Below are 72,089 nucleotides of genomic sequence, written 5' to 3' on the forward strand. Positions count from 1 at the left end.
CTAAGCATACAACTAGAAATGAGAGAACACCAACTTGCTCACTAGTCTACCCTAGCATTGGCTGTCTTTTGACAGTACAGCCAATCACAGGCTCTATGAGCATGGCCTCTCTCAAATACACATTCACAAACAGCAGGGAAGATTATCCTAGCTCAATCACACTTGACAGTGCACAAGGCTTCACTGAGCCTTGGCCTGAAAGTGATTAGCTCATGCTAACCATGTTTAAAACAATCACATTCAACATATGTAAAAATTCAAGCACAAGTAGCATCATTTGAGATAACAAAACACATAAGCAATATTCTACTGATAAGTATTGAAATTTGAAATTCAACAAAATTTTGTTCAATTCTCTACTGGCTAGTCCAGAGAGGTAAATAGTCTCCCTCTAATACTTCCCCCAACACCCATTTATACCCAATTACAAAAATCCCCAAAAATCAGGACTACATCAGTCCAATTAAGGTTTGGTGAAAATACAAAATAAATCAAATAAAATCCTACCTAACTATGATAACAACCCTAATTGGACTAACCCATGCTTCAATTAGACGTACAAGTTATTTCCCCAAAAAATTCCCAAATCAGAAAAATTAGGGTTCTTAAAATTTTTTTTACCTAATCACTGTTGACACTGATGGATGTCGACCCATGCCTCCAATCCTTCTCCTGATGCTTCTCTTTTTCTTCCCATGCCCTAATTGCTTTTCTAGCTCATCTATTCCATCAATTTCTCTTCTAGGGTTCCTGTGAGAGGAAAAGATCGAGGAATTGATGTTATAGAAAGCTAGAGGAGTAGGGGAATGATGGCTCGAATGGTGATGGTTGAATGATTTGGGGAGAGGATGGTGGAGTAATTTGGGGAGAAGATGGTGGTGATGGAGACGGACATGGTGGTGGTACGGGTTCTGAAGGAAGAAGAGATGGAGAAGAAAGAAGAAAGGTGCGTTTGGCTGGGTATAGGGTGTTCGATACTTGGGTGTTAGGTGGGCGTATCGAGTGTGATGATCTGCGACGCTGCGCCGTGGGATAGGGAGATGAAAGATCAATCGGACGGTGAGATGAAGTGAAGCTTGTAGCGACCGCTGGATTTTTTTATACAACGAAGTTAACGGCTCTAGATGGGGTTAGGTGTTGTAGTGTAAGGCGGAGATATCAGACGTTGATGAACAGCAAGGGAGCGACCGTTGGATTCAACAACCATCTAATCTGAAGGCTTGGAATTTCAGCGCTGTGGTGCTTGGCAGAGACTTCAGATTTTGATGCTCTATGAAGGAGCGACCATCGGATGCTTTTGGGAACTGATCTGACGGCTGAGAACGGAGGCGCTTTTGTGTGTAGAAAATGAGGTTGTGCGCACCATTCTTCGCGGCTTCCTTGCGTAATTTCTCCCGGCTTTTCACTACTTTTCTGCTCTTTTCGCTCCGCGACTCATCCGAACTTTATTTACTACCTAAAAATGCAAAATTAATTAATAAAAATATTTATTCTTGAAAACAATGAAAATACAGAATATGGGGTAAAATGTAGAATTAATGCATAAAAGATGAGTTAAATTGCCAACAAAAAGGGATAAATATATACATTATTTCGCACTCATCAGCTAGGCATATCTGCTATAAAGTCATCAATGTCACATGCCCTATCATCGGCTTTCCTCTGATGAACAAATGTCTGCAAATAGATATATTAATTTTCAAATACAAAATAACATCAAGAAAGCAGTTCATCATAAAAATGGGCTGCTGAGTAACAATATGGAATGATAGTTTTGTCAGACTAGTTCATATTGTTAATGAACTGACAGGTTTAAATCTTGTTAAATGAATCAACTATTTTCTTTAGATCACTATGTATCATCAATAGATAAAATGAAGAGTTGCCACTAAATTTTTGGAATGAAGGACTTACAATGCAGTAGGTGCCATCATCTCAAAGTGGATGTATTTTGGTGGACCTTGGTTGTCTTCAATATCCATTTTTGCTCTCTCCCTTTATGTTTTCATATTCCTCTTGTAGCAGTAGTAGAAAAGAATTAGGACATCAAGTTCTTTATTGAACATTAGATCATTAATGTGTTCTCCTTGGACACCAAGCTGAGCTTTGTTAGCTGCATCATCTACAAGCCAAGCTGTTTGACTGCATGAGGATAAACAAAAATTTATAATATCAATATATATAAAAAAAACTTCAATATAAATGAGTGGAAGTTCATTTCTGTTTTTTTTTTTTACCTTTGCATAGCATGTTTGTAGAAGGTACCCAACACTCTTTTTTGATCTCTGTTCAATTTGGAGAAGTATGGAGACTTTTTCAGGTCCCCAATATCTGGAACGATTGGCATGTATGCTCTCAGCTGCTTTACTTGCTCTCTCTTCTCTGCTGGAGAATTTTCTAGTTTATCCCTATTCTCTTCTTGCTTGCTGAAGGTTTTTGATCTGCTTTCTTGATTGCAGCAGGTACATTCTTTCTCTTCTTTTGCTCATCATTCTTCTCCTGGTCAGCAAGTTTAGGAGGAGTATTCGAAGCAACTTTCTTGTTTAATTTATTCTTCACCTCTGGTTTCTTCTGCTCAATTTTCTTATGCTCCTCATTTAGTTGTTCTTTCCTTTGCAGTTTCAATCTGAACTTCAGTTTCGATTCACTATACTCCGATCCGCTGATGTACTCTTTTCCAAGCATATTTGCTTCTTTTCTGCCCCTTATAGTCATCCTGTGTCTTTCAACAACTTGAACTAGGGTTGCTTTAGTGTTATCAGTGGAAGAAGAACCAAGGCCATGTTCATTCAAATCTGCAACTATCTGTGATATTGTCTCAATGTTGTTTGCTGGCTCAACAACTTCTTCAGTCTGTGTCATCCCAATCGAGTGAGTAGGAAGACTACAGTTGATATCGTCTAGTGTAGTTTTGATTATGGTGTCAGCTTCATCATCATTCAAGTCTTCATTCTTCTGATTCTTGTCATCAATAAGTTGCAGACTCACATGATCTTCGTTGACGAACATATCATCGTTGTTACTTGTTGTTAAAAATAATTCAAAAAGCATAAATCAAAAATAATTCAATAATGGTCTTGTGCATCAAAAGTCAGAGTTCACCTCTCAGAATGAACCCTAACATCTATATTGTATCCAGAGTTCATCAATGAGAATGAACTCCAACCTCTGGATTAAAAGTTAGAGTTCACCCCTCAGAATGAACTCCAACATCTATATTGTATCCAGAGTTTATCCATGAGAATGAACTCCAATTTCTATATTGTAGTCAGAGTTCATCCATGAGAGTGAACTCCAACTTCTATATTGTAGTCAGAGTTCATCCACGAGAATGAACTCCAACCTCTAAAGCATAAATTTTTTACAGAAGGGAGAAGAATAGTTGGAATATTTACCTAGGTTCAAACATTGATCCATATTTAAAGGAACTCCGGTGTTGTATATTGGAAATGAAGGTGGCTCTTCTTCAGTCATCTTATCAATGAGCTTTTCCTGAATATCACTTGTATCGACTTCAATAGAAGTATTTTCAACAGATAAGACGGGAAATATATGATCAGAACCAGATCCTCCAGCAGCTTCCATAGCAGCATCTGGTACTACTTGCATTCCTTCATCCATAACAGCATCTGGTACTGCTTGCATTCCTTCATCCATAACAACATCTTCATTCACATTCCCTCCACCAGCTTTCATGCCTTCATCCACTTGTTGATTCAGTGTATTGTTTGTTTCATCACTCAACAATGAACTCTTGTACTCATCAATGAAAATAGTACGCATGTATTCAGAAGTTTTTTCTACCATGAATTTCGCCACATCCCCACCTGTAGATGGAAATGCATCAACTTCAGCTTGCTTAGAATACAAGTGTACTACAAGGGATTCCATCTTCCTGTCGAAAAGTGTCTTTGAAGTTGTTGCTTCTGCAAGTGAGTGCTCAAGTTCTTGCTGCTTTAACAAAAGATTCCCCATCTTCTCTAAATGCTTTCTTGTCAAGTTTTTTTATCTCTCGAGTATGTTTAACTCTCAGGTTCTCTATCTCTTGAACATGTGTAGCTTTCAAACTTTCTATCTGACTGGACATAATATTGAATTCTTCCTCGAGCAACTCAGCTTTTGTCTTGGCTTTTTGCTGTTGTAGTAGCTTGTTCTCGGCATCAGTATATTCTTCCATGAATTTTGGTGATAGCTGCACAGACAAAAATTAAATTTTCAGATAATATCAACATTTTTTTAGATTTTCATTTATCACAACGAAACCCCAATTGAATCCTCATTCATAGTTTGAATTCATTAAAAGGAATGAACTACAACTTCAGAGGAATCGACATTAACAATCATAGTTCATTTTGTAGAATGAATTCCCAGTTTTATCTTAAAGCTATACATTTCATTACAGAATTGAATACAAATATAACAGTATCATCTTAATCTAGTTTTTTACCTCTCCAAAATTATCAACATTCATTTCTATGTGTTTGCCAGTGTTCTCAATGTTCCACCTTGCAAACCTTGGACAGTAGCCTACTCTATTCTGCACCTTCCACCTGGGTTCTATTTTCTTTGAATGCTCAGCAAACCAAGGTTGTAAAAAAGAAGAAATACACTAGTCAGTTATCGACAATTATCATGAAGAAATATACAAATGAACTGCCAAATAATTATGAACAAGTATCTAACAGTTTTTCATCTCACCAACAAGTAAAGGTAACATCCTTCAGAAGAACCTCTTCTCAAGCTTTCCATCAAATGCTTGTGTATGAGATGCGGCAAAGACACTCTACCTACTGTCTCTAAGCAAGCTAGGTACTTGGAGTGTATGGAACCTCCATCATCAGTAGTAACAAAAATGGTAGATAAGAGAAAAAGTTCAAACATGGTTACAAGATCTTCAATAGGTCCTTTATTCTTAATCAACTCAATGATTTTATCTTTCAATTATGTATTCTTTATATCATAAGGTTTCTTTTTTGGTGGAACAAATTTGTAGGTTGTATAGAACCTTCCATAAGTGTAGTCTATCAGGTTTCTTGAGTCCAAGAAAGATTCTTCTATTCCACCTCCAGGGATGCATGGTATTCCAAACATTAATGACAACTCTTCAGGTGAGGATCTTATCACATATGTTTCTTTCCCTACTTTGAAAACGAACGTATGATCATTTGTATCAGGAATGAACTGATGTATATTGTATAGAATTTGGACGGCATGTGTTGACTTATTCCATTCAGTAGCAACAATGGTCTCTTCCAAAAACACTTTGGCTACATTACCCAATGGACTCCTATACAAAACACTTCTTTGTTCTTAATTCAAATCCTCTAGTCCCTGTAGTGCTTTAATCTTATCAACAAGTGAAATTACTCCAGGAAAGCTACACTTTATCTTCTTTTCTACATTTTTTTAAAAGAAAAACAAAAAAAAAATTAATGATTACTTTCATAAATATTAGCTAATATAAAGAAGATAAAGTGTAGCTTGAAGGACCAATATTACAGTTCATTTCTACTGGGTGAACTCTAAAGAAGTTCAAATTTAATTCAGTTCATTCTATAATTTAATTCAGTAAAATGAGACTTTCAAAGAAGAACCAACACTCAGCAAAGAACTTTAGAATTTATATCTATAACTTTTCTAGACTTCATTCCAAAAATGAAGTCCATTCTGTAGTATGAACTGTAGAATCTTGTACTATAACTTTTCTAGACTTCATTCCAAAAATGAAGTCCATTCTGTAGTATGAACTGTAGAATCTAGATCTACAACTTTTCTAGACTTCATTCCAAAAATAAAGTCCACTCTGTAGTATGAACTGTAAAATCTTGATCTATAAATTTTCTAGACTTCATTCCAAAAATGAAGTCCATTCTGTAGTATGAACTATAGAATCTTGTACTATAATATTTATAGACTTCATTCCAAAAATGAAGTCCAGCAAAACATCAAAGAACTCGATCAAACATCAAATAGATCTACAACTTCATTCTAAAGGATGAACTCTGACAGCATACATGCGATTTAGAACTTCATTCAACAAAATGAACTCCGACAAGATATGCCCTACCTATAACTCAATATAACTGAAATCAACATGCAACATGATGAATATTCATGTGAAAAACCAACTTCAGGAGAACAATAAACATCAAAAATCAACTTCTAGTACTTCGATTTAGGGTTTTTTGTACCTTTCGTTGTTTTCTTTGATTTTGATTTCTTTGAAACCGGTTCTTCTTCAACTTGATTATCTTCTTCAAACACAACTAATTGGTTGTTTCTTTCTTCAACTTCTTCAACTTCATCGTTAGAAGATAATTCTACTACATTCCTCTTCGATCTCCTCATTTTAGGGTTCTGATTTCTCTAATTTTTCAAGGGTTTTCGATTTTGGGTTTTTGTTTTACTGATTTTGAAGACTGATTTGATTTCGATTGTGAAGAGAAGGGACGCAGACGAAGAGATGAAGACGAAGCAGTTCTTTTTTCTGTTCGTTTTCTCTGGTTTTTCAGAGAAGAGAAAAGATGAAGACGAAGCAGTTTTTCCTCTAAAAATGGAAAATGAAGAGACTGAAAAGAAAGAGAAAAAGATATACGCGTTTTTAGGAAGTTATTGTGTTTGAGGCGGTAAAAGTTAGAGGAGGGGTATTATTGTCTGTTTGGTATTTTTAAATAATTATGGACTAAATGGAAAAAGTGATTTCTGAAAGGACTAAACTGGTGTGGACCCGGACCTAAAAGGACTAAACAATATTTTTCCCAAAAAGGATTGGCTCGTCGAAATTTTGGACTAAACCATCTGAGTGGGAAGTTTTGGACTAACCAATCAGGCTTGCGGGGACAGGAATAGAGCTCCAAAGCCCACTAGCTCTGGAACTAAATGATTAATTGATTATTTCTACTTCTTCAAAGCAGCGCTGTTTCAAGGAAGAAGGCTCACCAATGAACTAGTATAACTCCATAAGGTCCATAACCCTGAGAGGCCGAGATGAATAAGCAGCATCTTTTTTTGTCAATTCTCCTTTCCAATTTTTTTATCAATACATGAGAAGTGATCCAAAAGATTAATGCTCCTATTAGATGAATGTTTTGAAGTGACAGAATTTTTGTCGTACAGAAGAATGATAAAACATCCCTACTCTGATTTCAATTTTTTGTTGAAAAACAACACTAATCATTACGTCTACTACCTATACATACTCTTATTTTCATTAAACGCTATTTCATTTCACGCCCCATAATCTCCATTGAGATACTTGTCTTCTGGGTAATATTCGGCGGTAACATCATTCCCTCCGAATTTCCTACCATGAAGAGCAGCCTTTGCCTTGGAAGAACCAGAAATATCTGCGTACTCCAAGAAAACCTGGACAAAAAGTGAACAAACATTTGAAAAGATGGCTGCAAAAATATACAGTCAAGTGAATTTACAAAATTGAATGGGCAACCAGGATAACTGTCATGTGTTTCGTAAAGTTTTGATTAGCGTATATAATATACTTAAATAAACCCAAAGCCGGTCTTACAGGAGGTACTTGATAAATTAACAAAGCAAAACTGTCGGACGCAGTAGAAAGAAATGTACCTTTCCGACTCCTGATGACCAATCTCCGTTTGCATTAGGGCGAGGAATTATGATACTCACCAAGGGCCCTGGATCAATCAAACTAGATAAGGGCAAAATTCAAGAAATCTAGATATTTAAGAAATCTTTCTTTAAAGGACCTGGTAGCTAAAAATGTCCGAGTCTTGTGCAGTTTCAGCTTCAAGTTTTCAGATTCGTGACATACAAGTGAAAATACAGTAAGCAATACAGAAAGTTTGAATACCGAATTTTGCGCCTTCTTCCCTCATATCCTCTACTATATCATTGTACTCTTCGTCATCTCTCAGCTCGTCAGCACTTACCACCTTTACAGTAGAGAACATATCTGGGGTCAGTATATCATTGTAATTTACCAACTCCACTGTCAAATATCACTGGCCAAATATCAAAACAAATTTTAAAGGGTACTGAACCCTGCATTTCTCCATCATCAAAAAGGAAAAGACACACTACATTACAAAATATACAGCATCAAAATTTGATAAATACATATCGATTTGCATAGTCAAAGGATAGAGAAACAAGATTAATACCTCGGTCAAACAGACTACTTTAGTTGGAGTTTCACCCATTCCGGCTGGCATTCCAATTCCAGGCAAATTACCGCCTGCCTGGAGAACCATTTTCTACAAGCCCATAACATATATATCTCTTTAGAGATCAGAAGAAGAAATATGAAACGATAACAACAACAAAACAAGGTAGTGAATGATGCTAAATGATATGACCAACAAGTTCATTTTTACCACACATCATAATCGACAATTTGCTGTCAGACAGATGACGTGTCTGGTGAACTCATTCTACAAGTGGTTGTGTTGAGAGAGTTACCTGAATGGCTATGTGTTGTTGTGCCTGTTGTAATATGTTTTCCTGGTCTTTCGCCTGCCCACTGTTATGAAAGCAAATAAACTTGTCTTAGAGGAATAGTGCTGCTCTAGGCTTACAGTTGACTTCTTGAGAGTTGAGACTCACTAAAACATTACAAATTGTGCCTTATATGTGTCCGTCCACGTTACAGGTGGTAAATCTTTTAGTTATTATTCATAAGATAATTCTCTCATGTTTATGTCAATTGAAATATAACCATCATATCTTTCATTGCTATATATAGTTTACTGTTTGTAGCCTTGGTTGTATGTAGATATGGTCATGGTAAGAGAAAGAGAAATTCGATCTTTTTCATTCTTTTATAATATCTTTATTTTGTATATTGTCCTCATAGACTTGCTGATAGTCATTAAACATATAACTCTACTCCTCTCTACATATAACTCTACTCCTCATTGTCTGTGTTACTGTTTCTACTGCATTACAGGATTCAATAGATATGGGGATTCAATAGATATGGTCGAATAAAAGTCAGAACTAAAAGCCGACTTCTGAACACAACATGTTCACAATGAGTTCATCGTCTCCCATCTTTTTCTTGCTCCTTAATAGTAAAAAAGATGCACTAACCTGGCAGTGGCGCGACGAACAGTTAGAGTCTTGTCCCCCATTTTCAGACCATTAAGTGCAGCACAAGCAACATCCGTGACAGCAGGATCCTGAGACGTCCAGGAAGAATTGCAAAACCATATATCATATGTAAGGCACTCCAACAGGAATTAAAAGATGGGGAAATTTTTTTTAAAAAAATGAATATTACAAAAATATGTTCAAATTTCAGAGAAACCAGATCATGGGTAGCTGCAAAAATTTGGATGCTGAAAGAAGTGCACACACCTGATAAACACAGAATCCGTAACCTTTTGAATTTCCTGTATCCCTATCCTTAACGAGGTCAAATCCACGCAAAGGTCTGCAATGATCAACAAGCATATAAACCAAGTTTTTATTACAATCAACATTTCAGGTCCGGTAGGGCATCAAGTGTCAAGTGAAAATCATTAAGTTTACCAAGCTAAACTAGACGAAGAAGCACAATCTGTATCCACAGCTATAGTAAAAATAATAACAATCACAAGTGAGTTACAGGAAATACCCAAAAGACTCGAGTAGTTCTCGTATCTGTGCATCTGTAAAATAGTATGGCAATCCACCAACAAATATGCGATCTGGTCCCTCTACTCCACCAGTTATACTGTATGCACATTTAAATCAGCTAAACTTAAAATCATACTACCACCATATCCTACAGAAGAACCACAGATTGTTCTTGACTATCTCCAACTGCGATTAGCCAATGGAATGACATGGAGTAACACCAATCTTACCCAGGTGTGAGACCAACAGCAGATAAGTTGAGATGTGGACTTGGCTGGCTAGGTCCAAGTGCTGCAGCCAGTGAAGGGTTGTAGTCTGTAGGCCTCCGAACCCTCACAGAGACTCCCTGTTAAGACATCATAAAAATGTCAGGCCTAACAAACAAACAGTAAGTACACAAAGTCATAATGATGACACAAAAGTAAAACTATAAAGCTGAAGTAAATGTGGTGTACGAGGAGAAGCTATATCGAAATTACTCTTCGTGGTCCTATAAATGCAGAAAGGAGTTGAAAAGTGGCACCTCAAACATAATCCCGTCCAATGCCATCGCATTACTTGCTTCTTCAACAGTTCTCATCTCCACAAAAGCGAACTTCTTTTCATGATTTATGTACACATTGACTACAGCATCACCTACAAGTACGGAATGCCATATAGTACACATCCAACTAAAATTAAAACCCCCTTCCAAATGAAAATCGTAATCTGTGTGGTGTGAGTGAAACTAGTGGAAGAAACCAACCTGGACCAGCAGAATTTCCTCCAATGGCAGACATCACGCCGCTGAAGAATGTGGCAATTGTCTGTTTGAACAAACACAAGAATAAAACCACTTAAATAAGCTCAGGTTAGAACGAGTTATCTATAACAGAAACATGGTTGTAAAAGAATTAGTAGGCAACCTGCTCATTAGCCAATGGTGGAAGGCCGCCAACATAAACTCGACGGGCATGCCTTGTTGCCTATCATGAAGAAAAAGAGGAGACGGTTCAGCATATTAAAAAGAAGAGATACAGCATACACATCAAACAAAAGCATACCTGCTGAGTCATGGCTTGCGCTGGCATCATTGGAAGAGCTCCAAACTTATGACATCGGAAAAGACCATATAAGTTGATCAGATAAGTGAGAAATTACATTGTAACACGCTGATAAACAACAATTACTTGAGCGCAATACCTGACTGGCCCCAAAAGAGAACATGTTCTGGAGCATTCCTGGCGTTGTTTGAGGAACACCTGGAACTTGTCCTGCATTTAGCAAGAATAAAAAAGATATATGTATGTCTATTTACACAGAGATAGAAGAAAAAAAAAAGCAACATGAAAATCAACTTAGTGTTACAATTACAAATTGAGCTAACACAACACCCTTGTTATGTCATTTGAGCTTTTGGGGTTATCAGCATGTTCAAACTTAAGCTTATACATTAAGCAGTTCAAAATATAGAAATAGAAAAAAGAAATCCATTATTGCAGGTGCTGGAGAAATATTCGTAAGTCTACCAAAATGGCACTTGGCTGCTGCTTGAAGCTGACAAGATCCAGCAATTGGTGCATTGGTCCCCCGTTGAACATAAATTCTACGATTTTGACGCCGAAGTATAGCAGTGGGACATGTGGCCAAACACTGCCTTCTTACCCAAATGATAAACACAAATCACAAACAAAGACCACACACAACAGCCAACAACACAACAATGATTCTCAGTTTCAGTATAAAGGCACTTTAAGTAATTATTGCACCATAAACAACAGAACAAAGTAAGAAAATATTTCACTGTAAGAAATTAGAAACTAAAAAGCCTGATGACAAAGAATGTACCACATGGAAGCAAATTGAAAAAGATTAATGTAAACAACAGTTTGTACACTAACCTGGAACTGTTCCACCAGATAACATGGCAGTACTTGGCGGTGCCATGTCAAAACCGCTTGCTCGTTTGCTACAGAGACACAATAATTGTAGCTAGTTAGTAACTCCAAAAAAAGTATTTCAACAAAATGTCACATTTCAGAAAGAGACACCATCATATTCTAGTTGGAAAAGCGAGAATATGTAATGTATGCTAGGTTCTTCACATGCACAATATGTGTCCACATTCTAAGTTGGGTTTGTAGAACAGCTTGAGACAGCGTCTGCATCTCACTTGCTGGTTGAAATGCCTTTTTTTGTCCGGGTCCCTTATGGTGTAAAAAAAGGTCAAATACAAATATTTGGTTCTGGGGTGATCGGTGTACAACAATACCTTTTTGAGCGAGAAGGAGAGCGTGATCTAGATCGATTCCTAGATCTATCCCGTGAACGAGAGCGTGATCTGTGCTTGTGTCTCCTGTCCTTATCTCGGTCATAATCACGGTGCCTGTATAAAAATAAAAGATGAACAAATCAAATCGAGAGACCTAAAAAAATGCGTCTACACTCTCCTTTATTATCATGATATACAAACAAAAACCCGAGAAAAAAATGTATAGAAGCACCGAAATATGTAAAAAAAACATGTCAATAAACGGATCAAGAGAATGAGTTCTCTGGTGATAACACTCTTACCTGTCGGAATCACGGGTTCGGTGACGGTCATAGTCATCAACTTTCTCCCTTCCTCTTTCTTCCCTCACGCCTCTATCCTTATAGTCCCTATGGCGTCGATCGCGATCCCTTTCCCTCTCTCGATCCCGTTCTTTAGTCCTCGGCCTTTCGTGATCCAAACCCCGAGAATTGTGCTGATACAATTTTACAAGATTCAGTTCCTTTGTGTAGATAAATTACAAAAGGAAGTTCAAACTCCGCAATGTGGCTCACCATGCACGTTCCCCTTAAAAATTATTAAACATGGCATCTCATAAATCAGGAAACCTTAAAAATTAAACATGGCATCTCGGAAATCAGGAAATAAACGATATGCATCCATAAGAACAAAGGTACCCGCAAACAATGATCTTGTTTATAGTTTCTAGAATTTGGCAAGCTGGGCTCTGATGCAAAGTCAGCTTATTGGAAGTACGACAAGGCAATTAAACATACTTAAGTTTCTTGACTAAGCCGAGAAAATAATATGATGGCCAAAATAGTTTCCCAACCATCACAAATGCAACATATAGGGAACATAAGAATGAGAAAACTTTTCTCTTTTTTTGGGTAACCATGAATGATAAAAGGTGAAACACACTTAATCACAAACCCCCGCCCACCATTAACCACTTATTTTTTTTGTTTTGATAAATCAGAAAATTTACAATGTAAAGTCTTTAAGCATAAATTAACCTTAACCCTATTTATGATTTCGCCATTTTATAGACATCGATTAAGAAAAGGAGGCGATAAAAATGCTTAGGTCTCAGAAGAACCAAAATTCAGGTACAAATCTCATAATTCAGAATTCGGAAACTGTTCCCCGTATCAGAAATCCAATCGACAAAGATACAAAAACTGGATATAATGTTTACCTTGGTGTGAGAGTCGCGATCTTCAAACGCATCATAAGGTGAAGATCCTCCATGGTTAGTTCCTTTACTCTCTTCATTGCCATCGAATCCACCATTGTAATCACTCATCTCACCTCAAATAGCTAAACCTTAATCTCCTACTGCGTTAGGTTAGAATGCTAGAACAACTCTGATTCTTTGGATTACTGGTACAGAAGTACCCAAGTGATATGCGTATCAGATACGGGATGTTTGGATGTCATATAATAAATACAGGACACAGCTGTGGGGTTACACATGCAGTTTATATTTGCCAAACAGATCATTACCTTGGGTGTTTGAACCTAAATCTGAATCTGGATAGGGTTTCCGCAAGGAAAATTTGTTGTTTGGTCCTAAGCCCATATATTTAGTTATAGTAGGGTCCAACCGGGTTTTAGACTTATCACTAGGTCCATAATATTTTGAAAAGAGCAAAATGACGAGCTTACCCTAGTAGTTACCACGTGTGAAGAATGCACCCACTATCTATTCCCGTACAAAACCGCTGAAACGGTCAGAAAAATCATTAATGTTTATAACGTTACACAGAGAAACTGAAATCTTAACAGAGAAAATTCAAAGAGAATCTCAATCATTTTGAGATATCCATATTCTAACATAACAGATCTCAAAGTTCATTCGCAATCATACGATTTCCCTTTGAAAACAACGTCTGATTCAGAGAAAAATCTAAAAACCTAATAATGGTTACAAGAAAAATCAAAAGAACAATCATAGAAGAAGAAATAATAAGAGATGATAGTACTGCTCTTAGGTCATCAGAAGAAGAATCAGGAATTTCAAGACGAAAATCAAAGAGGAAAAAGAGTAACAAGGTTGAAACACCGAAATCGAAGAAAAAAACTTCAAAAAGTTCATTGGACGATGAATATACAGATGTACTAAAAAGAAAACGAAAAAAACCGAGTAACAACGCACCAATTCAGAAAAAAGGTACTATTTCTAACACTTTCAGTATATTTTTTGTTTCGGGGACATAGATCCACCAGTACATATTAGAAGTACTGATTAAAAATTTATGAAAACCTATCAGAGTTTACATGCAACTTCTACTTTGTGTTTCTAGCACTTAGAATTGGCAGTACATAACTATAAAACTGTAGAATAAGAATCAAAAGTGATATGCAATGTGTTTCATTTTATTTCTGATACATAGAGCCAGCAGTACATATATCAAATACTGAGGTTTTTTCTTAATTAGGTTGTTTTTTGGCAGTACATAAGTCCAGTAGTGAATGGGTAACATTGTTTATGTGTCTATTTACCACTGTTTGTGTTTCTGGCACATAATTGGCAGTACATAACTAAAAAACTGAGACATTGTAGTGTTTATGTACTCTAAATTCATTTGTTTCTTTGTTTATGTGATAATGATCTTTGGATATGAAGTACATAAGGCCAATAGTGATTGATTGTGTTTCTGAGATGATGAATGTGTAGTCCATAAATGTTGTACTGAAATAAAACCAATTAAATTTTGCAGGTAAGGTTGCGCCAAAATCTGTTAGGAAGTTGTATAGGTCTGGTTTCACAGCATTACATAGCCTGGTTGCCAAAATGAAGGCGAGTAAATATACTTTGAGTGAAGCCACATTGGAAAATAGACCGAATCTTCTTATGGACAGATGTTTTTGATGTTCTGGCACACTAAGTACTCAGAAAGTCATTGGGAAAAGTTGGAAGGTGCAGTGAAAAGTACTTGAAGTGTTTACAAAAGGGGTCGAGTCAAGAATGAGCTCACATTTGAGTTTGTTAGAAGAGGTGAACACACATTATCACATCGACACCAGAAAAAAATGGGTGTAATGTTTGGAATGCCAAGAATGGCAGGAAGAAAACTGATGACACTTTTTGATGGTAGTGGTGGATGGAGCAGAAACCATTCTACATTAGACACTTTGGTGATAGCAACACGGTTACAGAGACCAATGCTACAAGATGCCATCTTGAAACTGCTCAAGCGTACTGGTATCAAGAATTGTAAATCTGAAGGTGGCGAAGACAGTGATGATGACAATGATGAACAAGTAACCGATAGTGAAGATGATGAAGATATGGAGTACAGGATACCAAGAGTAGAAACTGAACAAACAATTGAAGATATGGTTAAGCTATTATGCCTGTTTATGTGTATTACTTTGTTTTTTACAACAAAAGATGCTCATAAACTCAAAGAAAAGTACTTTGGTTTAGTTGATGATCTTGAGAAGTCAAAGAATGTATCTTGGCCTGACCTGATACATAGTTTCTTAGAGAAGAAAATCAATCAGAACTACAACACTCCCGAGGACATCACTGGTTGTGTCGTCTATTTGTTGGTATCGATCATCTAGTACAAGCTTTTTTTTTCCAAGTACATATTTACTCTACTGTCATTTAAGTTTCTGTATTTGATTCTATTGATGTTATTTTTGTCATAGTTGTTGTATGCGGAGCATACTCACTTGGTGAAACCAGTGACGTTACCAGATGATCGATACCTTCCAAGAGCGGCAAGGTGGAACATCAAAGAAATATCTGTTGAGTTTCTAAAGGATATGGAGGCTTCGCAATACACAGTAAGTCCCTAAGAAAAACAATACATATTACTAGGATAAGTTTTATTTCATTATGCTTCTTGTAGTTTTGGTTTAGGAAACAATGATGCACCAGTACATATCTAAAAAACTGATTAAAGTTGATGAATTTAAGTATAATTATTTGTGTTTTCATAAATAATTATACTTAAATGATTTGTTTTAGGTAGGACACTATCAGAAAAGCAGTTTTCTGATTGACCAAAATGATTGTGTGTGTGTCATATGCACTATTTATTTGAGTACATATATGTTATACTGATACAAAAACTGGTTATATGTGTGTGTTATATGTACTTTTCCAGTTCTCTAAAGAATTTAAGGATGAATATACTATGTATGAAAAAGAAATGTTGAATGAAATTGCTCAAAGGCTTCCAGTTGAAGAAGTGCCATTGACAGTAGATTGGCAAGAAAAATTCGAGGATTTGGAAGTAAAGAATGAAGATTTGAGGCTGACAATTGCAGAAAAATGGTGTGAGTTACAGAGCAGGAAAGACGGCCTCCCCATTGATGTGAGTATCCTAGAAGAGCTTTTGAATGATATATATCACAGAGCTTACCCACCTCCACAACCAAACTCGGGAGAAGAAGAATCTAGCAGTAGCTCTGAAGAAGGGCATGATGATTTGGATGACACCGTTCCATCAGCAACTACTCCCTTGGTAACAGAGGATGAACAGGAAATTCCAGATGATACCCAAGAAAAGTCGAATGAACAGGGAAATGCTACTCCAACAATGCCTGTTATGGGGGGCTCTGAAGAAAATCTCACACAGTTCGATATTGAAGTTTCACAGTTTAAAATTTGGGCTAGATCTGATTTGGAGCGAAAGGTGAAAGAGCTGCAAGAGGAAAAGAGCATGCCAGAACCATCACAGGTAAGTTATATTCTTTCTAGTATTAGTTTAGTTTGTAAAAAACTAAAACTTGTCAGTACATATCTACTATACTGAAAAAACATACAAGTACATATCTGCAATACTGATTAAAAACATATCACCTTATGTTGAATAACAGACTGAAAAGGCTGAACTCCAACAAACAGCAGCGACACAAGTTCTGGGTAATATTGAAGTGGAAATTGGTTCTCTTAGAGATAGACAGGTGAGCGAATTGAACGTTACACTAGTTACCAATTTTATACTTTGTCATCCTATAAAATAATACGGTTTGGCATTGCATTTATGTAGGGTGCATCGCTTGAAGAAATGTTGCCGAATATGCAGTTTATGCCTTTGGTTTGTGAGCTGCCGAGTCTCAAAGAACTGCATACCGTGCCGATGGAGAAACTGATTGACCTGGCCATCCATGGGAAGGGTATTTATACCGATGAGTACTCAAAATATCTACAAGCTGAAATTATGGGAGATCCTTATCCATCCTTAGGAATTCTTAGTCTGGAGTACCCGTCGACTGGTAGTTTACCAAGCTTGGAAAAAATGGAATCTTCTCAAATCTTCGACAAATTTTATGCTAAAGATCTGGATCCTCCATCACAAGTTTCAAGACCAACTTTTGACTTGGGTTTAGGACCAAGTGATCAAAATGGAGAAGAGGTGCAGCAGCCTGCAATTGATCTAGGTGCACCTGATCCACCTCAAATCCATCTTGCAGCTGCGCCTGCGCATAATGAAGCTCCAGCTGCTAGAGGAGCATCAGATCAAGCTCAAACGGATCCCTCGGATGAGCAAGCTCAAATCGATACTGCACCTACACTTAATGAAGCCTCTGCAATTGTTTTAGCTGCAGCTGAAAAAGCTCGTTTGAAAGCTGATCTTCAGCAACCTGAACAAGAAGTATGAACATGTTCTAAACCTAGTACATATATCCTTCTGATACATATAACCAGCAGTACGTATATCAATTTTTGGTCAAATAGTTCGTAGTCTGATTTGTTTCAAATGCAGGGAATAAGGAAACCTTGGGATCCCATTCCATTCAATGAAGTAGAAAGGAAGAAGAAAATGAAGAATGACAGAAAGCAACAGCCTACTAAAATTAGAGAGTCTTGTAAGTACCTAAATCTACTTCTGTTTAATGAATTTATGTTTTGTTTTTAATGATGCTTTTAGCATATGTACTAATGCTGCCGATTCTCAAACAGAAGTATCCAGTTTTAGATGCTGAAAAGGCAGAGGAAGCTCGACTGAAGAAGAATATGAGCGCCGAAAAAGCTAAAGCATATGCTGAGACTCTCCAACTTCTTTCTGAGCTACAGAAGGTAATTATAATTACCAAAAAAGTGAAAAGTAACAAATTTATCAATACTTAATGGACCACTTATGTTACATATGTTCAATAACATGGGAAAAACCAACAGTACATATGTTATGTACTCAGTGAAACTAAAAGTACATAACTTCTGTACTGAAAAGAATCCAAGAATACATATGTTCTATTCTGTTCATTTTTTTTTTGCTTTTTTAGTCTCTCATTTTTTTTTACGTTTATGGTATATTGAAGGATAACGAACCTGGAGTTAGTCAAACATCAGAGGAAGATGACGTAACACTTGCCAAGAGACTCGAAGATAGGCTGGCTACAAAGAGTAATGAAGTCAAACCAATAGCGAAGTCGACTACGTCAGTCATGGACAAGGAGAAGAAAAAGCCGACTATCTCAGCCAAGGAGAAGAAACTTACTCCAAAAATCACATACACCCCTCAGAAGCCAGTAACTCGGAGCCACCCGCAGAAAAGAGTTGATCCTGAGTTTGCTAGTGGCAAAGGACTGTCGGGACATAAAAGGCGAAAAACAAAGTCCAGAACTGAAAACCCAGTTGGAAAAGATTGCCCAACAGAAAGTTCAGAAAAAGGATAGCGAGAATGTGAGAAAGAGAAAAGCTAAAGGTGATCCAAATCTGCAAGAACTTACTAAAAAAGTGAAGAATGCACGCAAGTTGTTGAGCCTAAGGAAATCTCCGTTCTATAAGGATTTGAGTTCACAACAAAGAGCGCTTCTCTCTCCTTTTTTTGACAAAGCTACCTCAATGTGAGTCTCTCTTGGATAGTCCCTTTCATTTTAACAAAACTTTATGTACTTCGTTTAGAATCAAACTTATAATTGATTTGGATTATTTGAATTTGCAGCAACAGTGCTTGGAAAGCTCCTGCTGTGATTGGTCATCACATATTATCTGCAGAGACATTTGAAGATCTGCTACATAACAGGGCTTTAGAGGGAGATCTTATAAATTACTGGCAATACCAACTGAAAAAAGCATATCATAATGAGCAACCAGTGAATGGACAGAGAAAGTACATTCCAGTACTCCACATTGATCCAACAGTCTGGGTATGTTTTCCAATTTATCTTGATAAACAACATGCATCATGTCTTTGTAAAGGGCATAGCATATCTGCGAAACTAAAACGAAGCAATTTTTTTTGATGTTGTAACAAATATTATGCTTTCATATATGTGTTTTACACTATAATTTTCAGTACATATTTACTACACTGATAAATTTAATTCTTTTTCAGTTTTATTTAAGTGACCCAGTACATCAAGTAGCAGCAAATACTGCTGTATTCTTACCCATCAGGAATATGGAGGAAGGAACCAGGAAGATTATTATTCCAATGTCACACCAAAACGTGCATTCGACGCGTCTTGTGTATGAATGCGAGAAAGGCGAATTCTTCCACTACAACACTTGGGAAGTTGTATCCAAAAATGAGTGTCTCGATAATGCTAATCTTATGGCAGAATACTGCTTGTTAGCAATTAATGAACGCTTGTCGATCCTGAGCCTTCCACTTGTAAGCAGAGTAAAGATGATTAGTTACCCAACACCTCAACAGGGAGACTATCCATATTGTGCAATATATATCATGCACATCATGAAGAAAGTTGCAAAGGAGGAAGTAATTGATGGAGTGCGAATGAGCTTGGGAGACCCAGAAGAACTAAAAGACAAAATACATAAGAAGAGGATCTCTTTAGCATGCAAAATACTCTCAGCAACATCTCCTCCTGAGGAGAGCTGGAATATTCATGCTCCAAAAGGTTTTTAAGACAGTGCTTATATGAATTAGGAATGCATAGTAGAAGTTATCATAGAGAACATATTCAGAGTTTGCTAGTTTGTTTTAGACAATATCAAAGTTTAATAATTATTCTTATTTATTTTGATAACAATTGTTCTCGAAACTATGGTGTTTGTGTTTAATCTATGTACAGTTGTTTGGCTTTATAAAAATGTAGACATGTTGGATGGTAAAAGTCCATAGTATGAAGTGTTTTGGTGTGTATTATGTAACATAGACCAGCTATTAGAGTCAATTGAATAATATGACTCTCTAAATTTGTTAATCATGATGGGAGAGAACATGAATCTCAAAGCTGGTCTCTTTGTTTGGTGTATCTTAATTGAACAGAAAGTACATAATAGTTGTGCTCAGAAAGTCTTGAACAAACTTGGAAATCAACCTGAAAAACCAATAATATTGAAAGTGGATAATGCAGTAAAAAGTACCATTAAAAGAGTCTTAAATGAGCACAAAGTACCTTGTCCCAGAAAGATATCAAACAGTACATAATTTTAGCACTCTAAAAAAAGCGAACGAAAGTGTTTAAAATGATGCGCAAAACAGAATCTGCATTGTGACCAATAGAACTAATAAGGGAGAACTGAAAATCTAAAACTCATGGTTATGAAGGAATGACAGTGCACGTTGCCTTGTTGTGGTGAGTTTTCTTCTTACAGTTGGAACAACGGACGGACTTCCTAGCTTTCTCCCATGCATTCTTGATACGATTTCCCTTTGGCCTACGTGGTGGAACTCGTGGATGGGGTGGAAAAATATTATCCTCTGGCAGATACTGCTCTGGCCTGTTGTAGTTGGGGATTGGTCTGATAGCAATTTAATACAGCTACTGAAAATTTGTAACTTTGAAGTAGTCTTCGATATAATCTACGTATCGATCACCCTTGGCAGATATAGATGATGTAGAATGAGAGCATGGAAAACCATAAACACACCATCTTTGGCAGGTGCAAGTCTTGTTCAGCATATCAACAGTGTGAGACCTGCAGATGCGTAAAAAGCTTTTCAGCTCAAATAACTTAAAAGCAGTACATATATGCAGCACTGCAAACAAATACAAAAAAAAAACAAAACATATGATTCACTCCTACATGTATGCTATAGTACAGTAAAAGTTGTTTTATGGGATAAAGCTAACCTAGGCGAATGAATCTCATACTCATACGCAGATGACTGAGTAACATTCCAAACTCGACCAATTTGAATATGTTCTTTAAGTAACGCCTCGTAGGTAGGAGTGAGCTTCTCTGGGTACATCAAAAGACTCATTTCGCGACGTTCATTCATCAACTCCATAACGCGTAACCTATGAATGGAACAAAAAGAACACCTGTAATAAATTTTGAACAAAAAAAAATGAACCAAAAACAAAGAAAACACCAACAAAAAAAACACACACACAAACCTGATCATGTCAACGAGGGCGCAGGCAGGCAACCTCTTGTCTTTCCGAATCCAATTATTGAAGGACTCAGCAACGCTTGATGTAGTCTGACCAAATCTACATCCAGTGAAGAACGCGCTGGACCAATGTTCCCTAAGCATATTGCGGCAATACTCAGCAACCCCAGGCCTTCCCATTAACTCCATTTCCATTAGTGCTTATTCATATCTTGCTGGTGTGAGAGCATAAGTTGCTTTTTTGAAACAAGCCATAACTTCTTTGTACTTCTCGTCCGATTTCCTGATTGGTAAGTTTCCTTGCAAGTGGTAGTAACAATATCCATGATGGGAAGTAGGAAAGTGTTTAGGAATAGCCCTCAACAATCCTTCATGACGATCATACATAAAGGTGATAGGACGGTCATCAACAATGTTGCTAAGATTGCATATAAACCAATCCCAATTGTCAACATCCTCTCCTGGGACCAATGCAAAGGCTAGCGGATAAAAACATGCAAAAAACAAACAGTACATATATTATATACTGTCACTAAATATGTTGCTATATTCATACACGTAACATATATTATGTACTGGAAAATAGACTAAGAATTTCCAGTACATAATAGACATATTGTACTCAAAAAAAGGTCTTATGCTTACATATATGAATTAGTGTGTGTTAGACACAATCACTTTTCAGTACATAAATGGTATACTCAAAAAGTTCCAACGATTAAAAGCAGTGAATAACTTGTAAACAATAACAATTAAAACGTAACAAAGAGACTTGCCTTGATTCCCATTCAGACAAGTAGCAGCCATAAGGGTACCTCTAAATCTCCCAGTCAGAAAAGTTGCATCAACAAAAATCATTGGTCGACAAAGTCTATAACCTTCAATACAAGCGCCTACTGCGATGAATAACCTTTCAAATGTCTGAGTTGCATCGTTAAACTGAAAATCCGCATAAGAGCCAGGATTTGTTTCTTTCAATGAATTCACCCACCAAAGCAGATCAGAGTAAGACTTTACATCATTCCCAAAAATTTCATGGTGTGACCGTTCCAAACCATGATATGCATGGTGATATTTGATATTAACACCAGCACCAACTTTTATATAATCTTCAATTTCGCGAGGCTTGATAAGTGGGTTGTGCATCACACGATCATGAATAAGGTTGTGTACCATCTTCTTCGATACTTTAGGACTTCTCAACTTCACACCATCTCCACAAGTGTGCCTCCCAACATACTTTTTTATCCTAAAAACATCGCAAGTAGAATCAATAGCAACTGCATGGATCATCCAAGTGCATGGGACTTTACTGCATTTCATTGTGAACCTTTCACGATCATTCTTCACCTTTGTTACGCGATACCCAGTCGTCAAACAATACTTTTGACAGGCCAACCGAACAGCATCAACACCACCACGAAAAATCTTATTAGGATCATCAAAAACATTCTCCCACCCATCGGACAGAATAGGTTTAACAATTTCTTTTCCATCAGTTTCATAACTATCTCTATCTGCCCTAATCAGTTCTGAATTGTTGTCGACGTCGCTGAATGTAGAGGAACTACATCCACCAGCAGAAAGAAAATCCACATGCAGCTCAAAGAACGCCGATTTCTTTGAAAAATGCAAGGCAGCGAGACCATGAAGTTGAAAGTCAGCAATCACAGGCACTTTGACACCATTCTCAACATAAGTGATGATAATCTCAGAAGGGTTCAAGGTTCTCCAGTTTTCACAAATAAGAAATTTCAGGTCATCAATACTAGACTTAAAAGTAACCAGGTGAGCAAAATGATGATGCTTATAGTAAATGTATGCATAGCAGTAGGTATTTGGATTGGAACACTCTGCATCAGACATGTTTTGAACCTGCAAATGTGACAAAGATGTAACAGTATTAAAATACAGTATTTCACATACGTACTGATGGGTCAAACTAAAAAAAGTGAGAGATCTATGCAAGAAACAGAATCTAAGAGCAGAAACAATGAGTATGTCATATATGTACTGCTGGATAATACGATCTGAAAGTGAGAACAAAACTGATTTTGAAAAAAGAAAAGAAAGATAATCAAATCGAAAGCTAAAATAAGCTAAAAACTTAACAATCTAACCAAATAACTGAATAAATACGAACAAGATTCATAAAAAACAAACAGAACACAACCAATCTCCATGATCCAAAATTCAAATCTTAAACATGATTCAAAAACTGTAGCAGAAACAATGAGTATGTCATATATGTACTGCTGGATAATACGATCTGAAAGTGAAAACAAACCTGATTTTGAAAAGAAAACAGAAAGATAATCAAATCGAAAGCTAAAATAAGCTAAAAACTTAACAATCTAACCAAATAACTGAATAAATACGAACAAGATTAATAAAAAAACAAACAGAACACAACCAATCTCCATGATCCAAAATTCAAATCTTAAACATGATTCAAAAACTGTAGCAGAAACAATGAGTATGTCATATATGTACTGCTGGATGATACGATCTAAAAGTGAGAACAAAACTGATTTTGAAAAGTAAACAGAAAGATAATCAAATCGAAAGCTAAAATAAGCTAAAAACTTAACAATCTAACCAAATAACTGAATAAATACGAACAAGATTCATAAAAAACAAACAGAACACAACCAATCTCCATGATCCAAAATTCAAATCTTAAACATGATTCAAAAACTGTAGCAGAAACAATGAGTATGTCATATATGTACTGCTGGATAATACGATCTGAAAGTGAAAACAAACCTGATTTTGAAAAGAAAACAGAAAGTTAATCAAATCGAAAGCTAAAATAAGCTAAAAACTTAACAATCTAACCAAATAACTTAATAAATACGAACAAGATTCATAAAAAAACAAAACAGAACACAACCAATCTCCATGAAACTGTAGCAGAAAGAAGAAAATAGAAAAGATTAAGCAACATACCTGTTAAAATCACTAAAGAAATCTTCAAAAACCCTAATCCAAAAGCGAGAAGAAGAAATAGAGCAGAAACCGGATATGAATTCGCTGTTGTTTTTTTAGAAACTTTGAAATAGGCTGCTTAAATATATGTAGGATTGGAAGGGTAGTTTAGGTATTTGAAAATTTCACATGATTTGTCCCGCACGTGTACAGGACCTGGGATTAAAAAATTGGGTCCATTTTTATGTTTTCTTTTTATTATGGACCACTAGTTACTGGGCTTTAGTGGGTGGATCTGCCACTAACTAGTATCACTATAATAGTACCTATTGGTAATTCCTAGTAAGAAAAGACTCGGAAAAAACTAAGAGAAGCATAAATACCAAAAATTAGTGGTAGGAAAAATTAGAGGGGGTGTTACCGGATGAATTACTGGTAGTGTGAATAAACATGATGATCTTATTGGCTGAAATATACTCATGTGGGGCCAGAAGCTCTCAGGAGAGAGCTTTGTTCAGCTTTTAACCACACGAGAGGAAAATTACCTGAAATAATAATATTAATGTGCTCTCTTTTATCTCTCCTCTCATCTTCTTTTCCAACAAGAACAATACCTTTAGCAACTCTTTCTTTGTTCGGGTTAAGTCCGTTTTGGGCTAGATCTGAGCAGGATTCTTCGTTTCTTCTTGCTTTCTGGGTTAGTTAGTAAGTTTAATTTATTTATTGTCATGCTTTTTAGTTATCTACTCCAATATGGTGTTTTTATCTCTTTTCTGAAGGTTTATATACTCTTTAATGGCGGTTCCTGGTTATTAGTTTGGGTTTAAAGATCAATAAGGATGTTCTCCAACGACGAAACCTTTATCTTTGTTGTCTCCGGCGACGAAATCTTCATCATTAATTTATCCGGCGACGGAACTACGGTGGTAATTTTTTGATGACGGGATCTTCATCCCTAGTTACAAGAGATTTGAGCAAATCACTTCTATTTTGGGAGCACATCTTTCTGTAGAAGAATATCAAACAAAATTGTTGGAATTTAATTCCAAAAAGAACCATTTTTCCTCCAATTTAATCGGATCTTATTCATACTTGTATTTGTCTTACTCCGGTAATCCTTCTCTTTCTCTTGTCAGATTTCTCGGTATTGTACTCTTGTGGTATGATCTTGTTTCTTTGTATTCTCTTATTTTCGATCTTAAACTCATTGTAACCTCGAATTACCATTAATGAAAAGGTTCCTTGTTTAGAAAAAAATAATAATAATAATAATAATAAAAAAAATCTGGGGAGAAATTTTAAATATCTTCGTAGCAATTTTAATGCAGGGTAAAGGTCTGGAGTATAACCACAACTAAGCCTTTGATTCTAAACATGTTATTAATATTAAACTAGAGGAAAAGATAATAATCCCCTAAATACAAACTACCAACGCTATGTATGTTTATACAACAGACTCATTAGAGCAACAAGCACACACACATGCGGGATGTGAACACGATAACAAAAACTATTAAGGACACACGGATATAGGTTAAGGGCTAATCTCAGGATATGAGTTATTTATAAATTGTGTCCAAAACATTAGTTATTTATAGGCTGATACTAAACATATTATTAACATTGAAGTAGATGTAATCCCCTAAATACAAAATATTGACGTTGTGTCTATTTATAGAACATACTCAATAGAACGACAAGCACACACAAGTGCAGGATGTATGAACACATTAACAAAAACTAACAAATAATAATTGATGACACACAAATATAGGTTGAGGGTTAATCTCAGGATATGAGTTATTTATCACAAGATTTCTAACACAGTAAATATGCACCTGTAAACTCTTCATTCTACTATTCATCACAAGATTATAGGCCAAATGGAGAGAACTAATGTTGCCACAACTGAGTTGAGGAGGAGAGGGTAAAAAGTAGAACAAATCTTTGAGCGGTCATAAAATCCAAATCATTTCCACTACATTAGTAGCTAGAGCCATATATACAGATTCGGTAGAAGACCTAAAAATTATAGGTTGTTTTCTAAATGACCAAGAAATAGGGTTACATCGAAAATAAATGCAGAACCCACTAGTAGATTTGCTATCACTAACATTACCAGCTCAATCAGCATCTGAAAAAACATACAAGACTATAGTACCCTTAGTAAAACACAAGCCATGATTGATTATACCCTTGAGATATCTGAAAGTCATTTTGGATATCAAGAAATAAAGGATTCTGAGGTTTAACCATGTAGTTAACATACCCGAATTATTGCAAAAGAAATGTCTGACTAGTCTAAGTGAGATAGTGAAAAGCCTCCACCATGAGTTATATATTCAGTTGAATTGTCAAGAAGGACACATTTAGATGTAAGATGAGAATCAGCTGCAAATGGAGAAGTACAAGGTGTTAGAACATAACTCGACCGAACTCGTAAGTTTTGTTATCTCAAGCTTGTTATGTCAACGTTAGATGTACAAAACCATATTTTGATTTCTAGTCTACTAAAGTCAAGTCTCGGACTAGGATTGTAGAACGGTAGTGGAGTATCAGATATTACTGAATAACCCTCGAAGATCAAAGATGAAAAACAAACGAAAACATTTGGAGAACTTCATAAACAAGGAGGTATGTGAAGACTGACCTATCCTATTTACTCATGGAATCTCCCATTCTATCTTATGAGACTATGTTGTATGATTTTAGTAGACTTAATATTACAAAGAATAAATTTCGAGTTTCGAGCTTGTCTTGGTTAAACTCTCGAAATATGATTCGAGCAATGGATGTTTTTAGATCCTTAGCAATCTTAGTTAAAACAATTTATTGTTCACAATCTATTTTTTTTTCAAGTTGATCATTTGGAAATTGCCAAAGCAAGCAGTGCATATTGTCTATGGCTATTGGGAATGTTTCAAATTTAAAGATGAGAGATTTTCATAACTGCTTGGAGAAAGGTATTCTTACCCGGTTTGCATACCTAGTCGATCTGAATTTCGCGAACTGTATAGGTTTTCAAACACGGTTTGCGTACTCTTTACATATGAGTTCGGAAATGGGGGTGGGGAGGTTTACAAACCTGGTTTGTATCCCCCTACGACCTGACTTAGTGAATTGGCAGAGGTTTGCAAACCCTTTGAGGCTGACTTCGCGAACTTCCAAGAGGTTTTCAAACCCAATGTGCATACCTACCTTGCTACAACTCTCATAAACACTTCTAAGATAACTTTATTTAAAAAATTACCTTGAGATTGTGGATTATTATTTGAGTCCTTAGTGTTATGGAACACCATTATTGCTTATAAGTTCACAGTCTTACTTAGCCACTACGGATTATCATTGTGCGTTGTTCTATAACTCTTAACCATAGTGTATATTCTTCTGTATAATCTCAAGGCGGAATTTTTATATGCTTACATTCCTAACTAGTAATTTCATTTAACAGAGAAAGTGTTTTCTTGAATCTCAAGCAACATTTGCTTAAATTCAAATCTATTTGTAGCCTTGAAAATCCATAAATAAAGAAACTCTTGCAATAGGATTTCTGAATCCCTCACACTCTTGTGTCTGAGTTGTATAGCTAGATTCGTCCTTTATAACCTAGGTTTTTTTTATGAAACTGTTCTAGGTTATGGTTTTGAAGACTTCGCTTAGGGATTCGTGAAGCCCGGTCATACTATCTTTTACCTAATAGTTCTTGAATCCGGATATTTTTCTACTGGTAATTGAAGTTCACGAACTTTAGATCGGGAACAAGATAAATGGAAATCGCAAAGTTCTTTTAGTCTCAGACTTTGTGATTTCTCAAGATAGATAGTTAAACTCTTCTTTGATTTGTTTGGATTGTTCTTGAGAGGTGATTAGTGATCTAGGCTTCTCTTTGATAAGAATGTAAGTGTTTTGGATCTGTCAGGTTTGCTAGATTTATCCACTACAAACAAATTTCCAAATTTTTTGATTGCATATCTAAAATAAAATACGCTTGTATGTTAGAGGCAGATGGGTATCAAAAGTATTCACCGAGGTTGAAGCAACTCTTAGGATGTAAAGGACGTCAGCTAAGGGAATCAAGCGCATAAAATCTTGTGAGGTACAAAATACATAAGAAGCACGACTATAGCTGAATTGCTTGGAGGGTTAATTCAGTCTCACCTACATTCTAGTCTGAAATCTGATAGTAGGCTCGTCTTTGTAGCGATTTAATACAATGTGATGTTCAAAGCTGGACGAGGTCCCGATATTTTACTGCATGTGCATTTTTCCTTGTTAACAAAGTTTCTGGTGTCTTGTGTTTTTTTCTTTGCAGCATTATGTTGATAACTCTTATAATATGAATATCGCAAGTACTACATAATCAACCTAGATAGTTTAAGTCCTTATTGATTGACATCAAACCAAGACTTGTTCTTGTAGAATTCATATCTTGAAAGACAAGTTTCGTACTTATTAGAATTCAGATCTTATACAATTATGATACAGACTATATTGATTTTGAATATTGATCTTTCAGATCATCCAAGAACTCTTCTACACAATCAAGTATACAAACCTGAAAAAGCGGGGGTACAACAACCTCACCCAATATTTCGATTAGCAATTTGTATGGACAAACTCCAATATACTTTCAAGAGAATCAACTAGACTCAATCTTAATAAAGTATATCAAAGAGTTAATAATATCTCTCTTTCTCGATTCAATTCTTACTCAAGCAAATAGTAATCTACGAGTCTAATTGAATACAAGAGAAATCACTTGAACGGTACCAAATACCAATGTTCAAGTATCAATCAATTTCAATCAACAACCAAAGGTCGGATTTCCAATTGATTGATTCTAACGCACAACCTGTGATATTTCGATTATATAAAAAAATATAATACAGAATAGAAATAACACAGACACCACAATTTTGTTAACGAGGAAACCGCAAATGCAGAAAAATCCCGGGACCTAGTCCAGATTGAACACACACTGTATTAAGCCGCTACAGACACTAGCCTACTACAAACTAACTTCGGTCTGGATTATAGTTGAACCCCAATCAATCTCACACTGATCCAAGGTACAGTTACGCTCCTTACGTCTCTGATCCCAACAGGATACTACACACTTGATTCCCTTAGCTGATCTCACCCATAACTAAGAGTTGTTACGACCCAAAGTCGAAGACTTTAATAAACAAATATGTATCACACAGAAAAGTCTACAGGAATAGATAAATCTGTCTCCCACAAAAATACATACAAGTTTTGTTCCGTCTTTTGATAAATCAAGGTGACCAGGAACCAATTGATAACCCGGACTTATATTCCCGAAGAACAACCTAGTATTATCAATCACCTCACAATAATCTTAATCGACGCGGTGAAAGAAGATATTGTGGAATCACAAACGATGAGACTAAGATGTTTGTGACTACTTTTATATCTTGCCTATCGGACATATTAATCTCAATCCAATGGTTACGATTGTACTCAGCACGATTGAATCAACAAGATCAGATCACACAACTACGAGAAAGTAGTATCGGTGTGGATTCACAATCCCAATGAAGTCTTTAAGTCGTTAACCTGGTTTTTAAGAAGAAACCTAAGGTTAAAGGAGAATCGACTCTAGCTAATACAACTAGTATCACACAGGAGGTGTGGGGATTAGGTTTCCTAGTTGCTAGAGTTCTCCCTTATATAGTCTTTCAAATCAGGGTTCGCAACCAATGTTAGCTTGGTAACAAAGCATTCAATATTCACCATTAGATGAAAACCTGATTAGATTCAAGCTAATATCTTTCAACCGTTGGATCGAAAACTTAGCTTGTTACACACAAATGAAATGCACGATTTTAGGTTTGTGTAACCGTACCCAAACATGTACATTTGTTGGTTCAACAATAGTTAACCAAATGGTTAGCCATATGAGCACTTTCATATCAACCATTTTCTTCTTCACCATAACTAGTTCAAATGACTCAAATGAACTAGTTAGAAAGTTGTTCAATTGTATAAATCTTATGTAAGTACACAAGACACAATCGAAGTAAAAACGATTTGATTCACTCGAATTCATTCATGAACTTTATAGCCACGGTTTGCATTTTTCATTCCTTAGTTTTTATAAATGTAAGTTCACAAAAAAATCGTCTTTAGATATAACCAACTTAAGTTCGAAGACTTAGTTCGCGGACTTAAGTTCCCGGAAGGAGTTCTCAAACTCCATCGGAATTTCTCGGGAAGAGAACTTCCGCCAGTTCGCGGACCGGGTTCGCGGACTGAGTTCGCCGACTTAGCTCACAACACTTATTCCGGTTTTCCTGATCGAAAAAGTACACTTACTTTGGTTCAAGGAAAAAGGACATATACATATATGTGTTGCCACACAATGCTTATATCCAACAATGGTTATATAATCTAAACTCTCATTTCAATCACTGAAACATTCTTAGGGGTCGTTATTATATAGTTGTTATTCACAAATTATTTTTCGTCAAAGCAATTTTCAAAGTGGTTGAAACATAACATGACTTTCGTCACTAGGTAAAGATGAACTTGGCCAAAGCAAAAGCTTACCAACACATATTTCGAGAAATAGATAGGCGAGATAAACTCGGCTCGAAATAACAAATGTGTATAATCAAAGTCTATATAGCAAAACGACTTTTGTCTCAAAAAAGGAGATAGAGTGGATAGACTTTTGAGTGATAGATAAGTTCAAGTCTCCACATACCTTTTAGTCGATGAAGTTCCACCAGTTCCTTGAGTAGTTCTTCGTCTTGTATGATGATTTCCATGGAGTTCTTGAGCTCAACTACGCTTTCTATCCTAGTCCGAGACTTAACTATAGTAGACTAGAAATCAAGAATTATAGTTTTAATCACTAACATTGACAAACATGCTTGAGATAGCAACGCATGCGAGTTCGACCGAGCAATGCTCTAACAAAATCTTTGATCTATACATATTTGTTGTGGAATAGAAAGATAAAAACTCTATATAAATCTGATTCAAGGGACTTTACGTTGATTTACTTGTGATTGTATTATATTTAGTCCATACAGGTTGTTGAACGAAAAAGTTGGTGGTGTACTTGGTATTCTCCCCATTTCACAAAACTTTGCACCAGCCGTATTAGTATTTTTTAAGAAGACCAATAATATAATTTGTTTGAAAAAAATATATAATAATACAATTTAATTTCATGATGAAGAAAGTAATGCAATTGACCTATATCTGTAACAAGAAAGTGATTACCCAATTCTTGAATGAAATGATCCATGCAGTGAGAATGATGTCATCCACATAGACAAGCATGACCGTGATTCTGGTACCAACTTTCTGAACAAAGAGTGAAGTCTCTGCCAAAGAAGTAACAAAACCTAGAGATAAAATCACATCAGCAAGTTTAGAATACCAGGCTCTAGGAGCCTGTTTCAAACCAATTGCCTTCTTAAGCTTGCAAACTTAAGTTAGATTGTCAGGGTCTACAAAACCTGGTGGCTGAGACATATAAACCTCCTCATTCATATCTCCATGTAAGAAAGCATTTTCTATGTCAAGTTGAGTAAGTTTACAATCAAAATTGACAACAAAAGATAAGATCAATCTGATAGTAGTTGGCTTGGCGACTGGCTAAAAGTTTTTGCATAATCAATGACAAATTTCTGGTGAAATCCTTTAGTAACTAGGCTGGATTTTTACTTGTCAAGAGAGCCATATGCATTGTACTTGATCCTGAAAACCCATTTACAACTTACGATATTGTGGGTAGGATCGGGAGGAACACACTCCCAAGTACCAGCATAAGCTAAAGCAGTATACTCATTCACTAAAGCAGTTCTCCACTATGTAATTTTGAGCGATTGAGAAACACAAGTAGGTACAAGTTGATATATGTCACAAAGTAAAACTAAAGGTAGCTTGTGTAAGGAGGTGAACAAGGGTTTACTTTTAAAGATGTCATTCTTTCCCCTTGTAACCATAGTAGGAGCATTCTGAGTGATAAAAGAAGTAGAAATAGAGGACAGAGTAAGTAGATCTAATGATTGAAATTCACTTGGAAATGGGAGGTGAGATGGAGCTGTACAGATGGAGGTAGAAAAATCCAAATGAAAACTATCACTAGAAGAAGAATCAACTAAGGAAGAAAAATTAATATCTAGAAAAACTCAATGGAGTTCAATTAATATCTAGAAAAATTAATGTTAGCAATGGAAGCTTTGTAATATTTGATGAGTCCATGAAGAAAAATTAATATCTAGAAAAACTCAAATAAAAGAAAGAAAATAAATGAAATAACGTGAAAAGAAAATTGAAATTAGATGTAAAATTGATGAAGATTGAAAAACATTCCAAAGAAAAAAGTAAAATTAGGTCATCAGAAACAAAAAGAAAATAATATCTGAAAGATTGCAAAGATAATACGCGACAACAATCACTTAGAATAAAGCAAATGAAGAAGAAACAAAATGAAAAAACCTGGAAGACCAATGGCAGGAGAACTATACCAGTCGATGCTACAATAGTGACATTAAAATAAAAGAAAAGATGATAATCCACTTTAATACAGAAGATAGACGCTATGTTTATTTATACAATAGACTTAATAGAACAATAACCACACACACGTGCATAATACATGAACAGAATACAAAAACTATCAGATAACTAAAGATACGCAAATATAGCTAGGTTGAGGGATATCCCCAGGACATGAGTTATCTATAAACTCCGTGTCACTACATGCTGGGGGTCTGTAATTTTTACAGAACTGTACATAACTCTTGTTGAATGCTCGTGCACTAATCACAATTCATTTCTGTTATTTGATTTATTATCAGTTTAAAATTTAAACTTGTAAATATACTAAAACAACAATGCTTGTCCAATATTATTTCCAGTAATGGTGATATACTTACTTCGGTATTTGCGAACCTGATCATCGCGATAAAATGATTGTTTTTCCAGTCGTGTACAACTACAAAGACGATAATGAGACTCCTAGTCAGGTAAATGATGGTCAAAATATTGCTACTGTTCAGAGAATGCAATAATTGTGCAGAACAAGTGAAAACATAAAGCTCATGTCATATTTTCAATTGACAAGTGAAAAAGCGGGGATCTAACAACCACACCCAATATTTCTCTTAGCAATCTGTATGAACTAACTCTAATATACTTTTAAGAGAATCAACTAGACAGTCAGACTCAATCTTAAGAAAAGTATATCAAAGAGTTATATCTCAATTTCTCAATTCAATCCGTAATCAAACAAATAGGAATTTGCGAGCCTGATTGAATATAAGAAATAACTTGGATGGTATCAAAAACCAATATACAAGTGTCAATAAATTTATATCAACAACCAAAAGTTGGATTATCTAATTGATTGAACTTACGCACAACCTGTGATATTTCAATTATATAAACAAATATAATGCGGAAAAGAAATAACACGGACATCAGAAGTTTTGTTAACGAGGAAACCGCAAATGAAGAAAAACCCGGCCCGGGACCTAGTCCAGATTTGAACACCACACTGTATTAATCCGCTACAGACACTAGCCTACTACCAAGCTAACTTCGGACTGGAATGTAGTTGAGCCTTAACCAATCTCACACTGATCAAGGTACAGTTGCGTTCCTTACGCCTCTTGAACTATGCCGGATTTTGCGCACTTGATTCCCTTTGCTGATCTCACCCACAACTAAGAGTTGCTACGACCCAAAGTCAAAGACTTGATAAACAAATCTGTATCATACAGAAAAGTCTATTGAATAGATAAATATGTCTCCCACAGATATACCTATGAGTTTGTTCCGTCTTTTGATAAATTAAGGTGAACAGGAACCAATTGATAATCCACTAGTGGAAATCAGCAGTTTCACGACCGACAAAGAAAGTCATTTAACTCGTATCTCTGACTTGCTTTGTTTGTCGAAAAAAGGGTCGTTGTTTGAGCGTCTTTTTCAACATTGACGTGTCTCTGGGGTCGTTGAAATCTTATATCAACGACCGATTTTAGCGGTCAAAATTTTATGACTGTCTTCAATCAGTATAAATCTTGATATAAAAAAATAGATTCAGATTGGCTGTCTGGCCTGACTGAATCTGACTAAATCTGAAATGAAACTCAAATGAGAATCAAATCAAACTCAAATTACAATTCAAATGAGAATCAAATCAAACTTGTTCAATTTAACATTCATTGATTCATTGGGTTCAAATTACACAAAAATCATTATAATCTTTGGAGTTCTGACCAATGTAAATCTTACAAGAAAGGTAACTAAGTTCTAGAATTTGGTTACAAAACGATGAACTAGTAAACTATTGATTAAACAACAAAATGATAAAGTCTGATGATGATTTAGAACTTATCCCATACTTCATAATGGTGTACCTGCACAGTAAAAATAAGTTCGGCTATCAGCTGATTACTGTGGGGAGGTCACAATACTCAAGAAAATGCTTATAAAAACAATAACCATGTCATGCACATTACCAAAGCTTGAAATGGATATTTGGAAAACTTTATCACTGAGGGAAACCGGAAAAAAAACAGAGATTTAGGCAACTTTATCATTCATCAACTGATAATATGAAACATCAATGAATCATATTTATAGGAATAGATAGAGAGACATACTTGTGAAGTAATCATATTTATAGGAATAGATAGAAAGACATACTTGTGAAGTAATCTTCATGTGCGGCCTTCTTGTAAAGCAGGACACCAGTAACTTCAAAAAAAAATAAACAAATCAATAAATCATATTCCAGTATACAAACAAACGTCAAAACATAGATTACTCACCAGCAGTTAAGATGAAAGGCTGCACTAACATAAGAAATAAACCTGGATCGAGTAATTCTTACCAAAAGTGACAGGGAAAGAAATAGATGAAGCACCAATAATTCTATGAGAAATATACTATAACTATCGGCAGTGAAGCTCCATAGCCTTGCTGCGTCTTCTTCTAAATCTAGGATTGGAGGCTGTCCCACCTACTCTCCACATTATTCCAAATCCTGATACAATTCATAATTAATACACCTTTATTTCTAACAATCTTGAACATGAGACGACAGTAATCTATAAAAGGTTGGTATCCTAATCAATATGATGCCAATCTCTTTATCTGCCTTTGTCCAACATCGACACAACGGCACAAAGAAAGTATATGAAACGTAACTAGTTCATTAATTCACGACCTTGACATATCTCGAGCACAAGATACAGAATGGAGGATAAAAGGTGCAAAGTAGTGAAGATTGGTAACTAATCATATCAAAAATTCCTCGTAGATTAGTTAAGCATATATTGTTAGCATGTTGGGTTTCATCATCACAATAAATACGACAGACGAACAAATTAATATATGAGAGAATGCAAAACAAACATGTGCCGACCTGATGCAATAACACAATAAACATTATAAGATTCATCAGCAATGTCACCCAAGCTTCCTTAAAACAGAACATGTGAGAAAGAACTGGTGAGGTTTTCAGTATTCCCATCTCTGAGGTCTCAACACCGAGGATTGGGTTCATATTAGCAGGACAATTCTTCATTACCGAGTCTTAAATGAACTCTACATTATCTCATTGCTACACTTCTAACATGCTCTTGCTCTGAGAACAGTTACAATGTAGTGGACCAAAGTACAAACGGAGAATCCAAAGAGCAATAAAAGATGATTATTGAAAACAATGAAGGAAAATTATCTCACTTAGATGATTTTGAGTTTTGACAACCATATGCAAAGGCATTTAGAAAGGGAAGATATCTAATAACATGAGTTGATGCTTCAAAGGCTTTTTTTTAAAGATGGAATGCAGAATGGTAGCATCTAATTGTGTCCTTTTCAAAACTAGAACAACACTCCTATATTTATCCAGATGGCATGCCTAATAAACAAGTGAGATTAGCTCATCGCATCTATAAACTATTACAGGTGACTTAATATCAAAATAGTATCAATCTTAAAAGGGATCAGCAATGAAAGGTGCCACCCAACCTTATAATTTTGTTCACGAACTGAATAAGACGGTAATTAGGGACCATAGTATACAATTATCTACTCACCAGTCGAGGGGGTTCAGAGTAGTCTATCTCCAACAAATTGATACCGATACCACCCTGTTCCATACCATGTACCATATATGAGGCACTGTGAGGAAGAATAACAAAAATGGAAAAAGAAAAAAGAGATACATTTTGTTCATGAACTGAATTAGATGGTAATTAGGGAACAAAACACAATTATTACTCACCAGCCCCGCCACCAAACACTTTAGTACTCGTAATATTCTGTGGAAGGATTCACAACCTTCATTCGTGCATTGGCATAAGCACAAAAGCTAAATTACTGAGCGTTGTAACCCTGCTTCTGCCACTTCATATCTTTCTTCTTTTCAGTAAATCTCCTTTTCTGAACAGGTGTAATCCCAGCCCTGCATCCAGCAAGCATCACAAAGAATAATTGAAAAATTAGTCTTATAAAGTTCAAATGCATTGGAGGATATCACTTTGAAGTAGATTTGCTGAACCATTTTAAACATGTTGCAGAAGTCGATTCCATTAATCTTGCCCAATTCATCTGTTTCTGTATAAACCCCATCACCAGGCAACAATCTGTATCCAAAGTAGAAACGAGACCTCAACTGCGCTAATTACAACAGAAAAGATGCCACCCTGTTCCAGAACATGTACTATATATGAGGCACTGTGAGGAAGAATAACAAAAATAGAAGGAAAAAAAAAGATACATTTGGTGAACATCTAGTGGCAAAAAGACAAACATCTGGAAAACATCACTGCATAACATTATCAGGAGATAAATTTACCTTCAGAGCACAGGGCACTAAAGATACAGTATCCTATAGTTTTTTGTAAATTACCAACATCAGGAAGGGCACAAAAGGACCTTCAACTTTTACCGGGTTCAACAGAGTAGTCTTCATCGGAAGCCTACAAGTTACAAGTGATAACTGCTAGTGAAATGTTTTTTCTGCCTAGATTTCTCCAATAGAAAACAAAAGTAGTACAACGTTTACCTCGATATTTTCTTCATACTTTCCACCTATCTTAACCTTTTTCTGAAAAGAACAAGCAAGGAGAAGCCCAATAATTAGTTGTGGGAATATTGTGAACTAACGAAGTTGAATAAATGCTAAGGTTCATAAGTGAATATTTCGAACTAACGAAATTGAACATGAATTGGATTATTTTAGTTGAATGAGGTATTTCAAGTTAAAGTGAGTTACAGAATGGCAGGAGAATTTGAATTGCAACAAATAAACAAAAGTCATCAGTTTTAACCTTTGTATTATACTTCTGCAGTTGCATAATGTCTTTGTAGGTCAAACAATCATCAAAAAGGTACTTAGAGGTTTTATACTTTGTTTTCTCCCGGTTAATAAGGCAAATCCAGGCTCTCTTATTGGTTTTCCCCTCTGCGCACTGATTAAATGAAACAACACAATCAGTTTACATCCAAAGAAAGATATAAGCAATTACATCAATCAAGAATCAAATGAGTCTACCATCTACACTTGTTATAGACTTTAATGCAATCCGTATGTCCAGCAGCCTTAAGCTGTAACCAACAATGAAAATAAAACAATTAACCAATCAATATTAACACAATGCTGAACATTTAAGGGAAACTCCACACTTCCAAAAACAGCTAACAAAAAACGAAATCTCATTTTCAGATCATCTTTTTATCATCATCATCCTAAGGTGTACTTGTTGCCAGTTAGAAACAAACCAATATATACCTCAGTAATCAAAGCAACAAATCCATAATTACTTAACCTATCTGCAAGATTCATCATTTACATCAAAGTTGGTGTTATTATTAAGATACCACCACCACCTTTTGGTAGCAGCAATACCAACACATGCACCTCCAACACTACCGCTAACAGCACCATCAGCATCACGAACACCACTTACACACTTCGCCACCAATATTAAATCCATCAGCAATTATTCAATCCCTGAAAATAGCATATAACCCGTTAAAATTCAACCTAGAAGATATAAACAAACTGGAAATATCAATAAAAATAATGGAATCAAAATTTGAACTCAATACATCAATGATACCCATTTCAGAGAACATTTGAATATCAAGATCAACTTCCCTCAACCTAGAAGATATAAACAGCACCAGCTTCACCTTGAATAAGCATATTCTTAACTTCACCAAGGTGTAATCCAGTTGGTAAGAGTCTCAGGCTCATCAAAGTCGCACATAATTTCATCTACTTTTCCATCCTTAAGATGCAATCAAAAATCAACACTAAACCAATTAAAAAATGCTAAACGAAAAAGAAAAAACAATTCATCTCTTCTTGAAGTCCTGAGATATATTTCAAATAATTTAACATGAATCAGCGTCACATCATAATGACACAATATACAATAGCACAATCAAGATGTTTTTAAGCTTGTCTTTACGACAACATCAACACATACAACACCATAAATTTTCAATAATTCCATGCAAGAGACTAATATACTTAACGAACAAATGAAATTATAACCAAGAAAGCATTTCAACTTTAACTAAAGAATGCCAATCAGAAATGCTACCTGCTATGTAATTTCTTTGTGTAAAGGGAGCCCCACACCTCAAGTTCTTTGCATAATTTCACTTAACTCATCCAGTTTATCATCTTGTTGCCTACAGAAGTCAGTTACCAAGATAAACATTTGGTGAGAATCAAATTTGCACCTTATATTTGTAGGACCAACTGTTTTTTCAACTGACTTTTTATCAAATTAACATATAGTCATGATGAAACAAAAAATTGGATTGGTTGTACCCTTTTTGTACGAGATGGAGAAAGACCTTCACAGCTACCCTGAAATCAAAAAGTCTCAAAATTAAAAACAGGTAAACAACCAGTTGAACCAAAAAATGATGGAAGGAAACTGGATCGAGTAAAAGAGAATTACCCTTTTTGTTGTAGAGACGAAGAAATACTATAACAGTGAACCCTGTAATCAAAAAGCCCTAAAATCAAAAAACCCTAAACATGCAGTGCTGAAAAGAAAAATCAAGAAGAAATTGGGTGAAAGAATTTTACCTCTCTGCTGCATAAAAGGAGAAAAACCTCAACAACAAACCCTGAAATCAAAATCCCTAAAATCAATCAAAAAAAAAAAAAGAAACCCTAACAAATCAAAATCCCTACAAACACAAATTACAGAAACCCTAACAAATTAAAACCCCCAAATCAAAACCCTAATTTTATTTCATATCTGAACATAGGTTGTATAAAAATAAACCCTCTCAACAAAATAGAAGGAGATCGGTTAGGAATAACCTTAACCGCAAAGATGAAAAGAAGAAAATGGTTCAAGAAGAATGGATTTCTTCCTCTTTGCTCAAGTCTGTGGTTACAGATTTCGAATAGGGTTTATTGGAGAACTTGGTGATTTTGTGGAGAGACGAAAACGATGGAGAAAGGGGTTGGGATTAAGAGCAATGGTTCAAGTGATTTCTTCTGTTTTTTTTGTTTTTTTTAGTTTTCGAGTTTCAATTTTGGGGTGCGGTGGAGAGAAGAAGATTGAGAAGATAAGGCGCGGGAAGAGAAATAGTGAGGACGAGGAGTTAGGTTAGATCGATGATAAGGATAGGGAGACACCTCACAGAAAGTGGGTCCCACTGAAAAATTAAGCTCATCAGTCGTAGCATCGGTTGAGAATTAGGAATAAAATAATAAATATTATACAACCCGTTATAGATGTTTTATCTAGAGAAATTTGTTGATTAGTCCAGAAATCCGCGACCCGTTTAATCTATGGTCCATTCATAAAAAACATTTAATCGGTGGTCCAAAAATATTTTAGTCTTGTAAAAAGACCGGCCATAAAAAAACCTTTTTTTGTACGTGCAGATATTGGAGAAATAATTTTTCTCTTTCTTTCTTCCATTAAAACGAATTCAAAAGAATTTCTCTTTCCAGGAAACCTCTCATTTTCTTCTACCTTCTTCTTCTCCGTAATCAATCTTCAACAAAATTGAAGAAAATAAACGAGAAAAACCCTAGATTCGGTGAAACCATTACAAAAATCAATTGAAACCATCACAAAATCAACTGAAAAACCAGATCTAACCAAAAAAATTGTGAAAAGAAGAAGAAAAATATGTTGATACTCAATCAACAACAAAGAAGAAGAAGAAGAAGAAATCTGTTGGTATTCAACCAACAACAACGAAGAGAAAAGAGGTATTGCTTCTAATACAATGAAATACAAATCCAATATATGTAATGTTTTTACTTCTATTTTTTTAATTTCTTATACCAATTTCTTTATATGATCCTAAAGTAGATATCAGTATGTACTGCTAAAAACGTTGATATGTACTGCTTAATCCTTCTACTGCATTTTGTTGTGATATGTATTGTATGTATGTTATGTATGATTCTACAGTACATATCAATATGTACTGCTAAATACCCTAGTTTAGATTTGATATGTACTGTTGAAAGAAATTTGTTTTCCAGTTAGTACATGTCAACATGTACTGATGGATAAATATGATAAATACATGTTATTTTTATGTTATATATCAATATGCACTGGGTAAACCCCTTTTATTGGTATGTACTAGCTAAACCCCTAGTACATATTGACATGTACAAATGGAAATTTATGTTTTCTGATGTATAAATACGAACAATACATATTGACAGCATCTTCATTATGTACATAACATAGTGCATGATGTTCAGATAAAATATGGAGATAATGTAGTGCAAGATATTTCATTATAGCCAAATCAGTCTGTGGGTATCAAAACACTGTCTCATTTCCTATCAATATGTACTATGGAAAACCCTTACATGCCAATATGTACTGTAAAAAACCAATTTCACTTTTATGCTTGAATAAGAATCAGTACATATTGACATGTGCAAATGAAAAATTGTGTTTTCTGATGTTTGAATACCAACATTACATATTGGCAATATCTTCATTATGTAGATAACGTAGTGCACGATGTTCAAGTGAAAGATGGAGATAATATAGTACATGATGTTCCATTATAACCGAATCATCCGGTGGGTATCAAAACACTGTCTCATTTCCTATCAATATGTAATATGGAAAACCTAGTACATGCCAATATGTACTGTAAAAACCAATTGAGTATAAAACCCATATTTATGTTTGAATATGACAAACTGAGTTTAAAGTTTGAGTATAAAATCTGTATGAATCACAAATTGAGTTTAAAGTCAAGCCAACAAGGGATGAAGTCTGGTAACAGTAACTTGCTTGTAGGTTTGAGAAACTACAGTTCTCCTTATTCATTTAATATAATATTTACAAACTTTTTTCTTAGGTATAATGTTGCGGCATTTCTCCATAGGCTTTTTGATACATAGCTCACTTATTATTTTTCTGATATACATTTTTGTTCTTTTGAAGTGCAAGATGGGCTCTATCTCTCCAACATTTTCGGTCCTTGCTATTTCATGAAGTTCGAGTGCGGTTCGCAGGATCACTCCAGATGAGTATGAGTTGCTTAATGTAAGGAAGCATGTAAGGCATAGCTCTATCCTTTATTTAGCAGCAGAATGTGGTGCATTACTTCTTGGAGACTTGGTACTCTGTTTTCTGGAAAAGCAAGTCCAAGTTTTTTACTTAGATGCCCATGTACTTAATGCACAAAGATGGAGACACGATGTTCGTGGATGTTGTTGTAGATTTCTTGTGCATTATGATCATGACCAGTTTGTAATGGTTTATGATCAATATTCTTCTCAACGAAAAATGTCGACTTATGTACTGATTGTTTACCTAGTAGACATAGATATGTATTGTAGACATAGATATGTACCGGAGCATTTTGTTTTGCTGGAAAAAGTTGCAAGTAATACAATTGGTATAAAACCTTAAATATAGGCATTACATATTTGCATGTGCTATAAAACCTTGCAGAACTTAAACTCATAGCTTATTTTAGTACAAAAGGGTATGCAGAAAATAATTATTGTGCTTCGGTTCTTCTTATAGTACTGCTACATACTAATTGTATGAACTTAATATAAAAATACTCTACTGGTGGTACATATCTTCATGTAGTATAAAATCTGGCTAATAACATAACTTAGCCAATTTTAGTATTGATATGTGTCGGGTGGTGACCCAATACATATCAACATGTACTGGGTATAGACACTTCAAATCGATGAGATAATCCTCCGCATCTTTCTCATCCTTGATGCCTGCAAGAAACCGGGATAAGGAGTCCTTTTCCCGTATAATCATACATTACATATTGATATGTACTGAGTGAAACCCTAGTACATGTCGATATGTACCGAGTATATAAGACTCTTCAAGTTGATTTCTCCAGTCTCTTTCTCTCATCCTTGATGCCTGCAAGTCCTCTAACCTCAATGACTTTTCTGCTGCATTGTCATTGGCCATAGCTGCAGCTATTATTTCTTATTTGAATTTGAGCTTTTTCTCAGACCCCGTACTTTAAAACCTGGTATACATAAGAAAATTTTGTAAGAAACATATATAACTTAGCGAAATTTAGTACATATTGAGCAAGAATCGAGTACAGATCGATATGTACTAAGCGAAAACGCAGTACATATCAATATGTACCGAGTAAAAACAAAGTACATATGTATATATACTGAGTATCATACTCTTCAGTTTTATGAGTATCATACTCACAAAATTTAGTATCATACTCACAAAATTTAGTATGATACTCAGTATATGACATAACAAAGTACATATGTATATATAATGAGTATCATACTCTTCAGTTTAAATGCGCGCATTTGTCAGTCTTAGAGAAACTTTTGAATCTTTTAGAGGGAGAGGGTACTACCTTGGGCCTTGGCTTCCATTCCTGATTTTCCTTTCTCTTCTACATCTGTATTATCCCATAGATGATCTTCATGCCTACCAGTCTATATATGTTCAATATAAGTTTCAAAATCAACAGAAGTTTCAAAATCAAAATAGAAAATCGGAACCCGATAAATTTATGCGGAGATCAAACACAGTGCGTATGCACATGTAGTGAAGATAACAAGTACTGAAAACCTAGTATATACTGATACGTACTATGTGAATACCTAGTACATATTGATATGTACTGTGTGAAAACCTAGTAGATGTCATAGTACCAATACAAATGTACTGCAAAAAAACTAGAATTGAAAATTTACAAACCCCAATACATATGTGTTCCAAACAAGAATTGTTATTAGAATGCTTCAGGAGATGTTTCTATCACATGCCCACTATGCCGGCAGCAAAACAAGAAAAACTATTTATTCTCATTTTTATTAAAAATTATATAATGTTCATCAATTGTCCCACAACACGATACATCATTCTTCACCTTAAAATGGTGGTAAAGGTATTTCTGCTCTTATAAACACATACTATAAGGGTTTATCCAATACATATTTATAAGTATTGCATCAATATGTACTTAATTAAAACCTAGTACATACTAGTAAAAACCTAGTACTTATCAGAAATACTAGTAGTACATATTGATATGTAATAGTGAAAATCTAGTACATATTCATATGTAAGGAGTGAAAACCTAGTACAGACATATACGGTTGGAAACTTAGAAGATATCACACATTTGATAAGAAGAAACCCAATTACTACTAATATCCATTATACATTTGATTTTTCGCAGTACATATCAATATAAAGTAATTGGGCCAAAGAAATCTTAATCAAACACAAAACCTGCTTGCTGACACAGTGAAACTAAAGAATGGGAATCAGACCTGATATGGTTGGAGTTAAGATCCCATCTCTAATAACATGATACAAAAGGAGACGTGCCCAAGTCTCCGTAGACCACTCCAAGACTCTGAAATGCTAGTTTCAATACCACTAGTAATGAAAATTTTCTGCACAAACATAAAAATAACAACACATCAACACTCAATCCAAGTACCGAACTCCCAATTCTCAATCTACAACTAGTCTGCATCTTAATCTATTGATCAAAATACAAGGACACTGTAATACCAACTCCGGATCAATCAAAATTTGGTTTAGTTAGACAAGTAACTGGATTTAAAGTGTCCATAAATGATCAATTAGAAATATACAGAGGTTAATAAAGAACAACAATAAGAAAATAAGGGGATGGGTGGGGGTACAAATGAGATCTTTCTTTCTGTACATGTTCTTTAGATTTCCAGTTTCTTCTTTCATTCGGGTTACCCTAAAACATTAAATCCTAATATTATCTATCTACTAATTTATCTAAAGTCTAAAACCTATCCTAATTATTATTGTACAAGATATGCATGAAAAACACCGACAAATCAAAAGCTACCCCAACTCAGTACACAAAGAAGAATCAAAATTAAAACTAGTGAACCCTAAAACTCCACTGAAAAATATCAATTCATAAAGCAAACACCAAAAATATCAAAATTTTCATAAAGTTAGATATATTCAAATTTCAAAATAAAAACCTAAAAATGAAATTATATAATCAATCTTATAAGCAAGTATTATATCCTCACCAACATATTTACATTCATCTCCGATTATGAATTTCGTTTGTTAACTAAGAATGAAACTAAAAAATATTAATAAATTAATTAAACCAAAAATAGATAAAATTAATTAAAAAAAAATTGAAATTCAAACTAACCGAAAGAGAAAGTACAGTAACCATCAATTTAATCGGCTGAATCATATTGTTTGAATAGACAAGCTTCGTCTTCCAACATTAAACATCGAAATCCAAATAAATAGGAAGAATAAAAAATTTAGAAAAGCCCAAAAATGATGCATCTATATCTTTTTTCTTGTTTTTTTTTTACTGATTCATTGTCGAATCTTCTTTATCTTCACTATCACTTGCTTCTTCTCTTCTTTCCTCCATCACAAAGATTCACTCGAGAGAAAAAAATAAAAATCTCCGCCAAAACTTAGATCTAGAAGTAGAAACTGGAAAAATGGAATTTTGGGTGTTTTGGGAATTCTGAAAATACACCTTCGATGATCTGCACGTGCTCTGGACTTGGGAATAAATTTTCTGGTCCAAAAACATGTTTTTGGACCAGCGAATAATTTTTCTCTGGAGCTGGACTACACAGTAACCGGTTCTCCTAATATTGGATTAACTAGTAATTCCTACTTTTATCTATTCTCCGTGTTTTTTCTTATATCCCATACGGTCTTGACCGGTCAAAGGTCAATTGACCGTGTATTAGGGTCGTGGTTGTGGGTGGAAAAAACCCCATTTTCCACTAGTGATCCAAACTTATATTCCCGAAGAACAGCCTAGTATTATCAACCACCTCACAATAATCTTAATCGATTAACGAAACAAGATATTGTGGAATCACAAACGATGAGACGAAGATGTTTGTGACTACTTTTCAATCTTGCCTACCGGAGAATAAATCTCGAGCAAATCTTAAAGAAGATAGTACTCAACACGATATAAAATAACAAGATCAGAACACACAACTACAGAAAAATAGTTGGGTTTGTCTTCACAATCCCAATGAAGTCTTCAAGTCGTTAACCTATAGGATTTCGTGAAAAACCTAAGGTTAGAGGGGAATCGACTATGGTCGCAACTAGTATCACACACGAGGTGTGGGGATTAGGTTTCCCAGTTGCTAAAGTTCTCCTTTATATAGTCTCAAAACCAGGGTTTGCAATCAATGCTACCTTGGTAACAAAGTATTTAATATTCACTGTTAGATGAAAACCTGATTAGATTCAAGCTAATATCTTTCAACCGTTAGATTGAATTTAGCTTGTTACACAAATGAAATGTACCATCATTTAGATAAAGGTAATTGTACCTAAACATGTACACTTAGTTGGTTCAACAATAGTTAACCAATGGTTATCCATGTGAGCACTTTCATATCAACGTTATTCATCTTTATCATAACTAGTTCAAATGACTCAAAAGAAACTAGTTAGAGAGCTGTTCAATTGTTTATATTCTCATAGAAGTATACAAGATACAATTGAAGAAAAATCGATTTTGATTCACTCGAATCATTTCATGAACATTATAGCCACGGTTTGCAAAAGATTGCGTTCCTTATTATATAAGTGTATCAGTTCATGAACAAACCGATTTTAGAACATAACCTACTTAAGTATGCAAACGGGTACGCATACCTAAGTAGCCGGACTGAGTTTGGTTAAGTCAATACGCATACGTGTACGCATACTATTTCACTCTCCAAACTCCAACAGAAATTCACGGACTTGAACTTCCTCCAGTACGCGTACGGGTACGCGTACTTAGTTCCCGGACTTCCAACAACCAACTAGTACGCATACGGGTACGCATGTGGCATACCATGGTTCCCGGTTTTGGACATTACACAAATGTGAATACACACTATGTTTATATCCAATCATGGTTACATGTTATAAACCCTCATTTCAATCATTGAAACATTCTTGGAAGACGACAATAGCTGTCTCACACAAACTATTAGCTTCAAAGCAATTTTCAAGTGATCGAATGATCAATATGGAACATTTCGAGTCTACATCAAATGATTGTCTCACACGAATCATGCAAGATGTTACAAGGCGATTTTCACATGATCATCTTTTGACTTTCTTCAAGGATAAAAGATGAACTTGGTTAAAGCGAAAGCTTACCAACTTATATTTCGATAAATAGATAAGCGAGATAAACTCGGCTCGAAATACCAAATGTGTATAATTGAGTTTATATAGCAATACGACTTTTTGTCTCAAATAGGAGATAGAGTAGATAGACTTTTGAGTGATAGATGAGTTCAAGTCTCCACATACCTTTTGGTGATGAAGTTCCACAAGTTCCCTTGAGTAGTTCTTCGTCTTCAGTCGATGAACGCCTGTGAAGTCTAAAGCTCAACTACACTTCCTATACTAATACGAGACTTAGCTATAAGTAGACTAGAAATCAAGACTTATAGTTTTGGCAACTAAACTTGACAAACAATCTTGAGATAGCAACGCTTGCGAGTTCGGCCGAGAAGTGCTCTAACAGACAAGTACCGTGAAGATACAACCCAAAAAATGATACAGTTTATTTGTAAGCGGATTGATTTTTAAGGTTCTGTTACTGGGCATTGAAACTATGGAGAAAGCCATCTTCTTCGACTACAAGGAAAAAGAGTAAAAGCAATCAACCCCTTTCCAAGATTTCTAATTTCTCAGGATGATTGTATAGAGTTGATAAAGAATCGTGAACCTTGGGAAGAAGCTGGAGATTTGATCCAAACACCTGAGAGCGACTTTGATTACTTTAGTTGGTTCCAAAAGATTTGCAAGCCAAATATTGCTATGTAAGCACAAAATTCGGGTAATATGGATTTCTAGCATATGTAAGATGACGCCTAGTGATCTCCCTTCCCTACCTCCACTATCGACGGGCGAAACATATATGTACCCTAGTAGTCAAATGGGTTTGTTGTAACTTATGCCTCAACTATCCTAGGATGTCAAGATTTTATATTCTTCGGGAGATATTATTACTATTTAAATTAGTTACGAAGGTCTGCATCAGACTCATCCATATTACAGGGTGATGGCTACAAGGGAACAATATCAGAATGAATTGCATTATATAAGGCATTTTTACGATGGATTTCAGAGATTTCACTTGGAGCAGATGCATATCCATAGGGAAAGCATGTTGTTTGAAATGCCCCCAATAAGTTCAAATTAGGATGGCACGAATTTAAGTCTTGGTGGCATAGGTCCACATCGTGCTGATATAGGAGTAAGTTATGATGGCATGGGTTCAAACCCCGGTGATAGCACTCAAAGAAATCGTGGAAGTTGTCATTCTACTTGAAATTTGGTGGAAGACACTCAGATAGCACCAGGTGATGGAAGAGGCGTTGACATGATGGATATCCATTCTCCTGGCAGTTTCTTGCAAATGCCCTCAAGGTCAGGTACACACTCCTGGTGGTGGCTTGAACATTGATGTATTTAGGCAATCTACTCTTTATACCCCAACTGCATCAGCTTTTCAGCCATTTCAACTAAATACTCAGCCAACTCAACCAACTATTGTACCATTTCAAGGTTTTGGAGTTGATTTTGATGCTACTCAAACACCATCTCACAATCAAACCAGTGAGTATTCTGCTATGTTGGATCCAGCAAACCTAAAAGCGCTAATCTTTGGAGGTCAGGAAAATCAGTAGTGTGATCGATGTAATTCCTTTTAGATCATTTAATGTAATTGCACTTATTTTGATTAATGAGTATCTACTTTTAGAATTAATATGCAAACACAAACTGGTTTTTATGTTTCATTAAATTTCACATTGAAAAGGGATTGTATTTTTACAACACCATAAGGATGCGAAAACGACTGAAAAAACAAAAAGGTTTTCCGTGCACTTTTTGGCATTCCCCAAGTGATCTATTTAGCACATTGTGATTCGCTTCACCATTCATTCTTTCATGATGTAATCATATGGTTAAAGCTACTATATTTGCATCACATCTTTGTTAATCATAAAAAACGACCTGATAGCTCATGTTCATCATGATTTCTAGGATTCGTTGTTTCTTCTGCAAATTCACAATTTCTAGGATTCGTTGTTTTTCTGTAAATTCATGAAGTATGGTTTCCCAAAAGGCGCGTTATGGTCGTACACTACTCATATTATCTTGTCTAAAATAAACATAATTTATATAAATGCATTCATCTCTGGCTACGGTAAATTTTGCACCCCGAATTGGTGTCATCAGCCAGATTAAGAAGCCATATTAACAGATGTGAGTAAAAATTGAGAAGAATAGAAAGTATGTGAGTTCAAATAAAAATGAAAATGAAATTGGGTATTTATAATCTAGGTGATGGAAGTATGTCCGTTGGATGAAATACACTGAGGTAGTCTACACCGGAAAGCCGAATCTAGGACGCTACCTATTAAGACTTGACTATTCGGTGTAGTTTATGCCGAACGGTCGAGATTTTATCGCTATATAAAACTACATTTTTCCTGACTAAGTAGCATATTTACCACTTAACCAGTCCAGTTTGCTACTTTACTATGCCCATAATGGATGCAAAAATGGCAAACTAGGCAATTTGCCAGACCCACATGAATCGGCCTAACCCTTGTCATTGTCGGAGCACATTAACAATAAATTGTTTTTTGGGGACCATGGTTTTTTCTTGTGGGGACCATTTTGGTAAGACATTCAGAAGTAAGACGAAGCCACCCCTTTTCCAAATATTTATACTAGTACCTCAATTACCCTTTATATTATTTTAATTATTTTTTTTATATTTTTTATATATTTTTCAATTTTTTTCTTAGTTTTTAATTTTTTTACCTTTCCCGTTATTTTAATTTGATTATTTATTTAATTTTTTTTTTACTTTTTTAAACCATTTAAAAAAAAATTGTTTGTATTTTTTCTAAATTTTTATATTTTTTTTGCTTTAATTAGGTTTGATATAGGAAAAATTCAAAATAAAATTAAAAATGAATAACAAAAATAAAAATATTTAAAAGAAAGTAAAAATTTGTTTAATTAAAGGGTAACTTAGTCATCATGAAACTTTGGGACACCCCTTAAAATTATAGGGAGGATGGCCTAATCAAATCATGGTCCTCCAAAAAAAAACCATGGTTCCTGAAAAATGGTTCTTAACAACAGCCAGAAAAACCTTGAGGTTCAAATGATTCATCAAATCACATCGGAAGTCCAAATAATTCATTTGACTGGATTCTTTTTCTTTTTACATAGCCGATTTTTTCTCATGATTTTTGGAATATGTCGACCATCCTACCTTGCAAATGAGTTAATTAACCACTTACCAACAGTTCTTGTGGGAGAATGTGTATTTTTTTTTTTTATGCAAAGAAACTTCTTCATTAAAACTTAAAACTTACATAGAACCTTATTATAGTCCATTCATCCCTTATAATTTTTATGTATTTATCTGGGATGTTACACCAAAATTCAAAAGAGAACATATCAGTTCTTGCATCATTAGCTATAACATGAGCATTATTTACAGTTCTTTTAACATATCTTACATCATAACAGTTCATAGTAGAAACTAAATGCCTTATTTCCTGTACAATTCCTTGATTCAACTAGTGAACAAAGGAGTTGGCATTTTTAAGAGAGTTAACTACATTTTGACAATCCATTTCCAAAATAACCTTATCAGGTTTCCTTTCTTTGGCCCACGATATAGCTTCTTTCAAGGCCAAACATTCAACTCTTTCTGGATCTATCCCTCCATAGAAATACTTCCCCGAAAAAGAATAAGAAGATGCATCAATATTTATTTTAAAATAATTGTTTTCTGGAAAAAGCCAAACATTCTGCTGCTTGAAATCTGTGACAACATTGTGAGAGTTAATAGCAGAAGAGCAGTCAGAGATCATGTAATGAATACTAGCAATTGTCTGTGACTTATTAATAGTTTTGTTTTGAAAGATTTTCACGCAACCATTTTTCCAAATCTGCCAAGCTGTACACATTAACGTAAGAATCCAATACGATCTCTGTCAGAATCAGTATGTTGCGAATAATCAAACCAGCTAGTAATCCATGTTATCATATTAAAATATTTATGTTGAATGCTTGATGTTAGAGCATTGCTCGGTCGAACTCGCATGCGTTGCTATCTCAAGCATGTTTGTCAATGTTAGTGATCAAAACTATAAGTCTTGATTTCTAGTCTACTATAGCTAAGGTCTCGGAGTAGGATAGAAAGTGTAGTTGAGCTCAAGAAATCCATTGCAATCATCATACAAGACGAAGGACTACTCAAGGAACCGGTGGATCTTCATCGACTAAAAGGTATGTGGAGACTTGAACTTATCTATCACTCAAAAGTCTATTTATCTCCTATCTCGAGACAAAAGTCGTTTTGCTATATAGACTTAGATTATACACATTTGCTATTTCGAGCCGAGTTTATCTCGTCTATCTATTTCTCGAAATATGTGTTGGAAAGCTTTCGCTTTAGCAAAGTTCATCTTTACCTAGTGACGAAAGTCACGACAAGTTTCAATCACTTTGAAAATTTCTTACTTTTACGAAAAATAGTATGTGAATAGCAACTATAGAATATCAACGTCCTCTAAGAATGTTTTAATGATTGAAATGGGAGTTTAGATTATATAACCATTGGAGGATATAAGCATTGTTGTGGAAACACATATATGTATAAGTCCTTATTCCTTGAACCGAAGTTTACGAACTTTGTTGATCAAGAGAACCGGAATGGTGGCGTGAGCCAAGTCCGCGAACTCAGTCCGCGAACTGGCGGAAGTTCTCGTCCCGAGAAATTCTGCTGGAGTTTGTGAACTCCGTCCGGGAACTTAAGTATGCGAACTTGAGTAGGTTATATCTAAAAACGATGTTTGTGAACGTATTCTTATATAAACTAAGGAATGCAAATTACAAACCGTGGCTATATAGTTCATAAACCGATTCGAGTGAATCAAATCGTTTTTGCTTCAATTGTGTCTTGTGTAGTTACATAAGATTTCCTTGCAATTGAACAACTCTCTAACTAGTTCATTTGAGTCACTTGAACTAGTTATAGTGAAGAAGAATATGGTTGATATGAAAGTGATCATATGGATAACCATTTGGTTGACTATTGTTGATTCAACAAATGTACAAGTTTGGGTACGGTCACACAAGCCTATAAACGTGCATTTCATTTGTGTGTAACAAGCTATTCTTCGATCTGACGGTTGAAAGATATTATATTGAATCTAATCAGGTTTTCATCTAACGGTGAATATTGAATGATTTGTTACCAAGCTAACATTGATTGCAAACCCTGATTTGAAAGACTATATAAGGGAGAACCCTAGCAACTGGGAAATCTAATCCCCACACCTTCTGTGTGATACTAGTTGTGCTAAGCTAGAGTCGATTCTCCTGTAACCTTTGGTTTCTTCTTCTAAAACAGGTTAACGACTTAAAGACTTCATTGGGATTGTGAAGCCAGACCGATACTACTTTCTTGTAGTTGTGTGATCTGATCTTGTTGTTTCTATCGTACGAGTACAATTGTAATAATTGGCTTGAGATTGATATCTCCGATAGGCAAGATATAAAAGAAATCACAAACACTTCGTCTCATCGTTTGTGATTTCGCAATATATTTTTTCGCTGCGTCGATTAAGATTATTGTGAGGTGATTGATAATACTAGGTTGTTCTTCAGGAATATAAGTCTGGTTTATCAATTGGTTCATGTTCACCTTGATTTATCAAAAGACGGAACAAAACTCGTAGGTATATTCGTGGGAGACATATTTATCTATTATCGTAGACTTTTTCTGTGTGATACAGATCTTTTTATTAAAGTCTTCGACTTTGGGTCGTAACAACTCTTAGTTGTGGGTGAGATCAGCTAAGGGAATCAAGTACGTAGCATCCTGTTGGGATCAGAGACGTAGGAGCATAATTGTACCTTGGATCAGTGTGAGATTGATTGGGGTTCAACTACAATCCATACCGAAGTTAATTTGGAGTAGGCTAGTGTCTGTGGCGGCTTAATACAGTGTGTGTTCAATCTGGACTAGGTCCCGGGGGTTTTCTGCATTTGCAGTTTCCTCGTTAACAAAATTCTGGTGTCTGTAATTTTTTTTTACGCATTATACTTTGTTATATAATTGAAATATCACAGGTTGTGCGTTGTTCAATCAATTAGAATATCCGACCTTTTGGTTGTTGATTTTAATTGATTGACACTTGGATATTGGTCTTTGGTACCGTCCAAGTTATCTCTCTAGGATTTGATAAAGACTCGCAGATTTTTATTTGCTTGAGTATATATCAAATCGAGAGATTGAGATATAAACTATTTGATATACTTTTTATCTAGATTGAATCTGACTGTCTAGTTGATTCTCTATAAAGTATATTGGAGTTTGTCCATACCGATTGCTAAGTGAAATATTGGGTGTGGTTGTTGTACCCCCACCTTTTCACTTGACACATTAACATTCATAGCAAGCCATACTGATCGAGCATGATCACAGTCTATAAGATGTTGCAAAGACTCCTCCATAGTTAGACAGTGTGGACAATTAATTTCTATTCCTGCTTTATAATGGGTACTATGCCTTTAAGACATTTCCAGATGCAAAGTTTAACTTTATGTGGGGCGATTTCCAAAGATGCTTCCATATAATGGGAGGGATTTGCTGATTATGGTAACCTATGTTCTGAGAAGTAGAAGTGAGTGCCTTGTATGTTGATTCAACAATAAATTCTACGGTTCTACTTGGCTCCCAAACTAATTTGTCTTTACCATGCTGAACCAAATACATATTAAGAATCATTTCAGTTATATGGTCAAGAAAGACTGCTTTGATTAAAGTTTCATTCCATCTTCTAGGGTTGTGAAGCATCAGATCTGATACATAGACTATTATAATTGGATGCCTAAGAGAGTCTTTTGGATATGGTGGAGTGTCTAGACCTCTGACCCATTTATCCAAAATTGCTAATAGGGGGGACTGATTTTGCTTGGGGGTGTACCAAATGCTAATAAGACAAAATATAATTTGCCTTGGAGTTGGTACACCCCCAAGAAAATTGGTACCCCATTAGCAGCCTTGCATTTATCATACCAGACTAAGATTTTAGTACCACACCTAATATCCTTATTTCTAGGCACTGTTCTAGCCCTTTTCAAACTCATGATGAATTTTTGTTTGCTTCCTACAAATGAATAAACTCAGAATTAGGTGAGTATTTAGCTTTCATACTCTGAATGTGTATTGTGGTTAACCAGCTACTATGTTGCCCATATCCGACTCCAAATATTTTATTTTTTGAGTAGTTATTTCCTTTTACCGATGGTACTGTGCTCCATAGGTTACTCACATCGTCTTTGTCAGCAGCAAAAACCGAAACAAGCACAATTGCAAGAGTACGAAACGGTATCAACAAAGTAGTACAAAAGACAAGCCGAATTGAGATCGGGGACAATTCTTTGGTTAGGGATTTGAGTGTATGCATTTAGGCTGGTACAATTGTACAAGCAGGCTTGTCAAATCAGTTTGGCATTTTCAAAGAATCCCAAACATGAGTATGGCTCACCAAAATAAGTACTGTATGACAACTTTACATGAGTGGGATACTGCGATTAAAGACATAAAATACATCGTACATAACCTTTCCACTTATACATTATTTTTGAATCGTCTCAATCACTCTCGGTTATACGAGTATACGGCTTGTCTTTAGTTTCATGGCTATATGTAACCTTCGTCTTTGTCTGTCTATACGGCTCATAATGTTGGAGCTCGTGTTAGCTAGGCCGCGGGTTAATGGAATAAGGTGTTACGTGTTGGAGATTTCGTTTGAACTTGGAAGTTGTAATAATATTAGGAATTAGCAAGTCAATTCTTGTAACTATTAACATGTGTTGCGTGATACACAGGGTCGTAGTGGTAGAGAACCTTATTGATCACACAACAGAACTAAGAACAAGAGAGTACTAGATAGGTGTGTGTACATATTTCACCATCAAACACGTGTATGTAGGAAGACACGTGGAGAGCATGCGAACCAAGCCATCAAAACATGATGACACACGCCCACAGCCAAGAAGCCCATCCCGTGGACGTCGGATCTTTGCTCGAACAAATCCAAGGGAAGAAGATAAGAGATGTATCAAAAACACGATGTACTGCGGAGCACCAAATAACTCCCGAAGAGTTACTTTATCTCATCCCCAAAAGAAGCCAAGATCAACGGTGAAGAAAAGGTCGACTGACATGGACGTGACAGGGGCAGAAGGCACTTGTCTGACACGAGCAGGCGCCTCAACCACCCGCATTAAACACTCTGAGCAGTGTACGTGTCGATCAGCCCGTGGAACGAACGAGGATGACTCTGCGTGATCAAGCAATGAACGAAGACCTCCGCGTGAGGGACACAAAGCACAAGAAGATAAGGTTCCAACGGCCCTCAGAAATGGGTCCCACACTCTAGCCCTATAAATACCCCCTCTCCACCAAGAGTAAAGGGATCGGGAAAAACGAGGAAGAGAAGGAGAGAGAGAAGGATTGTGAGTGTAAGTTTGTCCTTTACAATACACAGATCTATGAAAACTCCAAAGTCACTCGACTATCTCTGTAATCACCAAGTACATAGTGAAACAACCCCGTGGATGTAGGCCTTAGTGCTGAACCACGTAAATCCCAGTCTTATTTACATTCCAACACTTTATATTCGCCGAATGTTCCATGAGTTTTACTTTTATACTTCGTTTTCTTTATCTTCCCCTGCGTAAACGCCTCTCGCGATATTATTAGATGAGGCTATGATAAACCCGAAGGTTTTGAGCCAAGGAATCAATGCAATCATATCATCAGTGCGAGTATGTACCTAGAGTTAGACCTGTCAATTTCTAACCCGGCCCGCGGGTTGGACCTAGCTTGGCTTGTTTTAACCCAGCTCGGCTTGGCTTGTTGTCTAAACAAGCCGGGTTAGGGTTGTCATATCTAGCCCTAGTAAAAACAAGCAGGGCTAGGATCAACCTGCGGGTTACCCGCCAACCCGTCAATTTCATGTGAGTTACTAATTTAGGAATTTTAAGTTACTAATTTAAGAATATTAGAGTTTTGTGCTAGAAATCAAAGTTCATATTTCCTTAAATGATTTAATACGATCCAAATTTCATTTGATTTAGGGTTACGGAGTAGTGATCCCTCTGCCCACTAAATTTTTTATACATTTAAGTGATTTTACGTTTCAACCACCCCATTTAACAAGCCAACCCGCAACCCGTTAGAGCCAACCCGTCTAGGGCTAGGGTTGGGTTTTTTGGCTTGTACATGAATAGTACTAGGGCTAGGGCTGAGCCTAACCCGTCCATGGCTTGTCAAGCTAGGGCCGGGTTGACCCTAGCTTGCCCCGTTGACAGCTCTACCTAGAGTGCAAACATTGTTAGTGAACATATAGATGCCTTCGTGATTTACGTGTTCACAATTTGGCGCTAGAAACAGGGACTTCGTCCCGGTAAAAGATTTATCTTATCCTGTGATTTCATCTAAAACTAGCACATGATTGCTCTGCTTCATTAGCTCTAGCAGTATTTACCTTTTGTTAAACTTTACCATATTCAAAGCAATTTAAGATGGTTAAAAGATTTATTGCTTAGATCCATGGATTTACATTTTTTTAGATCTCCTACGGACCTGTCTTTCCGGTGGGTTTTCGAAAATTTTCAAAAAGATCTACGTGCATTTTCAAAGGGATCCTTTCACGTGGCCCTCGGGCAGTTTTTCCCTGTCTTGGAGTAAGGTATTTCGCAAACTAACCCGATCCGCACGGACATTTCTGTTTCTCCCTGTTTGAAATTCCCTTGTGCAGAAAGAAAACGACAAACGGACCCACGATGGAAAAGATGCAGGAAGCAGGAAAATCCAAAGCCTCTTCAAAGGAAGCACCAAGGACAACCCCGGTCATCACCCGGAGCAAGCAGAAAGGAGACAAAGCCAAAATGACTAGTCAGAGGCAGGATACTGCGGAGATCACTTCGCCTATGAACGCTAACTCCGTTGCAGCCGCGGCCCTCAGAGCAGCGGCAACAAAGTACAGTACGGCAGCGGCAGCCCCAAAGGCTGCGGAATCCAGCAAAACTCTTGCTACGAATCAATTTCACCAACCAAAAGAAAGGGTGGATGAATCCGGAACACATCAACCCGCGCACCCGCCAACCTTCGGAATGCCATCAACAAACGATCAGAATCAAACTGTGCCGGCGGCTTTAACACCGCAGATGGGCACTCGGCCCGATATGGAAATGCCAACAATCGAAGCTGAACCTCTACCCCCCTTAGTGCAAACCGTAGAAGAAGGTGGCACCATGGCCATAGTAGCACAAGCTGGGACTCTCAATCAGGGGTCAAACCAATCACATCGATTGATGGCTGAGCTTGAAGAGTTGAAGAAGAGCCAGCAGGTTTACGCAGATGCAGTAGCTCTGCTGGCCAGAGAAAACCAAGATTTAAAAGACCGAATTTCCCAAAGCACGAAGACCAGCCAATAACTTGATGAAGAAAATTCAAAGGCACCAGAACCAAATCGAGACCGAAGAGTCATCGTAGCAGCTAATGGAGACGCGGCTAGGGGAAGTAGCGCATCCGACCCGGATTATAATGACGGAGAGTTATACTATCACGAGCAGAAGAGCGTAGGGCACCACCGCGTGATGGAAGAGCTGCGTGATGAGATGATGGCAGAGATCAGGCAATTAAAAAGTAGACAAGGCGGGGGAAGGTTAGAAGAGTTCATGAGAGAGGCTAACTCCACACCCCTAACTCATCGCCTGGCCAACACCCCTATTCCGCTGAAGTTCCCTGTCCCGACGTTCAAATGCTATGACGGATCCAGTGATCCTGCTGCACATATTCGGTATTATAACCGTGTCCTAGCTAGATGGAGTCAGAACGACGCCGTACTCTGTAGATACTTCCCATCAAGCCTGAAGCGATCGACATTGTCTTGGTTTGATAATCTTCCGCCAGACTCCATCCACTCCTACGACCAACTCGCAGAAAAGTTCTTAAGAACTTACATGTACAACAAGGCTGTTAACACCGGAATGGATAAGCTCTTTTCGCTGGCAATTGTCTACAAGGAAACCACGAGGGAATACACTAACAGATGACACAAGATCTGCCAAGCCATAGGAAGTGTGGACCCAGTGGTAAGTATCAACTGCTACAAGTGGGGATTAGACCGAATGAGTCCACTATTTGTTGAGATTCATGGAAGCGTGCCTAAGACAGGGGGAGATCTTCGAATAATTATTGAAAAGCACGCTCGTCTTGAAGAAATCCAGCGTGAAAACCCGAGGGCGTACCCGCAGAGGTCTCACCGTACCAATTCCGCAGAACAAACCAATGGGGACAAAAGGAATTGCTCGGTGGAACGGCCTCACGAAGATAGGAAGGAACGAAGGGATGAACGACGAAAAGACGATCGAAAATTCGAAGATCAAGTTTACACGAAGCTCAATGCTAGCTATGCTCGGATCCTGCGAGAGATCAAAGGAAGGGAAAATCTGGAGTGGCCATGGTCTAAGGGAAAACAGGCCCCAAGAACCGAGAAGTCTAAAGATTACTGTGAAAATATCACTGCTTCAACGGACACTAGACCGAAAAATGTAAAAACCTCAAAATAATGATCCAAAAATTGATTGATGCTGGCGAGCTCAAATATTACATACGAAAGGATATTGCCGAGGATAGATCCAAAAGAACCAAGCCAGTCCAACTTCCAGAGGGAAACCGCACAATCAACACCATCTCTTGTTCTGAAGCCGCAGGGCCCTCACTTACAGCACAGATAGGAAAGAGGTTACGAAAAACATTCGAGGACCGCTGCGAATTGTATAAGATCGATGGGGTAGAGGTGGAAGAGCACGAAGAGTGGATGGACTCACCTATTATCTTCGATGCTGAAGATATCGAAGAAGATATGGAAGACCATAATGACCCCCTGGTCCTCACACTACCAGTGGCTGGATGTAACCTTACAAAGATCCTCATAGACGGGGGAAGCTCAGTGAACGTTCTATTCTACGACGCATTCAAACGAATGAAGCTCCATGAAGAACAACTAATGACCTCTTATTACACCATCTACGGATTCAACGGAGCACCCACGAAGCCATTGGGGGACATCGTGTTGCAGGTTAACGCCAGACCCATGAAAGTAGAAACACGATTCAGCGTGGTTGACGCCCCATCCCTCTACAACGCCATTATTGGACGAAAATGGTTACATAAACTCAAGGGAGTGGCGGAAACCTACTACCAATATCTCAGATTCCCTACACCTGAGAGAGTGATGGAAATCAAGGGAGATCGGGTCTCTGCAAGAGAGTGTCAAGCCACTCAGGATCGTATCAACAACGAACAAGAAGAGCAGCGAAAAACCCGAAGAATTAAAAATAAAGAAGCCGCGAAAGAGAAGGCCATAGACCTGTTCCTTAAGGAAACTACAGGAAGGGGTTTGACAAAAGATGATAATGTACTAAACACAGAGACAGGTCCTTCAGCAGCCAATGAAGGACAGAAACATACCAAATAGCAATCAAAGAACGTCCCAGTCCTCGGGGACCCGAAGCCGGTGTTCACGCCAGTAGAGCCCGTAAAATAAATCAACATAGGAACGGAGGAAAATCCGAAAATGATCAAAGTAGGGACCATAATGGACGAAAGAAGGGAAGATTCTCTAACCAAATTACTTAAAGAATACGCGGATGTATTCGCCTGGAAACTAGGAGATATGCCGGGGATTGACCCGAAAGTAATCCAACACGAGCTGCATCAAACCAGGCACGCCCCCGTTCAGGCAGAAAATTAGAAAAGTTGCACCAGAGTATCATAAGGCAGTGGAAAAAGAACTTCGGAAACTACTAGACGCGGGTTTCATCAAGGAAGTCAAGTACCCTACATGGATCTCCAACATGGTCGTCGTTCCTAAGAAAAATGGAGGGGTTAGGATATGCATCGATTTTACTAACCTCAACAAGGCATGTCCAAAGGACAGCTATCCCCTGCCAAGCATAGATCAGCTGGTGGAAGCAGTAGAAGGATATGAAGAACTGTCATTCATGGATGGACATTCTGGCTACAACCAAGTAGCCCTGGCAGAAGAAGATCAGCCACACACGTTCTACACCCCACATGGCCTTTATTGCTACACTAGAATGCCCTTCGGACTTCGAAACGCAGGGGAACATACCAAAGAATGGTCGATGCTATCTTCAGGCCATGGATTGGTAGTACCTTAGAAGTCTACGTCGACGATATGCTCGTCAAAAGTAAGCTGCGCAAAGATCACCACCAGGATCTGAGAGATATCTTCGAAGCAATGAGGAAACATCACATGAAAGTAAATCCAGAGAAATGCACTTTCGGTGTCACCTCGGGGAAATTCCTCGGATATCTGGTAACAAAAAGGGGCATTGAGGTAGACCCAGTGAAGATTCAGGCCATAGTAGAAATGCCATCCCCGAAGAATTTAAAAGAAGTGCAGAAGCTCAATGGGTCCATAGCAGCCTTGGGCAGATTTATTGCCCGATCCTCGGACAAATGCAAACATTTCTTCAATATTCTCAAAAAAGGGAGCAAGTTTGAATGGACCGCAGAATGCGAAGAAGCCTTCCAAAAAATCAAAGAACACCTAGCTTCAATTCCGATCCTGCAGAAGCCGGATCCTGATGAGGTTTTGGCATTGTACATAGCAGCAACAGAAGACGCAGTTAGCGCAGTGTTGGTCAAAACCAATACGAAGATAGAACAACCTATCTATTATGTCAGTAAACCCTCAATTCTGCGGAAAGGAACTACACGAAGATCGAACAACTTATCCTAGCATTGGTATGGGCTACTCAAAAGCTGAGAACCTACTTCCTAACTCACTTCATCCGGGTCCCATGCAAAGCACCACTGGAAGCAGTCCTTAAAAGCGCAGGAAAAGTGGGCAGAATAGCCAAGTGGAACACCCACCTGGATCAATTCAACATCATCATGAAATTCAACATTCCCGAAAATCCCAAGTTTTGGCGGATTTCTTAGCAGACCTCCCCCTGGACAACGACGAGGAGATTGAGGGAATACCAGAAGCCGAGGAAGAAAGGATCAATGGATATCCTCGAACCCGCGAGTCAAAGACAATGGGAAGTCTTCGTCGATGGGTCCAAAAATAAGGAAGGAGCAGGAATAGGCATCGTCATCACCACCCCAACCGGAGAAAGGATCGTACAGGCACTCAGGTTAGAATTCAAAGAGCATACTAACAACATCGTCGAATACGAGGCAGTCGTACATGCCCTCCGTTTAATAATAGAAATGGGGGTAACCGATGTAAGACTGACAAGTGATTCACATCTTGTCATACGGCAAATAGGGCTCGATTACAATGTGTACGACGACACCCTCTCAACTTACATGGCCTTGGTCCAAACATTGGCATCACAAATTCCAAACATCAATTTCCGGCACTTATGCAGAAGGGATCTCAGGCACGCGGATGCCCTAGCATATATATCATCCATGCTGAAGGACAAAAGCGTCGAAGCTATTAAGATAACAAGGGTATGCGAGCCTTCGATTGCATCACAATTCTCCTTCGCTACCAATCAAGATACAGTGGAATAAAATATCGAAGACCAGGTAGAAGAAGACATCCATAACGATTTTGACGAAGAAGACATCCTGTCAAGAGCAAATCAAGACGAAGATTTCAGCAACGAAGATGATTGGAGAAAGGTGATCCATGCGTTTCTCCAAGAAGGAACTTTACCCGAGGATCATAAACAAGCCAGGAAAATACTCTCCAGAGCAGGAAGAATATGTAACGTCTGTTTTCTTCAATGCTTCCACTAAACACTCAATCCCAAAGAAAAGGGGCAAATTGTGTGTACGTATTCCACCATCAAACACGTGTATGTAGGAAGACACGTGGAGAGCATGCGGACCAAGCCATCAAAACATGATGACACACGCCCACAACCAAGAAGCCCATCCCGTGGACGTCGGATCTTTGCTCGAAAAAATCCAAGGGCAGAAGATAAGAGATGTATCAAAAACACGATGTACTGCGGAGCACCAAATAACTCCCGAAGAGTTACTTTATCTCATCCCCAAAAGAAGCCAAGATCAACGGTGAAGAAAAGGTCGACTGACATGGACGTGACAGGGGCAGAAGACACTTGTCTGACACGAGCAGGCGCCTCAACCACCCGCATTAAACACTCTGAGCAGTGTACGTGTCGATCAGCCCGTGGAACGAACGAGGATGACTCTGCGTGATCAAACAATGAACGAAGACCTCCACGTGAGGGACACAAAGCAAAAGAAGATAAGGTTCCAACGGCCCTCAGAAATGGGTCCCACACTCTAGCCCTATAAATACCCCCTCTCCACCAAGAGTAAGGGGATCGGGAAAAACGAGGGAGAGAAGGAGAGAGAGAAGGATTGTGAGTGTAAGTTTGTCCTTTACAATACACAGATCTATGAAAACTCCAAAGTCACTCGACTATCTCTGTAATCACCAAGTACATAGTGAAACAACCCCATGGATGTAGGCCTTAGTGCTGAACCACGTAAATCCCAGTCTTATTTACATTCCAGCACTTTATATTCGCCGAATGTTCCATGAGTTTTACTTTTATACTTCGTTTTATTTATCTTCCCCTGCGTAAACGCCTCTCGCGATATTATTAGATGAGGCTATGATAAACCCGAAGGTTTTGAGCCAAGGAATCAATGCAATCGTATCATCAGTGCGAGTATGTACATAGAGTGCAAACATTGTTAGTGAACATATAGATGCCTTCGTGATCTACGTGTTTACAATAGGATAGTAAAACTTTCGCACTCCTTTCATCCCAAATTAGATGAGTTAGTTGGAGTTTGCACAATTCTTAAGGCAAAGAGGAAAGGGAAGTATGTTTAAGTATTTTTTTTTTATAATTATATCCTTACGGATAATAACTAGTAAAACTTAAAAATGATTTATTTCTTAAATCATACCACGGTTCTTCGTAAACTTTATACAGTTGAAAAGCATTTTAAAATACCTGCTTAACGAATATAAACATAACTATAAAATTATACATATTTCTTATAGTAACAATAATCAATTTTTTTTTTTTGTAAGTTAAGTGCATTCAAAAGAACTAACTTAGGGAGTTAGTAACCCTTACATCATGCAAAGGAGAGCCATCCAATGTAGGATTGGAGGTATCCATCCTAACATTAGATTTATCTACTTCAAGAGCGTTTTTAATACAAGAGGGAGGAGATTTACTCCAATTCAAATTCTGTCTAAAGTACTTAGCCTCCTTGGATAAGATATCTGCTGCATTATTTGCAGCTCTAGGGACATAAAAAAAACTTAATTTTTTTTTGACAAAGATTAAAGTTACTCTTGACTTCCTCCATTATGGATTGGTTCTACCATTCAATTCCTGATTCCTTCCCATTCAGATAGTCAATGAGGTTTTTGCAGTCTCCTTCCACCAAAAAGCTGGCCATTCCATGTTCAACTGCCCATTTCGCTCCTTGTCTCGTACCTATTGCTTCCGCTTCTTCAGCGGTAGAAGCAGAGATTGGTCCTGCTCTGCTTTGCTCAAAATCACCTGCATCATTACGGAAAATTAAAGAAAAACCTGCAGGCAAAGTCTTAGACTTCCAGGCTGCATCGATATTGATCTTCAATTGATTTTTCTTTGGAGGCGACCAAGTACTAGAAATCGAATCCTTTTTTTCATCTGAGAATTAGAATGATTACTCCAAAAGTCTAAGTATCTTTGGATTTCTAAACTTAACTGAGCACTAGATTGTTTAGTTTTTTTCAAAAACCCTATTGCATCTCTCCTTCCATATAAACCAAGCTTTTGTTAAAATGAGCTCTATAGAGATAGTTGGGTTTAATTTTCCCATCCATTGTTTGCAGATGTCTAAGAAGGTTATAGAACTATGAAAACATGGTTCTACAGGATTTGGCTCAGAAGCCCAAACAACTTTAACATAAGGACAGAAAATCAGAATATGCTCTATAGATTCCTCTTCAGAGCATCCAAACGAACAGTGAGGATGAACATCTTCCATAAATTTGGATAATTTCAAATTTGTTGACAGGGCATTTCGTAAGCATTTCCATGCAAAGATCTTTATTCTATCATAAATATCTAGACTCCAAAGTCTTTTCCAGAAAGAATCAGGTTGTCCTAGGTTATAATGATTCACAGTTTTCTCATTCAATTTATTGTACATGGATTTGACAGAAAATATACCAGACCTAGTAAGAAGCCATCTTAAAGTGTCAAATTTGCCTTTTATTATCCTAGTATTAATAATTTTTTTCAGCTATATGACCAGGGAACATTTCCAAAATTAAAGTAGAATTCAACTTCTCTGTGATTGGATCAATAAGATCTTTTACAAGTGTTAAATGATTGTTAATGACTGTTTTCCAATTACTAAGGTTATTTTCTAAGTTAGGGATCCACTTGTCATCCCATATACTATTATTGTTACCATCCCCTATTTCCCAAATGCTATTTTGTTCTACTAATTGTATGCCTTTATAAATGCATTTCCAAATCCAAGAGCTAGTTGTTGGCTTTTTTGCCTTGAATGGTGAAGTGTTTCTAAAATATATAGGTTTTAAGTGAGAAACCCAGAGGGCTTTTGGTTATGTTAAGAGTCTCCAAGCTAGGTTAGCTATCATAGCTAGGTTAAATTTATGGGAATTCCTTAGACCTAACCCTCCCTTGTGTTTTGGTTTACAAAGACAAGAGTAAGATCTAGGGTAGTAACCCTTATAGTCTGTTTATTTGCCCCACCAAAAATCTCTTTGTAATGCATCAATTTTATTTTTAATTTTCTTAGGTAGTATAAAACAACTCATTTGATAGCTAGCCATACTAGCTAAGGTTGCTTTGTTTAGGACTAGTTTGCTTGTTTGGGCAAGCATTTTTCCCATCCAAGTTTTTATTTTATTTTCCATCTTAGAAACTAAATCCTCAAACAGTTTTATTTTTGCCTTAGAAATGAAAAGAGGGGTTCCTAAGTATGAGTCTAAGGGGTTAATCTTTTTTTATTTTTAGGAGTTTACTTATCATTCTTTGGTGTTTAGGTTGTACTTTTTTACTGAAGAATATCCCAGATTTCTCAAAATTTATTAGTTGCCCTGATGCTTTGCCAAAAGAGTCAATTAGAGTCAGAATGTTGTGACATTCCTTTAAGTCTTCTCTAATGAATAACAAACAGTCATCAGCAAAAAATAGATGTGAGATAGGACTATTCTTAGGGGTAATTTTTACATCATTTATTAACTTCTCTTCCTCTCCTGCTAAAAGCATTCTGGAGAAGATCTCCATACAAATGATGAATAAATATGGAGATAGAGGGTCTCCTTGCCTGAGTCCCCTAGAAGGTTTGAAATAATCTCCCGGACTTCCATTGAGTAAAACAACAATGGAAGATGTAGAAATACATTGGTGAATGAGGTTACAAAAGGTATCATCAAAACCAAATGCTTTCATAGAGGACATCAGGAAGTTCCAATCAATTCTGTCAAAGGCCTTAGACATATCAATCTTTATTCCCATTCCAGCATGTTTAGCCTTCTTCTTAAGGAATGAATTATCTCTTGAGCAATTATGATGTTGTCAGAGATTTGCCTTTTAGAAAGAAAGACAGCTTGGAATGGGGAGATTAAAGAATTGAGAAGAGGTTTCATCCTATTTGATAAAATTTTAGCAATGATTTTATAGATAGTGTTGCAGAGACCAATTGGTCTGAAACCACTAGGGTCTTTAGGATGTCTACTTTTTGGGATTAAGAATAAGAATGTTTTATTGAGTTCAGGGTGTAAAACACCGGTTTCAAAGAAGCTCTGGATAGAAGAAACAACTTGATCACCCACAATTTCCCAATTTAGTTTAAAGAAACTGATTGGGAAACCATCTGGGCTAGGGGACTTATTTGGTTTCAATTTTTTTATAACTTGCCAGATTTCCTCAGCAGAAGGAATAGAGTTAAGGGCTACATTCATCTCAGAGGTAATGCAAGCAGCAATGTTCTGGAAGATCATAGGATGAGGAGGGGGAGGAGGGGAAGGGACGGAGAAAAGATTTGAGAAGTAATCCTTTAAAGATTCTTGAATTTCTTCTCTTTTAAAGGAAATTTCATTATCCTTTCTCTTAAGGCATTCTATATTGTTCCACTTTCTTCTTTTTAGAGTTTTAGTGTGGAAAAATTTAGTATTTTTCTCACCAACCTGTACTAGGTTGTCTTTAGATTGTTGTTTTGCTATGGATTCTTGAGTGGCATAGAAGTTTTCTAACTGAGAAAGTTTTTCTTTGATTTTGGTTTCCTTTTGGTAGACAAAATTAGACTTGTAACAACAACCAATTAAAATGATAGTTTTAGAAATAGCCTCTTGATTAGAGAGATAGCTCATCTATTTATGAGACAAAATTTAAAACCAACTAGCTCATCTAATTTGGGACGGACGGAGTATTAAAAAATTCAATGTACTTTTGAGATGAAAAATGGCAGGAAGTCTAGAATCATACCAATATCCTCCTCATCTTTTGGAAATTCTCTACTGGATTTGATAAGATTAAAGGGCTGCATATTCTGTGGGGAGTTCCTGTGGGAACCTATTGGAGACATCAGTCAGGACTTCTGTGTAGCTGGGTAGTGGCAAGCACTTCTCCTCGTCAATCTAAGAATTTTAATGATCTTTATATCTTTTCAAATTGTGAGTACTATGATGATGGCTCATAAAGTTGTGTCGCGTGATACCATGAGAGTTTATTTTTTCTAGTTTAATTGGGGGCCATAACTTCTAATTGGGGGCCATGAAATTTTGTTTGCCCCCCAGAATTTCAGGGGTGTAAATATCGCAATATGAATATACTATTTTACCCTTCACTAATTGAAAATCAGTTTCACTAATTAACTACCCTAATTAAGGTCCCTAATCTATATACCCTAATTAAATCAAAGAGAAAATCAGTTTCTCTTTTCATCTTCGTCTTCCTCGCCTCCCTTTCTCTTCTCCACCTCCACCATTAACGACTCCACCTCCACCGAGGAAAATTCTTCAAAGCAAGCAAATCGAAACCCAAAAAGGGAATGGATCCAATTAGAGGGTACGTGAACTTAAACCCACCTCCTATTCGATGTTTTGGTTGTTTTTTGATTGTGTAATCGAGATTGGTAACTGAAAAATAGAAGTTACAGAGTGAGAGTCGTTAGTATCGAAGAAATAATACCCTAACGACTCTTACATTGCATGCTTTTCTATGAAAAATCGTTAACCTGTTAGTGTAAATATGACGACCCTTGTTCTGCTACTTCGACCTTTTGTGCCCTAGAATAGAGTCGTCGCCATATTAGGTTGAAGATGATGACTGTAGTTTTGACGATCCCAAATTAGTGCGTAACGACTCTGGGTTGAACTTGAACTGCCTTCTGTTGGAGAAAACGATAGAGTCGTCAGTAGTATATAATCCCTAGACTAGAGTCGTCAGTAATCTATAATCCCTAGAGTCGTCATCTCTTTATAGGGTCGGCAGTTACTTGTTTGACGACCCAAGTTTAATCTTTAACGACCCTTTAAGGACCAAAATCATCCTCACTGTCCAATTTTTACAAAGAGTCGTTACCTTATAAATTGCAGTCGTTACTTTGTAATGAAGAGTCGTTAGTTTGTTAGAGCATATCATTGACGACTCTTTAACTGATAGAGATAAAGTTGATGTCTTATAAAAAAAAAATCGTGTTTGGAATGTAGTGACAAGAAAACGAAAGACAAGGTTGAAATCACGATAACTCCTCCTTCGAAACCTCCCCGCAACGATAAATAGTAACTAAGTATATTTGCTTTTTCAGTTGGGGAAGGCGTATCGCTATTATGAGGACCTTCGTGGGGAAAATTTTGAGCTCCACGATTGCTACTTTATCTTGGAAGGCACTATGTATAACTACACCATATATGATTAAGTGTATAAGTGCACCGTTATCATCTATTTTATTTCATTTCCTTCAATGCAATGCTATGCAAGATGTATGCCTTTTACGAATCAATGAAATGATTCTATGAAATCAAAAAATGTGATATTCCAGTAACTATCCAACCTAACGACTACAAAAAAAAATTCATAGGGCCGTCAGTAAATATAACTAAATTTATGACGACCCTTGTTGTTCTATTTACAGGAAGTTTTGGCTTTAGAGTCGGAAACATTAAAAGAAAAAAGACTAACGACTCTGCGTGACCTAGCTGAAAGAGTCGTCAATATTCATCAAACAACGCTAACGATTTTTCATAACATGTAAAAGTTGCAGGTGAAAGTCGTCAAAATAATCTCAAAAAGGCTGACGACTACAAAGAGTCGTTTGTTTATCCTACACCCGACTATAACGACCCTAACACTGGATGTTTCAATGGTGGCCATCAATCGACCACTTGGAGCACCATTCAGACAATTTGAAGAGTATAGGAAGTTTACCTGATTATTTTGGCCTTGGGGTTCCTCATTTTGAGTGTTGGTTCCTTCATCTTGAGCAATGGGATCTTCATTCCAACCATTGTTCATGCCTTCCTCTATCAACATCTCTTCATCAAACATCCAACCCATATCATTAGTTGAGACAATCTTACCATCAACACAATCATTGTTGTTATTTGAAGCTTCACCAATCTCATTCCCTCCACTTATATCACTCATTTGTAAAAACCCTAGGTTTTCCTCTCAAAACTCCTCCTCTTCTTCTCAACACATAAAACACATTTTCCACAATTTTTTTCTCCTAAAATCAGATTTTAATCTAAATACACTTAACACACTAATCAAACTAATTAATTCCTAATACTGATCATATAAGGGCAGTTTTGCCATTTAGAAAATATTTTTTTAAGGGGTGACCCAAATTAGAATTGGATGACCTTTTTTGTTTCGTAGTGCATGGCCCCTAATTAGAAGTGATGGCCCCCAATTAAGCTAGGTTATTTTTCCTTTGGCATTTTCAACACTTTTAAGTAGTCTGCTTAACTCAGTGTATATTCTTTCTTAGCTAGTTTCCGTGTTGATTAATTTTAAATCTTTTAATCAAGATGGCTATAAATAGGGCTGCACAACGGGTAGGGTGGGTAGGATATGGCCTATATCCGCCACCCTACCCGTTTACTGGCGGTTACAAAAATCTTTACCCGCCACCCTACCCGCCAAATAATAGATAGGGTAGGATAAGGTTAAAAAACTGGCGGGTAGGGTAGGGTTGGCGGGTATGAGTAGGATATGTGCACCCCTAGGTAGGGTGGGTAGGATATGACCTATACCCGCCACCCTACCCGTTTACTGGCGGTTAAGAAAATTTTTACCCGCCACCCTACCCGCCAAATAGTGGATAGGGTAGGATACGGTTAAAAAACTGGCGGGTAGGGTAGGGTTGGCGGGTATGGGTAGGGTATGTGCATCCTTAGCTATAAAGGGTGTAATTATTTTATTTAATTCTAAACGTATTGGTCAGCTGATCAAATCTAGTCAAAAAGTTTAATCATATAATCAACTAATCAAGGACACTAATATAATACAATCTTATGGTTAAAAGTTGTAATCACGATCGATTAAGAGTCACTTTTCGACTTCCTTCCCTTCTGATCTTCTTTTTTTCCGGACAAGTTTTTGCCTTCTAGTATAACAGTTTGTTGAGATTATTAGTCTCACATTGTCTGGATTATGTTATCTAAGATCCCGTGATTTATAATTTTTAGGATCTTTCCATTCATTGTCAATTAATTTTGAGTTGGATGTCCATATTCTAACACAATTTGTGCTGATTTTTTTCTAATCATTTTCGTCAAGTTTCCAAAAGGAACTCGTATCTGGAAAAAAAAAACAAAAGAAACTCTTATGCAAATTAATGCAATCTAACAACGAAGTCGTATCCTCATCAGTTATGCTTCTCGGAGGCACGATGTAAACAAAAGTATCAGCACGCCTTGGAACCTTGCCAAAAGGTCTAGTGCTTTTTCTTTTCTAAAAGGTCTGAAGCTGATGCTTTACCAATCAGCAGTCACTAGGTCTAATGCTCTCGCTTCTCATCATCATGCATTTTAGAATTACATGTTGGATAATCTCGTACCAATCAGCAGTCACTAGTTCACTCTTATCCTGCTAATTTTGTTTTGACTCGGACGAATTAAACTAAAATTTTGCTTGGCTGCACCCCTTCAGATTTTTAGTTATCTCTGACTCGGACGAATTAAACTAAGAATACTAGTATCAGCTAGATCCAAGTTGTTACCGCGTTTTTGCCTTTTCAACAATTATCCATGGATAAAAGACCAACACAACCAACGAACAGGTGATCTCCTAAACAGACACCCAACAGTCGCTCAACTGAAAAATATTTAGCTGAGAGTACCATTGTAGATATCATACAGCATTTTCTATAAGGAACCAACAACTAACTGCACTGGTGCCCTGATAAATAATTCAAGGAAAAGAGCCTTCGCATAACATGCAAGGTACGTACAACCAAAGGGGGAGGAGACAACAACAAAAGAAACACAAGTCCTCCAATATGGAAGTGGCGTGGAGGAACAAAGCTAGCGAAACAACTGATGATCAAGTGGAATGAATCATCCTGAAACGTGTTGTATGACATCTACAAGACTATAATGGTACTTGGAATGAAAAGTGTTGTATGACATCTACAAGACTATAATGGTACTTGGAATGGAAACCTTTTTTTTTTGAGGCATAATGAGTTTTTTTTGAGGCATACTGAATAATGTCAAAATAGGGTCACTATATAAAAAACACCATCACCCCTTATCTACCTTTTTTTATAATGGCATATTTACCCTTATTTATTATTAATTTTAATAATAATGATTAGTTAATAATGTTAATGATTGATTAGGTTAAGTTGTTAGTGTTATATTAGTTGAAAAAAATCTGACTTTTGAGTGAGAGAGTTGGGTTTTTGAGAGAGGAAGAAAAGTGGAAAAAAAAACTAGGGTTTTTGAGATTGGGGTGATTTTTGTGATTCAAAATGGATGATCCGGGTGAATCTTCATCTCGTAGATATAATATAATACACATCAACTTCAACAATGATCCAGATTTGGCTATTTTTTTGGATTATGAGAATGATTTTGCTCCAACTTTAACTCAACCTCAACCTAAAACTCAAGATGATGGTTTTTATGAGCCAAATCCATAGGACGAATACATTGATGAAGAACCTTCTTCTAATAATACACAAGTATGCTCTTATAAGACATCTAATCTCCTTTTCTTTAGCTTCAATTCACCTAAAAATTTAATTTTTACAAACTTTTACGAAATTCAGTACTTGGGTTCAGCTGAAAATAAGAGTTGAACGTTGCACCAGGGAAGAACGGTTCGGCTGGTTCGATCTCTTTTATTGGATAGCCGAACTAGTTACAGTGGAAAGTTCGGCCCAAATTATGTCAGCGAACACTACACTGTAACTTCAATCTCTAGGCAAGTCAATAGTTCGGTTCTAATTGTACACTATCGAATTAGCCGAACTCATGAAAGCTTAAGGTTCGGCTCATTTTCCAAATTTTCTTATTGGCCGAACCTATATTTACTCTGAGCATTTCCTTAGTTCGGCTCTGGTTTAAATTTTTTGAATTAGCCGAACCTTTAGTTAGAGTTATCTAACCACGCCATATTCTTGTAGATCGTGATTGCTGAACCTCAACCTTTGCACGATCAACCTTCTGCTGTTAATACCATTTACGAAGGTAATCGAGATCACTTCCAAAATGACTTGGTAGGTAACAAATTGAGTGATGTCTTACTTTATATGTTAAAAAGTATATATCCCAAACGTTTACTAAGTATCTATGTGGCCTTGTATTTCTGTAGAGACGGGGAAGTAAAGAGGAAGCAAAGGCTTGGGCTTATGAACATGGATTGCTAATAAATTGTGTGCTAGTGACCGGTAAACAAAGCCGAAAAAACCGGGTTAAAATGGTTTGTGAGAGAAGCGGCAAAGACGTTGATAAGCATAAAAAGGGTTCCGTGTATGTTGGGAAGATGGGGAGAAAGAACAAGACCAAGACGAAGAAAAGAGAATGCCCTTTCAAGATCGTTTTCAACCGTATAAGAGAGAACAAAGATGAATATTATTGGACTATGAATAAAAAGATGGATTGTCGTCATAACCACCCACGTGCACTTGATATTCATGTACATGCAAGAGTTGCAAGAATCAAAGACCATGAATACGTGAAAATAGGTAAGACGTATAAAGCACGTATGCCACCGATTAAAATCCTAAGCATGTTGAAGGCGGATGAACCTTATAACAAATCTACTCTACAAAATATCTACAACGCTACAAGTACTTTGAGGAAGAAAGAACTGCAAGTTAGGGTAGTGATGCAACAATTGATGTGGTTGGCGGGGAATAACAACTACATGGTCCAAAAGGAATTGGATGAG

General features: G+C 36.6%; 2 protein-coding genes and 1 long non-coding RNA gene across 22 annotated transcripts; 1 reads left to right on the forward strand and 2 right to left on the reverse strand.

Annotated features, from left to right (window-relative positions):
• Positions 1-6,988: 6,988 nt before the first annotated feature.
• On the reverse strand, positions 6,989-13,252 carry LOC113306427 (splicing factor U2af large subunit B-like). The gene is made up of 18 exons (XM_026555369.1): positions 13,044-13,252; positions 12,148-12,320; positions 11,846-11,959; positions 11,475-11,542; positions 10,777-10,847; positions 10,638-10,682; positions 10,500-10,559; positions 10,340-10,400; positions 10,118-10,230; positions 9,825-9,940; positions 9,593-9,691; positions 9,334-9,409; positions 9,067-9,155; positions 8,437-8,497; positions 8,139-8,231; positions 7,829-7,910; positions 7,585-7,652; positions 6,989-7,365 (listed from the first exon to the last, which is right to left on the reverse strand). The coding sequence occupies exons 1-18, from the start codon at positions 13,149-13,151 to the stop codon at positions 7,228-7,230; spliced, it is 1,635 nt and encodes a 544-aa protein (XP_026411154.1). The 5' UTR covers positions 13,152-13,252; the 3' UTR covers positions 6,989-7,227.
• Positions 13,253-14,881: 1,629 nt separating this feature from the next.
• LOC113353292 lies at positions 14,882-17,060 on the forward strand. The gene is made up of 7 exons (XM_026596940.1): positions 14,882-15,122; positions 15,243-15,403; positions 15,506-15,643; positions 15,967-16,542; positions 16,682-16,768; positions 16,855-16,997; positions 17,051-17,060. Exons 1-7 carry the CDS (start codon positions 14,882-14,884, stop codon positions 17,058-17,060), a joined length of 1,356 nt encoding a protein of 451 aa, XP_026452725.1.
• A 17,168-nt stretch (positions 17,061-34,228) lies between these two features.
• Positions 34,229-39,637, reverse strand: LOC113306434. 20 transcript variants are annotated; one of them, XR_003338655.1, is made up of 15 exons: positions 39,383-39,637; positions 39,143-39,183; positions 39,012-39,053; positions 38,879-38,917; positions 38,646-38,736; positions 37,589-38,327; positions 37,365-37,505; positions 37,100-37,141; positions 36,890-37,013; positions 36,317-36,737; positions 36,129-36,182; positions 34,919-35,071; positions 34,732-34,782; positions 34,545-34,579; positions 34,229-34,442 (listed from the first exon to the last, which is right to left on the reverse strand). It is a non-coding gene; the product is annotated as an uncharacterized LOC113306434 (long non-coding RNA). The 20 variants fall into 20 exon arrangements; XR_003338663.1 differs by having other exon boundaries at positions 34,229-35,071; positions 37,589-37,641; positions 37,924-38,047; positions 38,157-38,327; XR_003338657.1 differs by lacking the exon at positions 34,545-34,579.
• Between the last annotated feature and the right edge of the window lie 32,452 nt (positions 39,638-72,089).

The sequence above is a fragment of the Papaver somniferum genome, chromosome 1, assembly GCF_003573695.1.
Source record: "Papaver somniferum cultivar HN1 chromosome 1, ASM357369v1, whole genome shotgun sequence".
Lineage (NCBI taxonomy): Eukaryota > Viridiplantae > Streptophyta > Magnoliopsida > Ranunculales > Papaveraceae > Papaver > Papaver somniferum.

Excerpts from the sequence above, each read along its gene's own strand:
- LOC113306427 (XM_026555369.1), bottom strand. The coding sequence starts at position 13,151 with ATGAGTGATTACAATGGTGGATTCGATGGCAATGAAGAGAGTAAAGGA. Across the intron at positions 10,231-10,339 it reads AGGAAATTCTGCTGGTCCAG|GTGATGCTGTAGTCAATGTG; the intron begins GTTGGTTTCTTC and ends CCGTACTTGTAG. Across the intron at positions 7,366-7,584 it reads GGTCATCAGGAGTCGGAAAG|GTTTTCTTGGAGTACGCAGA; the intron begins GTACATTTCTTT and ends CTTTTTGTCCAG.
- LOC113353292 (XM_026596940.1), top strand. The coding sequence starts at position 14,882 with ATGGGTGTAATGTTTGGAATGCCAAGAATGGCAGGAAGAAAACTGATG. Across the intron at positions 15,644-15,966 it reads TGGAGGCTTCGCAATACACA|TTCTCTAAAGAATTTAAGGA; the intron begins GTAAGTCCCTAA and ends GTACTTTTCCAG. Across the intron at positions 16,543-16,681 it reads GCATGCCAGAACCATCACAG|ACTGAAAAGGCTGAACTCCA; the intron begins GTAAGTTATATT and ends GTTGAATAACAG.